At 35.6% G+C, this 69,070-nt stretch overlaps 3 protein-coding genes across 3 annotated transcripts; all 3 read left to right on the plus strand.

The window, feature by feature from the left end:
• The first annotated feature begins 21,170 nt into the window (after window positions 1–21,170).
• Window positions 21,171–22,343, plus strand: LOC120169311 (vesicle-associated membrane protein 711-like). The gene is made up of 2 exons (XM_039177490.1): window positions 21,171–21,508; window positions 22,004–22,343. Exons 1-2 carry the CDS (start codon window positions 21,292–21,294, stop codon window positions 22,066–22,068), a joined length of 282 nt encoding a protein of 93 aa, XP_039033421.1. The 5' UTR covers window positions 21,171–21,291; the 3' UTR covers window positions 22,069–22,343.
• Window positions 22,344–24,274: 1,931 nt separating this feature from the next.
• Window positions 24,275–31,888, plus strand: LOC120169307. Its single transcript, XM_039177487.1, has 10 exons — window positions 24,275–25,729; window positions 26,303–26,776; window positions 26,864–27,165; window positions 27,854–28,570; window positions 28,642–28,920; window positions 29,115–29,276; window positions 29,368–30,303; window positions 30,428–30,643; window positions 30,731–30,991; window positions 31,231–31,888. The coding sequence occupies exons 1-10, from the start codon at window positions 24,376–24,378 to the stop codon at window positions 31,573–31,575; spliced, it is 5,046 nt and encodes a 1,681-aa protein (XP_039033418.1). The 5' UTR covers window positions 24,275–24,375; the 3' UTR covers window positions 31,576–31,888.
• A 1,531-nt stretch (window positions 31,889–33,419) lies between these two features.
• LOC120169309 (synaptotagmin-4-like) lies at window positions 33,420–37,159 on the plus strand. The gene is made up of 13 exons (XM_039177489.1): window positions 33,420–33,571; window positions 33,708–33,816; window positions 33,902–33,948; window positions 34,040–34,160; window positions 34,289–34,416; window positions 34,791–34,892; window positions 35,140–35,214; window positions 35,312–35,391; window positions 35,548–35,698; window positions 35,775–36,005; window positions 36,136–36,432; window positions 36,514–36,627; window positions 36,697–37,159. The coding sequence occupies exons 1-13, from the start codon at window positions 33,467–33,469 to the stop codon at window positions 36,841–36,843; spliced, it is 1,707 nt and encodes a 568-aa protein (XP_039033420.1). The 5' UTR covers window positions 33,420–33,466; the 3' UTR covers window positions 36,844–37,159.
• Window positions 37,160–69,070: the final 31,911 nt, after the last annotated feature.

The following is a 69,070-nucleotide window of genomic DNA, read 5'->3' on the forward strand; positions in this document are numbered from 1 at the left end:
ACGAACACGAACATAAACGAACAAAAAATTTATTGTTCGTGTTCGTTCGTTAGGGAATGTAGCTTGTTCGTTTTCGTTCATTTAAATGATAAACGAACACAAATGAACAAACATAAACAAACACAAATGAACAAACATAAACGAACGGATGTAAATGAACATAAACGAACAAAATAAATGAACGAAAACGAACACAAACGAAAGAATGTAAACGAACACAATAAATGAACATAAACAAACATAACTGAAAATATATATTTTTTTCTTAGCTAACAATTTTAGGATTATACTTTATTTATTTATTTTGAGATTTTTTATTTGTATTTAAAATTAATTGAATTTAAAAATATTTATGGGTATCAGATTAAAATTTATTGGGCTTTAATATTTTAAATGAGTCTAAAGAGATTGAGATAAACATAAACGAACACACATAAACGAACGGACATAAACAGACATAAACGAACGAACATAAATGAACGAACATATTACCGAACGATCACGAACGTAAATGAACTAACGAGCCCTCTGTTCATGTTCGTTCATTTAATAAGAAAACGAACATAAACGAACTTTCCGCCAAACGTTTCAGAAACAGTTCGTTGAACGTTCGGTTCGTTTACATGCCTAGTTAAGTAGATTAAGACTGCATAGTATTTACTCTGTTTGAATAATATATGAAAATTATGAAAAAAATATATTTTAAAAATCTTCAAACAAATATTTTTAAATATATATTTTATAAAATTCAATTGTTAAAATATTTAAAATAATTATGGTAAAATTTTTAAAATTTTGACTTTTAAAAGTCAATTAATGTAAAAATAAGTGTCCAGATTATACTTAAAGCTAATTTTAGATGTTTAAAGAATTTTTTGCTCAAAATAGGTGCATAACATTCCAAACGTTATACTTTTAAGTGTCTACACCGTAATGGCTATTAGAAGACTCTATTGTCTAACACGTGTCATACTTTATTTATTGTTTTTTGAAAAAAGACCTTATATTTTAAAAAAATTCAAAAACCCTCCTAAAAATTTCAAAACCCCAAAACTAGCTGATCTCTTACACCCTAAATTTTGGGTTAGTAGTTTTGAGATTATTTGAGAGGTTTATGAACCTCGTGTAATTTATAATTAAAGTCGCAGGGCTGAGTTGGGCTTAATTGGGTTGGAATTAAGCCCAATTATCCAAAAAAAGGGTTTTTAAATTGTAGAAAAAAAATAAGGAATGACCAAATGTGCGTTTTTACCATTTCAAAAAGATGAAGCTTTTTATCTTCTCCATCTCCTCATTCTCTTCACTTTCTTATTTTCTTATCATTTTCCCTCTCTTTTTTCTCCAATCCCCATAAGTCAAAGGTAAGTCATTTGAGTCATTTCTTACTTCTTTTAAGCTTCATTTTCGCTCCTAATCCCTCCAGCAACATCGTTTTAATGATTTAAAGCTTTGGGTTCTTTGGTTGCAAGAGATTTGGGGGGGTTTATCATCCAAGTCTTGGTGGATGGTGTTTGTTAGCTAAATGATCTTTATTCCGAGATTCTTTAATCACAGTAGTGTATTTCTAATCATTTGGAGTGCTAAGGCTTTCATAAATATGAATATTTGCTAGGTTTAAGTATTTAAGCATTTTAGGGTTTATAATTGATTTTATAATTAAATAATGTTTTAGGTGTAAAGAAAGTGTTTTTATGACACCTTAAGACCCTAATTATAACGTCTCAATTTCGAGTAAACCCAAATGAACTTTAACTAGGCCAAGGAACCCATTTAAGAGTGTTGGGTAAAATAAAGTTATTTTGGTTTGGTCTTGAGCCCAATAAGGCTTAAAAATGGGTGTTTTTGAAATGGGTTTTAAAAGAGGGGGACTAGGAGTGTAATTTACCCCTAAATTATTTCAAAGGATGAATATCATTTAAAGATGGTGATGTAAACGTGCAAGGGCTCTCATTACTCTTTTTCATTCTCTTTGTCTTCCTCTTCCTATTTAATTATCTCATTCTTCTTATTGTGCTTAAATTAAATGTGGAAACTTATTGTTCAACATTCCCATTTCGATTTAGTGAATAAAAGAATCAAAATCATATTCTCTAAATCTTTAAATCAAGCTCTCAACCTTAGAGTTTGGCTATGGTGGCCATGGAAGAGGTTTAGTGGGGGGTTTTGGATTCTAGGGCTCTTGGGTGCTCCAAATCCGGCATAAAGAGTTTAGAATCATGTTTTTACTTTCTTTAGGCCTTCAAGTAAGTTAGTAATCATTTTCTTTGTTTTTTATTAGTGAGAGAAGTGATGAAAGCTCAAAAGTAAAGAACAAAGAGAAAGTGAACCTTGGTTGAGCTTGAGGTCATCTTGCAACCCTTAGGTGAAAGGTAACATATTTCTAACCTTATCTTACTGCTTGTAGATCAATATGTATAGCTTTGATGCATGTTTGGGTGTATGAACCTTTGTGTGCACTTGGGTGGGGCTTTAAAGTATGAAAACATAATTTGTTGTTATTCTTGTGTAAAGTAGTGGACTTTTATGTTTCTCATGGACTAAATAAGCTTTAAATATCACTTGGGGGACTTAGAGACTCTTTAGGACTGATTTTGAGGACTTTGAGTGAGTGAAACAAGGCTTTTCGAGCAAGGGTTATCGGAATTGGATGAACAATACCGATATTTCCTCCGTGAAAGAGTAAAATTTTAAATGTTTGTGAAGAGGGTAGCGATACTCAACATAGAGTATTGATACTCAGGATTTGGCATCGATACTCAGGGTCCCAAATTGGATTCCAGAATACAATTGTGGTATCGATACTCCAGGGAGTATCCATACCAATGGGGTATTTTCTGAAACATCGAATGTAATTTTTGTATCGATACTCAAGGGAGTATCGATACTGAGGAGGGTGAGTATCCATACTCCCAGGGTTGTATCAATACCCACGTGAAATTTGGGCCTTTTTTCTAGCTAATTTGAGAAATGTGGGTTGGGTTTCTTAAAAGGGGTATACTCTTCCATAAGAATACAAGTTGTAATCGTAATTAAATGTGTGATAACATAAGGTCTTAATGAGGTAAGATTCCATAAGACTATTGCATTTTTTTGATGTTTGAGAAACAACGAGGACACCCGAGTTACTTAATGACGTCAGTGTAATTGTATAAGGATTATCCAGATAAATCCAAATTAGTACTTAGTCACTCTAATTGCTAGATGGATGTTGTGCCGATGCTATGTGACCTAGACACATCTCGAGTACTTTGAAAAAGTAAACTAGTCGGGTAAAATACCGACGCTTCGTGACCCGAACTTAACCCGAAGTTTAGAGAGACATTGATGCTTTGTGACCCATGTCTTCCTTAAATTTTGTAGTAAGTAAAGAGGAGTATGATTTTTGTGAGGTTAAGTAACCCCAAACTACACAATGATACTTACTTGTTTTGCTCTAATGTTTGCAATTGTTTATGATCATACTTGTAGCATGCTTATATGTTGAATGCACGTAGTCGAGTAGGGTTATTTATATGGCACTGAGCTTGTGAGCTCAATGTATGAAATGTGTTTCCGTGCCCATATATTTAGGTGTTAGTTGAGGAGCTCTTCGCCAGACTCAAATTCTTCAGAGTACATATCGAGTATTTTAGTGGGCATGTACTGTCATAGACCTTTAATTATATTTGAGTTGTAAACTCTATATTTTATTTTTTTATTATATATTGTAGACTGATGTTGGGAGTTCCCCCATATTGAAACACCTTTATTTTGTAAGCATTTTATATTTTGGGACATCTATATGATGATTTGGTCGAATTATTTTAAAAAGATGGTTTTTATCAGCTTCGGGTCAGATCTGATTAGGGTGTTACACTAATTAACTCCTTAAAGTTTTAGCATATGATTAAAAACCAAACTAAGACATTAGTGACGATTTATAGGTGTTTTCCGAGCCTAAATAAGATATTTCTGGGTTTGATTATCGATACTGGATGATTTAGAATGAAAATTAAGGATTTTCAACTAGGAGTATCGGTACTGCTGGGAAGAGTATCGATACTAACCCTACAGTATCTATAATCAGAGTAACAGTATCGATACTGATCCTAAATTTCAGTAACAAAATGCATTTTTGGTACCGATACTCATAGGGGTATCGATACTTGACCTTAGGGTATCGATACTGCAAGTAGAATATCGATACTAGCCACCTTCGATGGTTATATTTGACCTCTTTAAGGCATGTAAGAGTGAAGGATGATCTGTAATGTTAGATCTTAGTCTGTAAGGGACATAAATGGAAAAAGGCCTAGAATATACTTGTAGGAGTGGGTTACAACCGAAGTAACCATAGTAGGCGTAACGCATTCAAGTTTCTTTAGTCAAGCACATAACGAGTATCTAAGAATAAAAGACCATTGCTAAGGATGTACCGAAAAACGGTATGAAAATTTTATTATATTACGAGATAACAGAGTCGTGCATTATAGGAATGTCAATGAATGGTGGACTTACTGTAGTTCCTCTAATTCGAGGGCGAATTAAAGGAAAGCGTAGTAAGAGTGACTAGAGTATCGCAATTTAGAGTTAAACTTGAGTCAGGTATTGGGATGCATATAGTACAGCCAGTGAACAACAACCACAAAGATCGTCATAGAATCACGAAACGCGAAGAGACTTCATTGGAGACAGAGAATGACTAAAATACCCTTAAGTAACAAATGACTAGAATAGAACAACTTAAAAAACTAACAGCAATGATCGACTAATAAATCCTTGTGTAACGTTCTAGATGAGGAACAAGCGAGATAACATCTAGTGAGAGGGCGATCTCACTTTAATATGTTCAACTATGTTAAGGTTTAGCTAGGCTACTTCATTTTTCATGGTGGGGGCATTGTCAGTGTACGAGGCACTTTAGTGGCTAACTAGGGCGCGAGGCCCAAATACTCACGGGGACTAGGTTAGCGATGTTAGTATTGCATGACCTTGGGACCCTTAGATATGCATGTATAGTTGCACCAATCCAGTAAAATAATGGACAATTATCTTATGTATGTGTTCTAATAAGTGCATAATAAAAACATATGAATAATTTCAAGTCTGATTTCAGAGTCGTAATATAAAAGTGATAGTAACATTTTTATTTAAACATAAAGTTACCCTTGAACCTTACGCCATATGCAGTTCCCTATAACTGCATTCATAAGGACTTATCTTAGGCCCATTAGACCTATGAGCCAGCCTAAGGGATCACTTTGGGTTCATAAGGACTTATCCTAGCTGAAGCGTAGGAGCCACCTGAGGGGAGTGCCCTCAAGTCCATAAGGACTTACCTTAAGCACAAAGCAAATGAGCCACCCTAAGGAAGTTCCTTAATATCTATAACGCCTTACCACTAGGCCCAATGGGTCCAGGAGCCCACCCAAGAGTCGCCTTAGGTCCATAAAGAATTATAAACTTGATCGAAGTTAAACCTGTAGAACTCCATAACAAATCCCAGTAGTACCGCAATATAAATAAGATCATACAGATAGTAAGCATGAAACATTTAGAGAAACATATTTGGAGATTGAAATAGAAAGTCCAGTGTGTTCTCACGAAATTAGAATAAATGTAATCATAGTTTAAAAATAATATTAATTTATTTTTAGTAAAACAAATTTTAGAAAAAACACAATAATACCCTCCACCCGAACACTCCATATGCAGTTCGCCATAACTGCATCCATAAAGACTTATCATAGTCCTATTGGCGTAGGAGCCAACCTAAGGGAACACCTTGGGTCTATAATGACTTAACTTAGTCGAAGCATAGGAGACACCTGGGGTAATCAAGTGTGTGAAGCACTTCTATAACTAACTTGGGCACGAGGCCTAAGACTCGCGAGGGGTGGGTTAGCCGAGTTGTTAGTGTTAGAGTATGCTCAAAGACCAATCATATGATGATTGTAATAATACATTTGTTTACCGATTTTATTGAATAAAGGCATTACCACTATTATTTTTAGGTATATGGTCTATGTTTAACATAAATTGAAATATAATAAAGTCCATATAATAACATTATTATTATTAAAAGATCCATAGTCAAGTATTATTATGGGTATGGACAGTAATAATACGCTTAAGACTAACATGTTATTGATTGATGACAACAAGTTGTCATTGATATAAAGATGTCAGAATTAATATATGATTATATTGTTAGAGAACAATGATTGGATTGACCCACCATGAACATATGTCTTGGATTATTATGTGATGGTCATAACATTGCTCATGGTTATACCTATATGTATGATCCTCAGACTTGAGATCAATGTTATCCCAAAATATATTATTGAATGTTTTGATACAGTTAAACATGCTCCGTAACTTGTTGCACTATGAAGACTACTATTGAATATATCTCGATATATGTAGTGGGTGTGTATGATTAAGATAGGATTTGTCCTTTCAACATATTAGGAAATATATCACAAGCCACTTGATTGAGTGAGACTAGAAATGCATGGCCATGCTCGAATAACTTGATATGAGATATCACAAATTATTCATTAATTATAGTCTACTCTAGATATCAAGAAACAATAAATGGTCTATACAAGTGTGATTATTCCAAGACTTGTGCCTATTCTAGATATAAAGGAAAAATGATGTAATACATAAAAGAGTTAATCACGAAGATGATACGTCGAATCATAATTTCTTGTAAATTAGGTGACAATGATATACTGCTAGATGTCACTCATTGTATGTAATATTATAATTGTTCTAATAATTACTACTAGCGTTTCAAGAACCTACAGGGTCACACCCTAAGATTGAAATGAGCAAAGATGTACAATTTGTTCTATGTTACTAAAATATATCTAGAGTTAATATATGTATATTTGATATACATATGATTTTAATTATCCCGAATATAGTAAGTAAACATTAAAAGAATTTAATTCTGATTACAACTCTTTTAATCGATATTTAATTCTAAATAATTAAATAAGAGTTTAAATAAACGTTAAATATTGTAATTCAGATTATAAGTCTTTAATGGATATTTAATTTGAATTAATTAAATAAGATTTTTTATTAATTTAAAATAACTTAAAATCCCTAATATGTTAGGGTAACTGATATATTTAAAGTGAGGTAAGGTCTAGCAGCCATTTTTCTCAAAATTGTTTTTGAGAAAAATAAATTTTTCTCTCAATCAGGTGAACTGAGTAGAGTTCGAGACGTGTTTTCGTGGAGGCTTACGATTCGAATCGTTCGTGATCACCATTAGTCACTGATGTCTTTGCTGTTTTTCAAGGAACCCATTGTTAGTATTCATATCCTTTCCTCCAGATTTCGGTTTTACATACTTGGATCGCTGGTGAGACCGTCGAGTTTTTGTTTCCGATACGCCATGGGGTGCGCCGACGGTCCTAATAGTTAGAATATCTGGATATGTCTAATCAAGTACGCGAGGCACTTCAGTGGGTAACTTGGGCGTGAGGCCTAACACTTGCGAGGGGTGCGTTAGTTGGGTGTTGATTCCGATGCAAAATTCCTGATCTCACCCTAGGTAAGCTAAAGGTGGAATCCCGAGATTTTATGTGACTCTCCGACTACACCGTGATGCTATGTGAGTCGAGTAAGAGTCATATTTGGATAATGCTTAGTCGAGTCATAGTCGTATTTAGATAATACGAAGCAGTTGCAATCAGTATATGTAGAGACTCGATAGAGGTGTACTTAGGGCAAGGCCCTTAACAGATGATTAAGGGAAGCATGCGATTCCTACTTTAGCGATAGAGCAGTAAGACCTTAAGTAGGTAGCACTTAATCTAGATCATGCATTTATCTACTACTTAGAATAATGTCTTTAATGTTGTTTTAGATTAACAATTATACTATTGGGCTTTGTAAGCTCAACATTTGGATGTTTTCGTTCGCATGTTTTTAGCTTTGGTCGTTCATGGAGCACCGTCACAGCATGACTTCCAGCATCTCCTTCAAAGTATTGTACTGTAGCTTTAGTGGGCATATGTGTTCATAGGACCTTACTCATGTATTCAAATTTATAAGAAAGAATTTGTAATATTTTGGTTTAAACTATGTGTCACGGGACTCTGGTTTATAAAATATTTTAATAAATGTTTTGTATGTTCTACTATACCAATTAGTATATTTTAAAAGCAAATGGACATGTTTTGAAAATCAGGGGTTGTCTTAGCAGCCCAATGTGGTACTTTAGGCACATTTGAGTTTAGGGTGTTACTTGACCACCCCTTACTGGTCGGCCTTGCCACAACCATCGTCACCCTTAAACCCACCTAAATCCCTTGTTGGAAAAACAATAGATTAGTTTAATGGTATTGATGTTATTTCTAATAAGTCATATGCCATGTCACTTGATGAATAGACTTATTAATAATAAGTAATGTCACTTGGTGAATAAACTTATTTTTTTTATATTTAAAATTACATGCATTCAATTGTACCTGCTAGTTTTTCAATAAATCTCTTCATCAAAAGGTCTTAACATTTCAATCAATTTCCTCTCCACTATAAATAGGTTAGTTGAGTCACAAATCTTAGACACAACTTAGAACTTTCGAATAGGAAAATAGTTAGAAATTCCTTCTAAATTCATTCTTTTCGGTGATAGAAAAAAGATACGGTTGTGTTTGATTGTTCAATATTGTTATGTTTACTGTTGTAATCGTTTATTGTTGTATCTTAAAAAATTGACATCCAACATTACTCAAAACATCGACGAGAGGGATTCGTCTTAAGAAAATTGTTAATAAATGCCTCAACAAAAAATTTCTCTTATGATTATTTAATTCTCAACAGAAAAAACGTCCAACATTATTTATTTATTCAATTCAATAATAGTATTCGAATTTTATTATTATTTTATTGTTTTATTTCTCATATTAATGTTTTGTCTAACCTACTTAGCCATCGCCACTCCAGGGGAAGAAAGTCCCTCTCGTGGCTTTCGTTAAATGTGCCCATGTTTTTGTCGCATGAATTAATGCAATCCAAGTGGCCCTGAATACCAGCCTCAAGCTGTATTAAACAACACATAAATAATCAACGAAGATAGAGCAAGGGCAATGGAGGGGAAGGATTAAGAATTTAGGGTTAAAGGTACAAAGATTTTATTGATTTAGGGGATTAGAGTAATAATAAGGGTGATGGTAGTAAGTAGGTGATTGGTAATGAGTGGATTGTCGTTCGGTGGTGGTGATGACAGGCGACGATGGTTGACAACAGTAATGAGGGGTTGAAATTAAAAATTTAAGAAGTTTGAATTATTTTGATATTTTAAAAAAACTTTGGACTTTTTAAAAGAATAATATTTTAAAGGTTTTTTAATATAAATGTGATATTTTTCAAATAGCAGACTTTTTAATGGTTGTTACGATGTATATTTAAAAATATAACGTCGGAAACGTTATTCACCTATTTTGACGAAAAATTCTTTAGGCGTCTAAAATTAACTTTAGATATAGTTTATGTACTTTTTTTTTGCATTAAGCCTAATAAAAATAAAGTCATATGTATTAACTTCTATAGATACGAGTAAAAATATGAAAACAAACGATGTCCAAAGTAGACGTATACGTTGAAGTAGACGTACACGTTGAAGTAGACGTACACGTACACATACACGTACACATACACGTACACGTACACGTACACGTACACGTACACGTACACGTACACGTACACGTACACGTACACGTACACGTACACGTACACGTACACGTACACGTACACGTACACGTACACGTACACGTACACGTACAGGTACACGTACACGTACACGTACACGTACACGTACACGTACACGTACACGTACACGTACACGTACACGTATACGTATACATATACATACACATATACATATACGTATACATATACGTATACGTATACGTACACATATACATATACATATACATATACGTACACGTACACGTATATGTATACATACAATTACACGTAAACGTATACGTAAACGTAAACGTAAACATAACATTAATATAATATAGACATACATGTAAACATAGACGCAAACATAGACATAGAAACATAAACATAAACGTAAACATAGATGTAAACATAGACGTAGACATAGACGTATAAACATAGACGTAGACGTAGACGTAGATGTAGACGTAGACGTAGACGTAGACGTAGACGTAGATGTTGACGTAGACGTAGACGTAGACGTAGACGTAGACGTAGACGTAGACGTAGACGTAGATGTAGACGTAGATGTAGACATTGATATAAAGATAGACATAGACATAAAGATAGACGTAAAAACATAAACGTAGACGTAGACGTAGACGTAGACGTAGACGTAGACGTAGACGTAGACGTAGATGTAGACGTAGACATAGACGTAGATGTAGACGTAGACGTAGACGTAAACATAAGATATAGACATAGACGTAGACATAAACGTAGACATAGACGTAGACATAGACGTAGACATAGACATAAACATAGACGTATAAACATAAACATAATATAAATATAGACGTAAACATAGACGTAGACATAGACGTAAACATAGACGTATAAACATAGACGTAGACGTAGACGTAGATGTAGACATAGACGTAGACGTAGACGTAGACGTAGACGTAGACGTAGACATAGACGTAGACGTAGACATAGAAGTATAAACATAGACGTAGACATAGAAGTATAAACATAGACATAGACATAGACATAGACATAGACATAAACATGAACATGAACATGAACATGAACATGAACATGAACATGAACATGAACATGAACATGAACATGAACATGAACATGAACATGAACATGAACATGAACATGAACATGAACATGAACATGAACATGAACATGAACATGAACATGAACATGAATATGAACATGAACATGAACATGAACATGAACATGAACACAAACGTAGACATAGACGTAGACATAGACATAGACAAAGAAGTAGACAAAGAAGTAGACGTAGACGTATACGTAGAAGTATACGTACACATATACGTATACGTATATGTACACATACACGTATACGTACATGTACACATATATATACACGTACACATACACATACACGTATACATACACATACACATACACATACACGTGCACATATATGTACACATATACGTACACGTATACGTATACGTACATATACACGTACACATATACGTACACGTACACGTACACGTACACGTACACGTACACGTACACGTACACGTACACATACACGTACACGTATACGTACACGTATACGTACACATATACTTATATATATATATATACACGTACACGTATACATATACGTACATGTACAATTACACGTAAACGTATACGTAAACGTAAAAGTAAACGTAAACATAACATTAATATAATATAGACATACACGTAAACATAGACGCAAACATAGACATAAAAACATAAACATAAACATAAACGTAAACATAGATGTAAACATAGACGTAGACATAGACGTATAAACATAGACGTAGACGTAGATGTAGATGTAGACGTAGACGTAGACGTAGATGTTGACGTAGACGTAGACGTAGACATTGATATAAAGATAGACATAGACATAAAGATAGACGTAAAAACGTAAACGTAGACGTAGACGTAGACGTAGACGTAGACGTAGATGTAGACGTAGACGTAGGCGTAACATAGACATAAACATAAGATATAGACGTAGACGTAGACATAAACGTACAAATAGACGTAGACATAGACGTAAACATAGACATATAAACATAAACATAAACATAACATAAATATAGACGTAAAAATAGACGTAAACATAGACGTATAAACATAGACGTAGACATAGACGTAGACATAGACATAGACGTAGACGTAGACATAGACGTAGACGTAGACATAGAAGTATAAACATAGACGTAGACATAGAAGTATAAACATAGACATAGACATAGACATAGACATAGACATAGACATAGACATAGACATAGACATAGACATAGACATAGACATGAACATGAACATGAACATGAACATGAACATGAACATGAACATGAACATGAACATGAACATGAACATGAACATACACGTAGACATAAACGTAGACATAGACGTAGACATAGACGTAGACATAGACCTAAACGTAAACATAGACGTAGACATAGACGTAAACATAGACGTATAAACATAGACGTAGACATAGACAAAGAAGTAGACGTAGACGTAGACGTACACGTACATGTATATGTATACATACACGTACATGTATACGTACACGTACACATATACGTACATGTATATATACACATACACATACACATACATATACACGTATACGTACATGTACACGTACATGTACACGTACATGTATACGTACACGTACACGTACACGTACATGTACACGTACACGTACACGTACACATACACGTAAACGTAAACGTAAACGTAAAAAAATAACATTAATATAATATAGATATACACGTAAACATAGACGTAAACATAGACGTATAAACATAAACATAAACATAAACATAGATGTAAACATAGACGTAGACATAGACGTATAAACATAGACGCAGACATAGACGTAGACGTAGACGTAGACATAGACGTATAAACATAAACATAAACTTAAACATAAACATAAACATAGACGTAAACATAGACGTAGATGTAGACGTAGACGTAGACATATACGTACACGTACACGTACACGTACACGTATATATACACATACACATACACATACACGTACACGTACACGTACACGTACACGTATACATACACGTATACGTACACGTAAACGTAAACGTAAACGTAAACATAAACATAACATTAATATAATATAGACATACACGTAAACATATACGTAAACATAGACGTATAAACATAAACATAAACATAGACGTAAACATAGACGTAGACATAGACGTAGACGTAGATGTAGACATAGACATAGATGTATAAACATAAACATAAACTTAAACATAAACATAGACGTAGACGTAGACGTAGACGTAGACGTAGACGTAGACGTAGACGTAGACGTAGACGTAGACGTAGACGTAGACGTAGACGTAGACGTAGACGTAGACGTAGACGTAGACGTAGACGTAGACGTAGACGTAGACGTAGACGTAGACGTAGACGTAGACGTAGACGTAGACGTAGACGTAGACGTAGACGTAGACATAGACGTAGACGTAGACGTAGACGTAGACGTAGACGTAGACGTAGACGTAGACGTAGACGTAAAGATAAACATGAACATGAACATGAACATGAACGTCAACATCAACGTAAACGTAAATGTAATTGTAAACGTAAACGTAAACATAGCCATAACCATAAACATAACGTTATTAGTCGAGTTGTTCATTATCGATTATATCCATATTACGGGATTAAGTATTTAACCAAATCAATTAATGGACAAAATTGAACTCATTCAAACATTATGAGGTTTAGACCACATTTCTCAATACTTTAGACACGTAAAGATTAGAATTTCACCATTTTATATCGAGCAAAATAGTGAAGGGATCAATCTTTTCTTTCGAGGGATCAGTCTTTTTCCCCGAGGGATCGATCTTTTGCACAACAAAAAGCTTGGGATCTATCTTTTTGGTCGAGGACATAATCCTTTTGGAAAGGGATCGATCCTTTACATAATAAAAAGTTTATGATCGATCCTTTTGGTCGATGGATTGATCCTTTTCTGGGAATGTCTTGCTTAAGCCTGAAAAACAAAAAAAAAATCAACCCAACAATTCCCCTAAGAATAGAAAACATGTTTAACATCTTATCTATTGTCTTAGAGGTCAAAAGGTACTAATTTTCATGCTTGCAACACACAAATACGAATATTGCCATGCAAAATACTCTAGCATGCTTCATGAACTAAACAACTTATAATGCACATACAATGAACTACATGTGGTATGTTCAAGTCAAAATCATGTTACCTTGAGTTTAGATTACTGAAATACCCTTGAATCACCCAAGGGTAAGCTTTTTCTTGCCTCTACCCTTGGAGGTCTCTCATTGCTCTTGAACTAATAAAAAACATTTAATGAGTTGTTAGCTCATTTTTTTAACCATAAGGAGAAGCCAGGAATGTTTTCATACCAATCAAAACCCACAAAATGAATCAAAAATTAGAATTTCATAAACCTCACTAAACCCATTTTTGTGAAACTTGGCCAAAACTTACCAAAGTGGGTTTGAAAGAAAGCTTAAAGGATAAAGATGGTAAATCTTACCTTAGAATTCACAATGGAGGCTTGAATTTCTTAAAGATACTAACTTTGTTTGGTTCTTAAAGAGAAAGAAAAGTAAATAGTAGAGAGGAAGAAGACAAAGCAATGGTGAAGAAAAAAAGATAACACAATCAGACGTGAGATCATTCCCAAATAATTGGATTTAGACTTTGTTTCAAAAATTGGGTTAATTACTTCCCTAGTCCTCATTCATTTGATGCATGATTAAAATCATCCATTTTCAAGCTTGTTGGGCTTATCCCAAGCCCAAATCGAATCTACTTGGGCCTAATACTTCATATACTATAGGAAAATTATTCTAAAGCCCATTCGCATAACCTGAAACTCCTAACCCGTATTTTAGGGCGTTACAACTCTCTCATGCTAAGAAAAAAATTCATCCTCAAAATTTACCTGAATAGAAGAGGTGTGGATACTAAAGCTGCATATCCTCTTTGGGTTCACATGTTTCTCCTTGACGCCATGGTTTATCTATAAAACCTTTAGTTAAGGTATCCTCTTGTTTTGAAGCTTTTTGAGATCATTGGCAAGAATTCAAATTGGTTCTTATTCATAAGTCAGATTTTATCGCACTTCGACTTGTTCAAAGGGGATAACATGAGACAGATCGAATCGGTACTTTTGAAGCATAGAGACGTAGAACAAATTGTGAATAAGCTCGAGCTCTAGAGGTAATTCCAAACGATAAGCCACTTGCCCAACTCTTCTAAAATCTTGTATGGTCCGATGAATTGTGACGTCAATTTACCCTTGTGCCCAAACCGGAGTACTATTTTGTTTCTTTGAAAACCATGTAATCAACATACTAACTAGAAACTGGCAAATACCAGAGGTGTTTTTCTTATCTAATTTACAACCTCCATAATCCGTATCCGAGAAGGAATGTAAGCTAAAGTTAGAGTCTCTAGGATACCAAAATCCTCTAGTAAGAGTGTCTCTAAGTTATCTAAAGATTTTCTTAATGGCTTGTAAATGTGATTCCTTAAGGCATGATTGAAATTTAGCACATAAGCAAACACTAAAATAATGTCCAATCTACTTGTGGTAAGATAAAACAATGATCCAATCATAGACCTATAAAGTTTAACATCTATACACTTACCTTTGTCATCCTTGTCAAGCTTTGTAGATGAATTCATAGGAGTGACTTAGGGTTTCACATCTTCCAATTCAAACTTCTTGAGCATATCTTTGATGTACTTAGCTTGATTGATGAAGATTTCATATTTATTTTGCTTGATTTGGAGTCCCAAGAAAAATGAGACTCCCCCTTCATGCTCATCTCAAATTCACCTTGCATAAACTTAGTAAATTCTTGGAAAAGATTATCATTAATATATCTAAAAATAATATCATCAACATATACTTGAACTACTAACAAATCTTTACCTTTGTTTTTTTATAAACAATGTAGTGTCAACCTTCCCTTTTGAAAAACTTTTTTCAACAAGAAAATTTGACAATATTTCATACCAAGCTCTAGGAGCTTGTTCTAAACCATATAAAGCTTTTTTCAATTTAAAAACATGATTTGGAAATTTTGAATCCTCAAAATCGGGAGGTTGTTCCACATACACTTCTTCTTTAATAAAACCATTTAGAAAGCCACTCTTAACATCTATTTGATATAAAGTAAAGCCATGATAATATGAAAATGCTAATAATGTTATGATTGCCTCCATCCTAGCTATGGGAGCATGAGTTTCATCAAAATATATTCCTTCTTATTGAGTATAGCCTTGAGCAAAAAGTCTTGTCTTGTTCCACACTATGTTTTCATTTAATTTATTCCTAAATACCCATTTAGTACCTATGGTAGATTTGTCACTTGGCCTTTCAACTAATGTCCATACTTGACTCTCCTCAAATTGATTTAACTCTTCTTGCATAGCCAATATCTAAAATTCATCATTTAACGCTTCTTTGACATTCTTAGTCTCTATACATGAGATAAATGCAATATAATTACAAACATTTCTAAGAGAGGATCTAGTAGTTACCCCTTTGGATGGATCACCCAAAATCTCACCATCATTGACATAATTGTATTCCCTTAGGTAGAAGACTTCCCTTTCCTCTAAAGTTAGCTCCTCAAGAGAATATTGTGTTTGTTCTTGCATGTCCTCTTTAGATGATGGTTCACCAACTTCATTTGATGTCATAATACTTTCATCATCATCAACACAAGAATCATTCTTCGAAAGGGGGTTATCATCGAAAACAACATGAGCAGACTATTCTACAACTAGAGTTCTTTTATTAAAGACTTAAAAAGCTTTAGAATTCATGGAATATCCAAAGAATATTCCTTAATCACTTTTAGCATCAAATTTGCCAAGATTGTCTTTTTCATTGTTTAAAACAAAAAACTTACACTCAAAAGGATGAAAATAACTAATGTTAGGCTTTTTATTTTTAAAAAGTTCTTATGGAGTTTTCTTCAAAATAGGTCTAATCATTACTCTATTTATGGTATAACAAGCGGTTTTTGTGGCTTTCATCAAAAATATTTTGGCAAATTATTTTCACAAAGCATGATTTTAGTCATTTCCTCTAAAGTTCTATTTTTCCTATCAACAACTCCATTTTGTTGAGGGGTTCTAGGGCTGAAAAATTATGGCTAATTGCATTAGAGTTACAAAATTTGTCAAAACCAAGATTTTCAAATTTGATTCCATTGTCACTCCTAACATTAGAAATTAAGTAACCTTTTTTCATTTTGGTTTATTTTTTAAAGTGTGATAAATTTGTCTAAAGCTTCATCTTTATTTCTTAAAAATAGAACACATGTGTATCTAGAATAATTCTCAACAAGTACAAAATCATATTGTTTTCCACTCAAGCTAGAGGTTCTAATAGGCCCAAATAAATCAATATGAATTAATTGCAACACCCTACTAGAGGAAACATCATTAATGAATTTAAAGGAAACTCTTTTATATTTACCCTTAGCACATGCATCACTTTTTTTTTTTCTAAATTAAATTTTAGCTTTGGTAAACCTCCAACTAGATCACCTCTAACAAGAAGGATCATGTTTGATGCAATGTCAATAATTTTACAACCATTAGACTAAAAAATGACATTGTATCCTTTATCACACAATTGACTTATACTAAGTAGATTATACTTCAAACTATTGACATATAAAATATTTTCAATTAAAATGGAAGAATTGTTACCAATTGAACTGATTCCTTCTCTTTAGAGTTATCAACAAAAGTTACTACTCCACTTTTAGGCTTAGTACTTTGAGAAGGTTCTTGTCGCCGATCATATTTCTTAAGCATCCACTATCAAGGTACCATGATTTTATGCCTTGTAGCAATGCTCCCCCAACTACAAACATAGATTAATTTTTTATTTTTGATACCCAAATTCTTTTAGGTCATAGACATTAGTTCTCAATAATCTAGTCCCTTAGGAATTCATTTTTCTAGGATATCCTTGTCCTTAGTAGCAAAGAGCCCTTTGGGGACCCATATGCTCCTAATAACTTTTTCATTAGAGGTTTTTTGGGACCTATACATTTGTAATGTCTAAAGTTATTCTTAACATAGTTGTATTTAGAAGTTTGACCTTTTTTATATCTATTTGATCTAACTTTGTTAAAAGAAGCTTTGAGATCATCAAGCTCTTTGTAATGATTATCATGAACTTTAGAAATTAAGTTATGCAAATCTTGATTTTTCTTTTCAAACTCATCTTGTTTAACTTGCATATCTTTCATCTTACTTTCAAGTTCATTATTGGTCTTAGATAAGAGATCATTTTTATTTGTTATTTTTGAAATATTTTTCTTATTCTTTGAAAGCTTGATATCAAATTATAAGGCCAATTCATCATAGGCCTTTTTTAGTTCATCAAAGGAATATTCATTTAAATTTGATGAACTAGAGGTTACCTTAGTTTCTCATTCGATGGCCATAAGACACAAGTTGGTTATTTCTTGTTCATTTTCATCGGAGCATTCTTCATCGTTCTATATAGCTATATGTGCCTTTTTTTCCTTATTGGATGGCCACTTCTTATTTAATTGGGGACACTCAAACTTGATATGTCTTGGTTTCTTGCACTCATAATAAATAATAGGGTCATTCTCCTTAGATTCATTCCTGAAGCCCTCTTTTCTTTAAAATCTTTTTCCTTCTTTGGGCTTCATGAATCTTCTAAATCTTTTGGAAAATATTATAATTTCCTCATCTTCTTCCTCTCTAGAATCACTATCTTCCTTGGTTGACATGAGAGCAATTTCAACTTTCTTCTTCTCCACCTTCTTATTTTTTATTTTTCTTTTAGAGTTTCCCTTCGTGAATGAGTAATGATCCAATGAGCTCATCAAGGGTGTATAATTCCAAGTCTTTGGCCTCTTCGATTGTGGTTGTTATGCCTTCCCAAGATGTACGCAAAGAGGCAAACATTTTTTACCACTTCTTCATTGGGATAGACCTTCCCAAAATTCTTTAAATCGTTTATGATGGCAGTGAAACGATCCGACATGGTTTTAATGTCTTCATCATCCTTCATTTTGAAATTCTTATAATTGAGAGTGAGAATTCTAATATTCTATTTCTTCACTTGATTTGTACCCTCATGTGTGACTTTTAGCTTGTCCCATAAATCTTTTGCATTTGAGGATGAAGACACCCTACTATATTCATCGGGACCTAATGCATAAAATATTATGTGCATGGACTTGGCATTGAGATGAACGGGTCTTTGATCTTCATCAGTCCATTCCTGTTTAACCTTCGGTACTACAAGCTCTCCTTGCATCTTGGAAAAAAATAAATGCTCCATCGATAATGACATCCACACCGAATAATCAATACCTTAAATGAATATCATCATTCCATTTTTCCAATAAGAATGGTTAAGACCATTAAAATATGGAGGCTTTGAAATGGATTAAGACTCACCAAAAATTCTGAAAGTGAATGGAGTGACCTTTGATGATGAAATAATTGACTTCTTCCTAAGATCTTCTCAAGAGGATGTTAAGCCTTCCAATGATATTAGCTCTGATACCAATTGTTGAGTCAATCAAGAGGATGAAATAGCCAAGAGTGGGTGAATTGACAATTAAAAATTTTGGTGGAAGCTTAAAAGAAAAAAATAGGAAATTGAACAAACGAATTTTAGAGTGGTTTGACTTTCTAAAGCAAAGTCTACATCCACTACCTTAGCTTTCTACACTAAGGATTTTCACAAATTCACTAATTTGTATCAACCTTTGAGGACAAGGTGTAACATTACATCTCTCTCAGAGAGAAAATTACAAATTTGTAAACTTTGAAAAACCTCACTAGGAGTATGTTTCCACAATTCAAGAACAAATAAGAACACTAAACAAATAAAACAAATGAGTATAATAGTGTTCTTTGAAAGCAAAAAGAATATTCAAGAATTTGATTTTTAGCTCAATGTGATTTATTTGGCTTTCTTTTTTGATTTATTGTCTTCACATATGGCTTAAAATCTTGTTTTTATACCTTCTCATTCAATTCTAGTTGTTTGGGTTGTTATGAGAGTTAATAAAGCCATTGGGATGAAAATTCTTGCAATAAATATTACCCAGACGTCTTGAGTATCGATACTTCAACCAAGAGTATCAGTACTGCATGCATTAAATACACAAAATTTGACAGTTAGAAGAGGGGAGTATTCATACTCTAAGAGTATCGATATTGGTATCGATACTTGCATAGTATCAATACAAAAATGGCTAATGGAATTCGTTTTTGTCAAAACCATAAAGAGAGAATCGATACTCCCATCCCAAGTATCAATACTACTACCTATTTTAGCATAATAACATCGATACTGGTATCGGTACAACATGAACAATATCAGTATTGTTCTTGCAGTATCGATACTGCAGGGTTTAAAATTGATTTTTGACTCGATTAAAATCTGAAACCCTTTGTAATTTTTTTAAAATTATTCCAGTATATGACTTTAATTTTCAAGAAGAGTAAGGAATAAAAATGTAGTTTTTGACCTTAAAAAAATTCAATATACGAAAGATTTAATCGAATATAAACTTGAAAAACCCTTTGGGATTATTAATGTAATATGTCGGACCTAGCCGTAACTTATAGGTTGAGTTTAAGAGATTACGTACAAAGTTTTCATTAGTGAGATATTGGGTGAACCAAAACTTGATAAACCCAACGGTACCACTTGTAGAAGCAAAAGCGATAGCATTATTAGAAGCAACAACAAGAGCCATGGCAATGACAATGTTGGTAACTTTTATCAAAGCCACAACATTAAATCAAAAGGAAGGCCAAAATTCAAGTCTTTCTCTTTATCTGGTTTAACAAGGTGGCAGTGGCACCACCACAAAGGGCTCAGTGTTAGAGAAACAAAAGAAAAAGAGAAGCACAAAGCGAAGATTAAATTCGACTTAAGACATATTTTGAAGAGGTGCGTGAATTTGAGGATGGTTTGGTCACCGTTGTTCTTCAAAGGAAGGAGAGAGAAACAAAGAGAAAGAGTTGAGTGTTAGAAGAGAACTATTTAACTTGTCATTTGTCAACTTTTTATTGACTTTTACGTTTTTTTTTCCAAATTGACGTTAATTTATCATTAATTTAACTTTAGATACCTATTTTGACAAAAAAATCATTAGGAACTTAACTGGATAAGGTGATATATTTTCGATATTTATATTTATAATATAAGCCATTCAAAACTTGATTATAAATTTTTTAAATCACGTGACCCATTTAAAATTTGACCTCTTTATAGGGAACGTTTGGGGAAATTTTCCATTTGAAAATGGGTTAGCCTTTCCTTTGACTCGGAGATTATTTAAGCCAAAACTGGATTTTTTTCCCTCCCGAAACAAACGTGAGAAAGAAAGATCAATCAGTTTCTGATTACTAATTAGAAGAAAAAAAGAAACTGAAAGACGAAGAAGACTTGAAAAGAGATTCTAAGATAGGAGGATAAAAGGCTAATGTCATTTATATTCATCGGGGGAAGCGATCTACAGGGAGAGTTTCGACTTTAGATGGCGATATTGTACGCATTGGTCGCGCGTGGATCGGTGGTGCTGGCGGAGTTCACGGCGGCTTCCACTAACGCCAGCACTGTTGCCAGGCAAATTCTAGACAATATACCGGGAGACAGTGACATTAACGTTTCGTATTCACAAGATCGATACATCTTCCACGTGAAACGCACAGATGGACTCACCGTTCTTTGTATGGCTGATGAGAGTGCCGGAAGTAAGTCAATCCCCTATTATAGTTTATGTTTTCTCTTAAAAATGAACTTATATTTGATTGGTGCGGCATTCTTATGTTTCAATTTCAATTGCTTTGTAATGTATTTATTAGTTATTAGTTTCCGGATTAAAAGGGAAATTGTTAGAGATGAAGATAGTCAGTTTTGAAGAGAGTTGAACCTTAAACTTGCTTGACAATATAGGGTTTGTTTAAAAGTTTGCAAGTGCTGTAAGTGCTATGTTCTGTGAACTTATCGCTCTTCTTCTGCTTTTGAATGATTACTTCCCTTTGACTCTGTTTTGAATGATGAGTTGGAGACTGAAATTTATATGTTCTTCAGTAACATCCCAAGGATTTTTCGCGAATCAAATTGAGAATTGATAATGGCAATCTCTGTGTTGTGACTCTTCATTGTTAAGAACTCTTTGGTCATGATATTTGTTAATGATAAATTGTTTAGGTCAAGGTCGATATATTTATCGTTTTGTTTTGCAGGGCGAATTCCTTTTTCATTTCTTGAAGACGTTCATCAGAGATTTGTTAAAACTTACATCCGATAGGTATTTTTGGCCCGGCCGTATGGCATGAATGATGAATTTTCGAGGGTTTTGAGCCAGCAACTGGAATATTACTCCAGCGATCCCAATGCTGATAGGATAAATCGTTTGAAAGGTGAAATGAGTCAGGTATGTTTTGAATGCTTGGTAATTGGAATCAAGTTAGAAGTAATAGTATTCTATTTCTTCTAGGTTCCCATTGGCCGGCTCCTTTCCTATCCAACCTTCTAATCATTTATGATTTGGGTTTGAATGCAAGCACGAGCTTCTACCTTCTCTAAAGATGAACTAATTTTCTGTTCAGCACATAGAATACAAGTTCTTTTTCTTCATTTGATCTATTTGCCAACCATTTAGCCATTTGTATCCAAGGGAAACCCTTCATGTAATTGTGCCTGGATGGCTAGATTATGGCTTTTCTGTTCAAACACTGGTCTAATGTGCTAAATGTATTCTAACAGGTGCGAACTGTTATGACAGAGAATATTGACAAAGTCTTAGAGAGAGGTGATCGCTTAGAATTGCTGGTTGACAAAACTACTAATATGTAAGGGCATACCTTTCGCTTCAGAAAGCAAACTCGCCGTTTTAGAAACACAGCCTGGTGGAGAAATGTCAAGGTTACGTACGCTTTCTGAACTTTAACCCCCTTTGTTTTTGTATATTTACATGCACTGCATTAAGTTTAGAAGCTAAATTTTACTAAAACATGAGCATAGTTAGCTTAATGTGTAAATTTGCTCCTTAGAATAAAAGATATACTAGGATGGATGAATTTATCACTCGTTCGCCTTGGACATTGCAGGGTTTCTCTGATAATCCTCCTCCTAGTCGTTGTTTACGTTGTGCTGGCTTTTGTTTGCGATGGTATCGCGCTACCTTCTTGCCTAAAATGATGTCAAGAGGTCCCAGATCGGAACAACTTCCATACTCCCCATGCACCCTTTCCTTATGCTTCTGTTTTCGTTTGTGTGGCCTTGAGTCTGTGCTTGGGGGTAGCATATACGGGATCTTTCTGTTTAGACTTCGTCTGCAGTGAGATGAACTTACATTTTTATTAAGGGAAACTACATTAAATGGTCTCTGAATTTTTAGGATGCCTGTAGTTTGGTCATCGAAATTTTAAAACTTGCAGTGATGTTCACTGAACTTTTGATTCGTTTTCATTTCGGTCACTGTTGCTAATGGCAGCTGATGTTGCATGTCCTCGTGCCGTTTTCATCGACAACAATAGTAGCCGAGATGAAAACGAATAAAAAGTTTAATAACCTCTAATGTTAGTTTTAAAAGTTTTGCGCCAAGTCACTTAAAAGTTCAGGGACCATTTGCATACTCTTTCCTTTCTTATTATTCAATGTGAAAGGGCTAGAACTTCCATGCCACGCTCGTGTAAATCATGTTTCTCGATGTAACTTAAAATTGGTTGGTCTTTTTCTTTCAAAATTTATGTAAAATTACATGCACATAAATTATTTGTGAAAAGCCTTTATTTATATCTTAAAAACAATTTAATCAACGATAATTTTAGAGTAAAACTTGACATTTGAGCAATGGTTAATGAAATAATTTATTTATTTGCACATGCTTGATGTTAAGTCATATATTATGAATGGAAAAAATGGTAGTTAAACGTTTGAAAGAGATGTTATATCTGTTCTATGCCTAGAAGTGTACTACTTATTTTAATTTTAATTTTATTAATGGTAGGGCAACAAAAGGTCCCATTGCATTAATTAATAATAGCCACTGAATTTATGGGCCATTCTAGTCAGAAGATAATATGCTCTCCGTTGATATTTAATTTGATTTAGTGAAGTATCCTTGCCATATATACCACTGTTAATGCTTTATAATTTTATATGTTTACCGAGTACTCTGATATAGGAGTATAATCAAATGAAAGAAATATATTAGCCGTTGACTACAAAAAATGTGAAGATATTGAAGAGGATGGGTCCCGAAAGTTCTCGAAATGATGACACGTTGCCCAATGGGATCCAATCATCCTCGGTCACGTGCGTTCTTTGTGGGCCCATGGACCTACGCAAATCCTCTTAAGCTGCACCGAGTGGATGATCATTAACATACACCAAAACGCAGCGTACGGGGAAGGTCAAAGATACAGCGAGGTGCAGGTTAAAGTCTGGTGCACCCCTCTCTTACCTTCGTAAAACCGCATAAAAGGCTCTCGCCTCTCTTTTCCTTTCTATAAAGCACAGACCAAAAGAAGGGAGCCCAAAATCAGAGCTCGAAAAGTATAAATCCAGAGAATATCGAAGCAAAAAAGGAGCAAAAAGGTGAAAGGGAGCAATGAAGCACAGCATGCCTGAGACAGTTTCCTCATCGTCGAGCTTACCGGACCAATCACAACACGCCACCTCAGCATCGGTATCTGATAACAACAACAACAATAGCGAACCCTTGGCATCGATATCGGCCGCTGATGACTTAGCTGGAGTGGGGTTAAGAGACGGTAGCGGTGGGGCGCAGGAAGCCGTAACCGTCGATCGGCGAGGGGAATACTCGGCCGTTTGTAGATGGACGGTTCATAATTTCCCGAGAGTGAAAGCTAGGGCACTATGGAGTAAGTACTTTGAGGTAGGCGGTTATGATTGTCGTTTATTGGTGTATCCAAAAGGGGACTCCCAGGCTCTGCCGGGTTACATATCGGTTTATCTCCAAATCATGGATCCGCGGGGGACGTCCTCGTCAAAATGGGACTGCTTCGTTAGCTACAGATTGGCCATCGTCAACCTAAATGATGATTCCAAGACCATTCATCGCGATTCGTGGCATCGGTTCTCTAGCAAGAAGAAATCTCACGGTTGGTGCGATTTCACTCCTTCTGCTGTTTTCGATTCCAAATTAGGTTACCTTTTCAACAACGATGCTGTTTTAATCACCGCTGATATCTTAATCTTGAATGAAACCGTTAATTTCGCGCGTGATACTAACGATGTCCAATCCTCATTGTCCTCTATGATATCGTCGGTTGTTTCCAGTCCTGTTTCTGATGTTTTGAGTGGAAAATTCACTTGGAAAGTGCGTAACTTTAGCGTGTTTAAGGAAATGATCAAAACGCAGAAGATAATGAGCCCGGTTTTCCCTGCTGGGGAGTGTAATCTGAGGATTAGTGTGTATCAAAGCTCGGTTAACGGGCAGGAGTATTTGTCTATGTGTTTGGAGAGTAAGGATACCGAGAAAACCGTTGCTTCTGATAGGAGTTGTTGGTGTTTGTTTAGAATTTCAGTGCTAAATCAGAAACCAGGGTCAAATCATATGCATAGGGACTCTTATGGGAGGTTTGCAGCTGACAATAAGAGTGGGGATAATACAAGTTTGGGGTGGAATGACTACGTGAAAATGTCAGATTTTGTTGGGTTGGAGGCAGGGTTTTTGGTGGATGATACTGCGGTATTTAGCACTTCGTTTCATGTGATCAAGGAGTTTAGTAGTTTCTCCAAGAATGGTGGGTTCATTACTGGGAGGAGTGGGAGTGGTGCAAGGAAGTCAGATGGGCATATGGGGAAATTTACTTGGAGGATTGAGAATTTTACAAGGTTGAAGGATCTTCTGAAGAAGAGGAAGATAACAGGTCTTTGCATCAAGAGCAGAAGATTTCAGATTGGAAATTGGGATTGTCGTCTCATTGTTTATCCTCGAGGTATGTAAGAATCATTGTAATTCTTTAGCAATGAACTGGACACCTGATCATTTTCTACAGACAAACTGAGCATGGCTTTTCAAGTTTATGGAAGTTATATGCCTTACCATTTTGCCCTTCTTTTTATCTTATAGTATTTAGTGTAATGTGGTTGCATGCTTATGGTAGTTTTCAGCCTACTATTTTTTTTAATCCAATGGGTAATGAATTAGCTAGATAATCCATGTCTTTTGTCTCTAAATTCATACCAAGGGTCTTGAAAATTGTTTTGGATTTAATAGCACCTTCCTTAAGTCTCCTTTAGGGAAATGATTACAGATTTTGCTAGCTGTCAATACTTGCAGGGCAGCTATTTGTCACTTTTATGCTCATACAATCTTGTAATGCAAAATCATTTGGAATTCTTATTTTGTTGCGACTCTGGAGCAAAAACTATATTTTACCTTTGTAATCTGGTTACCAATCAGTCTTATGATTCTTGCATCCGAAGCAAGGTAGTTTGGTCTGATCATCTCTAAATTGTATATTGGAATTGAACTGATTAAAATTTTCTATGGGCTTGATTGGGATCAGGGCAGTCTCAGCCACCGTGCCACCTTTCTGTGTTTCTTGAGGTTACAGATTCACGAAATACTTCTAGTGATTGGAGCTGTTTTGTGAGTCATCGTCTGTCAGTTATGAATCAAAAGGTGGAGGAGAAGTCAGTTACAAAAGAATCTCAGAACCGCTACTCTAAAGCTGCCAAAGACTGGGGTTGGCGAGAATTTGTGTCACTTACCAGCCTCTTTGATCAGGATTCTGGATTTCTTTTTCAGGATACTGTTGCATTTTCTGCTGAGGTTCTTATACTGAAAGAGACATCAATAATGCAGGATTTAACTGGTCAGGATACTGAATCAACAAACACTTCTTCCCAGGTAGGAAGTGTTGGAAAGAGAAATGCATTCACTTGGAAGGTGGAGAACTTCTCATCTTTCAAGGAAATAATGGAAAATCGCAAAATTTTTAGTGAGTTTTTCCAAGCTGGTGGATGTGAGCTTCGAATTGGTAGGTGATTATTTCCTGTCAATTCTCCACTGAATATGTCCGTGTAACCTTTTATGTTGATTAATTGACTGTTTTCTCATGATACAGGCGTATATGAGTCCTTTGACACTATATGTATATACTTAGAGAGTGATCAGTCAGTTGGTAGTGATCCAGACAAAAACTTCTGGGTTAGATACAGAATGGCCATAATGAATCAAAAAAATCCGGCCAAGACTGTTTGGAAAGAATCTTCAATTTGTACAAAGACATGGAATAATTCTGTTTTGCAATTCATGAAGGTATCAGATATGTTAGAAGCAGATGCAGGGTTCCTCGTGCGTGATGCTGTAGTTTTTGTTTGTGAAATACTGGATTGCTGCCCTTGGTTTGAGTTTTCAGACCTTGAGGTTAGTCACATTTGGATCTCTACCATTTATGTGTTGTTTACTATTCACATTAATAGTTTTGTTTATTTTGGTTTTTCAGATTTAGATGTTAGTATTTTATTTTTATTTCAAATTAAAATCAGTTTTTTTTTCTGTGTCCAAATTAATCAAATGACCAAACGTCCATCTACAAACACAACTACACCCTAAACCCATAACCCATTTAACCTTTACTCATTATCCCAATCCAAATACAATGCCACAATCCATTTACATTGCCATGAACCAAAAGACACATTTACCCAAACTAATTAAAATAACCATTACCTAAACCCAACAGAACGATATCCAAATTGACCTAAACTATTTACCCATTCCGAGTCCAGTTAGCCAACAGCACTTATGGTAGAAAAAGGAGAGAGATATTTTCTCATTGCATGCCCTATTAAACTGTTTACGAATTGCCTTGAATGTTGTATAAACTTGATCCTTACCCAAATATTGGTCTGATTCTACTGAACCTCTCGCTTACATGCAATGTTCTATTTTGTTCCTATGGTGAATACTTCCATTGAACCTGGAAAGAACTATTAAAATCTACCATAAGCTTTCCCATTATATCTTCTCCTTTCCTGTGTGGAATGGAATTTATTTTCTTCACATATTCTTTAAGAGCATTTTGATTTTTACCCTCTTCACTTTACACCAGGTTTTGGCGTCTGAGGATGATCAGGATGCTCTCACTACTGATCCAGATGAGCTTATTGCTTCTGAAGACAGTGAAGGAATAAGTGGAGATGAAGAAGATATATTTAGAAACCTTCTTTCCCGAGCTGGATTTCACCTTACCCATGGAGATAATCCATCGGAGCCGCAGGTCACTTTACGAGAGAAGCTTCTGATGGATGCTGGGGCAATTGCTGGTTTTCTGACCGGACTGCGTGCTTACCTTGATGACCCAGCCAAAGTAAAACGTTTGCTACTTCCAACAAAGCTTTCTGGTAGTGGTGATGGGAAGAATGTTTCAAAGACAGATGAATCTTCACCTAGTTTGATGAATTTGCTAATGGGGGTTAAAGTTTTGCAGCAAGCAATTATTGATCTGCTCTTGGATATAATGGTTGAATGTTGTCAACCCTCGGAAGGAATTGCTGATTCGTCAGATGCAAATTTAAAACCTTTTGATGGTGGTGAAGCTGCTAGCCCATGTCATTGTGAACGGGAGAATGGATCTGTAGAATCTGCTCAATTTCCCATGTATGAAAGAGTTGATTCTTGTGTGAATGATGGTAGCACTGCCTCTGCTGTACAGGGTTCTGACATGAATGGGATTGACATCTCTGGAAAATCTGTGCGTGGCCATCCTACTTCTCCTCCAGAAACCTCTGGTGGGAGTTCTTTGGAGAATTCCTCACTTTACTCAAAGGTAAAATTTGGAAATAACATTGACTCGATTATTAATCATTTATTGACTACTTGAATAATTTGAATTTCCAGACCAAGTGCTCGGAGCAATCTGAGGAGCTTCTAGGGTTGATTGTCAATTCATTGAGAGCACTAGATGGAGCTGTTCCACATGGCTGCCCTGAGCCCAGGCGGAGGCCCCAGTCGGCACAAAAGATTGCTCTTGTATTGGATAAAGCTCCTAAGCATTTGCAACCTGACCTTGTAGCATTGGTGCCTAAATTGGTAGAGCATTCAGAGCACCCATTGGCTGCTTATTCTCTTCTTGATCGTCTTCAAAAGCCAGATGCTAAGCCTTCTTTGCAGTTTACTGTAAGATTGTCTTTGTAGCCGACTTAATTTCTTTACTTATGTGGTATTTGTGGGTTGTGTCAGTGTCACTAGGATGCACTTTAAGAAAATGAGGGAGTTTCTGAACATTTGTCTCAAATTTGAATGTAGTATTGTTTCCACTCATGTTTTTTCTCTAGAAATTTCATATGTTTATAATGATTCTTCTATTTCAGGTATTTGGAGTCCTCAGTCAACTAGAATGCGACAGTGAAGTTTGGGAACATGTCTTATTTCAATCTTTTGAGCTCTTGGCTGATTCAAATGATGAACCTCTGGTTGCAACCATAGATTTCATCTTTAAAGCTGCGTCCCAATGCCAACATCTTCCAGAAGCAGTATGGGTTTGCTTTCTTTTGTCATCATTTCATTCAGCATGTCAAAATAGTTTTTGGAAGCATATATAACTACTACCTTTTCCTTCTGTAGGTTAGATCTGTTCGTATTAGGCTAAAGAATTTGGGCCTAGAGGTGTCTCCTTGTGTTCTTGATTTTTTAAGTAAAACTGTAAGTAGCTGGGGTGATGTTGCGGAGTCTATACTAAGAGATATTGACTGTGATGATGATCTCGTTGAAAATTACTCAGTGCTGCCCTCTGGATTCTTCTTGTTTGGTGAAAATGGATCTCCTCCTGAAAGATTGAGTGCTCTAGACAAGCAGGCCTGTTGTTATGGTCAGCATTTTTCTGACATTTATGTCCTGATAGAAATGCTATCCATACCTTGTCTTGCTGTTGAAGCTTCTCAAACATTTGAGAGAGCTGTGGCTCGAAGTGCCTTTGTGGCTCAGTTGGTAGCCATGGTTTTGGAAAGGCGTCTAGCTCATGGACACAATTGTAATGCCAGATATGTTGCAGAAAGCTTACAAAATGGGGATGCTGTAGTAGAGGGAGAGGTCAGTGAACAACTTATTGTTCAGGATGATTTCACATCACTTCTAGGTCTTGCTGAGACATTGACTCTCTCAAGCGACCTTCGTATCAGGGGCTTTGTGAAGATGCTTTATATAATATTATTTAAGTGGTATATCAATGAGTCCTACCGGGTGAGGATCCTGAAGAGACTTGTTGATCGTGCCACTGGCATTACAGAAAATAGTCGTGAAGTAGACTTGGAGTTTGATATATTGGTTACTTTGGTTTCTGAGGAGCAAGAAATTGTTAGACCTGTTCTCAGCATGATGCAAGAAGTTGCTGAGCTTGCAAATGTTGATCGGGCAGCACTTAGGCACCAGTTATGTGCTAGTGAAGATGCGATTATCCGCATACGTGAAGAGACAAAGGTTGGAATTTCTAATATGGCCAAGGAAAAAGCTGCATTATCCCAGAAATTAAGTGAATCTGAAGCCACAAATAACAGACTTAAGGTACGGGCCTTAAACTAATTATAAGGTTTATATTTTATCTTCTATTTATTTATATTTTTGAAAGATTTATGGTAAGGTTTATGATTCAGGAAGCCATTAATACTAAGCTATTTTATAAATTCAGTCCAAAATGAAGGCTGACATGGATTGCTTTGCTCGAGAAAAGAAGGAACTTTCTGAACAAATACATGAGGTTGAGAGTCAACTTGAGTGGCTCCGCTCAGAGAGGGATGATGAAATTGCGAAACTCACTGCTGAGAAGAAAGCACTTCAAGATCGTCTTCATGATGCAGAGGCACAGCTCTCCCACTTGAAGTCTCACAAACGTGATGAGTTGAAGGTACTTGTGATGATAAATGTGAGCCCTCTTTGCTATTGTGCTGACTGCTATCTTAATCTCTATCTGGCAAGTTTTGTTATGTGACAGAGGGTAGTCAAGGAGAAGAATGCTCTTGCTGAAAGATTGAAGAGTGCTGAAGCTGCACGGAAAAGATTTGATGAGGAATTAAAACGGTTTGCCACGGAGAATGTCACTCGAGAAGAACTTCGCCAGTCGCTTGAGGATGAGGTTCGCAGATTGACACAAACAGTAGGGCAAACCAAAGGTGAGAAGCGGGAAAAGGAGGAGCAGGTTGCTAGGTGTGAAGCATATATTGATGGCATGGAATCGAAGTTGCAGGCGTGCCAGGTTTTTTCCTCACCAGTCACCATACATATTGCCTTTAATCTATTTCATAATCATGTTCTGGGAGGTCTCATCTGTTTAACCGGGACCTAGTGAGAAGGGGATTGGGTATTATTGAACTTGTCCTATGCCTAGTTTGAGTTTGAATCATCATTTGGGCCTCTCATGGAAAGTAATGAGCTTAGGAAATCTAATTCGATTTGTTTTTTTGGCGTTTATCGTTTGTTTCTATTCTTCTGCAGCAATACATTCACACCCTTGAAGCCTCACTTCAAGAAGAAATGTTACGACATGCCCCGCTCTATGGTGCTGGTTTGGAAGCTCTCTCCATGAAAGAGTTGGATACATTGTCAAGGATTCACGAGGAAGGGCTGAGGCAAATCCACACCCTCCAGCAGCGTAAAGGCAGCCCTGCTGGCAGTCCGCTTCTGAGTCCACATACCATACCCCACAATCATGGGTTATACCCTACAACACCGCCACCAATGGCTGTTGGTCTGCCCCCTTCTCTCATCCCAAACGGTGTAGGGATACACAGCAATGGGCACGTGAACGGCACCGTTGGGCCTTGGTTCAACCATGCTTGACTTGTAGGACCTGAACTTCTTTTAGTTATCTCCATAGAGCCGGTAATCATCTCAATTAGACAGAGATGCCTAGTTTGAGTTTGAATCATCATTTGGGCCTCTCATGGAAAGTAATGAGCTTAGGAAATCTAATTCGATTTTTTTTGGCGGTATTTGTTGCTGGTAGATCTGTTGGATCAGAGGTGTGTGTGGAGAAAGAAACAATAAGAGAGAGAAAGATCCCTTTCCCACGTCAGATCGATAGAACTAACAGTTGGAAATGCTGTTTACTTGTGTCTTTGCTTCGGATTTTTATAAAAGAAAGAAAGAAAAAGTTAATTTCAGTCATTCGAAAAGGGCTTTGGTTAACTAAGAGTAACGTTTGGTTTTAGAAAATATTTTCTGTTTTTATTTCTAGAAAATAGTTTTCAGTTTTTTGAAAATTAAAAAGCATGTTAATATAAATGAAGGCTTAAATTCAAAAATAAAAATTGTGCAAATATATTTGGTATCTAATTTTTTTAAAATGTAGATGAATAAATAGTTATTAAATAATTAAATTAAAATATAATTATTAAAATTTTCATTACATAAACTTAACATGTGATTTATGCAAAAATAAGAAATTTGATAAGAAATTTTGTAACACAAAAAATTTATTTAATTTTTTTACCAGTTGAATTGAATTGTCAAGACGAGTATATAACAGTTTACATAATTGGTAGTACATTATGGATAATGATGTGGTAAATGAGTTTAATCGATTTTTTTACTAAATTTGAGGGCCTAGTTAATATTTTAGAAAGTTTGAGAACTTATTTAATTTAAAAAATATTAAGGTATTATTAAAGTTTAAAGTATAAAATATAAATTATTATTAAGATATTTAATACATTAAATATAAAAATGTTAAACAATTAAATTATTAAAAAATTAGTTTAATGACCCGAGTAAAAAAGGTTTGGGGATCATATTGATTTTTTTGAAAATTTGAGGGTTTTAGATAACATTAAATCAAAAAATTATTGTTAGAAAGATTTGAACATACACAAGTTAAGTTAAAAATCTAGATTTTTAATATTTTTATTTTTCAAATTTCTAAAATAATTTTAATAGAAATACTAAAAACATCTTTTTTGTATGTTTTCATATTTTCACTTATTTTTGTTTTCATTTTCTAAAAATTATATTCTAATTTTACACCAAACATGTTTTCTTTAATGTTCTCTATTTTTGAAGAAAATGAGAATGCAAATAGACTATATCTCCTTGAACCAAAGGAACCCTTAGATTTTATCTTTTAACCATCCAAGCAAATGCATATTTGTTAGTAAGTTGATGGAAATTTGATGTACGGATGTTAGGGATGAGCAACTGCCATTGTTGTTAAGCACGTGCCATTAGCATGCGTTTCAGTATGTCTGCCTCGCTCCCAGCCCCGACGACCAGGCAAAGAATCAGATGCCAAGGTGATGGCAGAAAAAGCAGATTTTATTTATTTATTTTGGCCATCTGCCCATAATTTATGCTGAAAAGACTCCGAATTAATTGAACCGGAATGGCCGATGTGTTGGATTCGAGTTTCATTTTATGTGAACACTGGAGAAAAAAAAAAGCAAAGAAAAGAAGAGAAGAGAACAAATTACTTTCCTCTTTACAAATAAGAATAACAAATTAATGTTCAAGTAATTGTTTAATCATTACTCAATGCACCTTCCAAAACTTTACCCACATAACTAACAGACATCCTTAGTTCAGTTTCTCATCTTCCTTTTTCTTCCTCGCTAAGCAAAAAGCTCGTCTCTTTCCTGCAATGCTTTCAAACTTGTAGCGAAAATACCACAACACCATTCTATTTGACCTACATTCATTATATTATCATCTGGGATTCTGTAAAAAAAATTAAAAGAATATGGCTTTCCTTTATGCTATGTTCATTGGACTCACCACCGGAATCGGATTGATTGTTGCTTTTGCTCGATATGAGAAAGTCCGATCCTCTCGTCGTGCTCATATGGTATTTCCTGACCCACATTATATGCATGAAGTTTTTCTTATAGTTTGGCTTTGAAGAAAATAACTTCATTTTTCTCTTTTTTTGGATGACATACATGTTGGGTTTTCATGTTCGGCTGAACTGAAACATTATGCAGGCAAAGACGGTTGCTTCATTTGCAAGGATGACAGTGCAAGATACACGAAAAATCCTTCCACAAGAGTTTTATCCACCTTGGGTAGTCTTTTCTCAGCGCCAGAAGTTGAGTTATAACAATCCAATCCAATCCATCATATGTTAGTACACTACCAGTTTGTCAACTAATGTTAGTTTCTTCATAAATTCAGTTAGTGTGGCTCAATGTGCAGCTCAAAAAGATTTGGCCATATTTTAACGAGGTAAATTTTTTCTCTTTTTTTGGTAAAAAAGAAAATCCAGATGCAATTTGTTTTATATCTTTCACTTGGTTCATCTTATACGATGGCATAGGCAGCATCAGAGCTAATAAGAGCTAGTGTTGAGCCAACTCTTGAACAATACACACCGGCTGTCATATCATCTATGAAATTTGGAAAGTTGACTCTTGGTACCATTGCTCCACAATTTACAGGTTTAGTTTTTTCTTTCTTTAAATTGCAACACCAGTTTCTGTATGTCGAGCATATCGAGAATGGTTTTGGTTTTAATTTGTTTCCTCTATAGTTCGCTGATGTTGCACGAATTGTTCACACTCTTTAGGTGTTTCGATTGTTGAGAGTGAAAGCGATGAAGGGGGAATCACCATGGAATTGGAGATTAAGTGGGATGGTAACCCAAATATTGTGCTTAATATCAACACTAGACTTGGTGTTTCCCTGCCTGTGCAGGTAAACTTGCTGCTTATGCTAAAGAGCCTTTCTCATGTTTGATGTATTCGATAAAATGCCTCTTCTAACAGTTCTTACCGGTTAAGAATTAGCACATTTTCGGTTAGGCCTCCACATTTGGTTTTCCAATTTGTCATTAAACTTGATTAATTCTCTACTAGGAAACTATACTGAGTGGTTGGTATATGTAAGTATACATATGTAAGAAAAGGGGAGAGTGTGTGCCTGCTGTTACTCATCTGGAATTGAGCTTTTGGTATTTGCAAGCTATATATATATATATATATATATATATTGCATTCTTAGCTTTCATCTTTGTGCACTCTATTGAAGGAATTATCTTATCATCTCTTGGTTTTAACTTGTTCGTCTAGGTAAAAAATTTCGGATTCACTGGGGTCTTTAGGTTAATCTTCAAGCCACTTGTTGATCAGTTTCCTTGTTTTGGAGCTATTTCATATTCCTTGAAAGAAAAGGCAAGTATCAAGTAGTCCTCTTAACATTACCAATTCTTTATGAACAAGAAGAAAGTATTGAGTGTTGATCACATTCGACTCAATATTTATACTTATTTTACAAAACATGCAAAACAAAAGCTCAAAAGGATTAAGTAAGTTGTAACAAATTGATTTACTATTGCTTAAAATCTGTGTATTATGAATATATCTGCATGATGCAACTAAATTTTATATTGATATCATGGTTATATGCTTCTTTAAACAGAAAGATCTTGATTTTATACTTAAAGTTGTTGGAGGTGATTTATCAACAATACCAGGGATTTCCGATGCTATCGAGGTGCGAGAAAACCCTTTTTTCCTTGATTCTTCAACCACTTGGAGTTTAAATTATGATATGGTTCTTATGAACTGGTCTTTTGATTTTGCAAGTACAGGACACGATTCGAAATGCTATTGAAGATTCTATAACGTGGCCTGTTAGGAAAATTATACCCGTTTTACCTGGAGATTACAGGTATGCTAAGTCACTGTAGTTGAATTTCATATCTTCATGTTTCTTTTAAATGTCTGAAGTGTTCACGGTATATGTTTTATCCAAATAATTTAAGGGCAAATAAGTGTATTCTTCCCATTGATGAAAATGTTTGTTTATGATTATACCCTCTACCAGTGATCTGGAGCTGAGACCTGTTGGAGTATTAGATGTGAAGCTTGTGCAAGCTAAGGACCTAGCAAATAAGGACATGATTGGGAAATCCGATCCTTTCGCCGAGTTATTTGTGCGTCCACTTCGGCATAAAATGAAAACCAGTAAAACCATTGTAAGATACTTCACTTTCTCCTGCAACTGCTATCATCTTTTCTAGGATTGATGTTTAACTCATAGTTCTTCTACAGAATAATACATTGAATCCGATTTGGAATGAGCACTTCGAGTTCATTGTAGAAGATGCATCAACTCAACACCTGACTGTAAGAGTCTTCGACGATGAAGGGCTTCAGGCCCCCGAACTGGTTGGATGTGCTCACGTAGCATTGAAGGACCTTGAGCCTGGTAAAGTGAAGGATATCCGGTTGAAACTGGTCAAGGATTTGGTGGTTCAAAGAGATACTAAAAACAGGGGCCTGGTAAAAACATTTTGATCATAGTTCTCACTCATTTCCTTATTGCATATGCTATGGAGTTCAGTGTGTTACAATATCCAGAACAACTCGAACTTTGTAGTAACTGATAAGCTCCATGATATCTTCCTCATAGGTGCAGCTTGAGCTACTTTATTGTCCTTTTGGCACAGAAAGCAGCTTTAAGAACCCATTTAACCCTGATTTCTCATTGACATCATTGGAGAAGGCCCTGAAAACTGCAACAGCTGAAACAGAGGCCGTTGACCTTGACAAGATCATGAATCAAAGGAAAAGTGATGTCATTGTCAGAGGAGTACTATCAGTAACAGTTATAGCAGCTGAAGATTTGCCGGCAGTCGATATTTTGGGGAAGGCGGACCCTTTTGTCATCATCACATTGAAGAAATCTGAAGCAAAAGCCACGACAAGGGTGAGATATACCATACATTTCCCCCCTAGAAGCTTTTGCAGGCCAGGTCTCAAGGAGCGTTATTTCACTTTTTTTTATCAGGTTGCTAATGAGACCTTGAATCCAGTATGGGACCATACATTCGACTTTGTTGTCGAGGATGCATTACATGAAATGATAATTTTGGAAGTCTGGGACTATGACACTTTAAAGAAGGTATAATTCCTACTCCGATCTACGTTGCCTCTGACAGCCTTGTTAACCATGCTAACACAAATTTTCCAGGAAAAAATTGGAAGATGTATTATGACACTCACTAGGGTCCTTTTAGAAGGGGAAGTTCAAGACACATTTGAATTAGATGGTGCTAAATCAGGAAGGCTTTTGCTCCATCTAAAATGGACCCCTCAGTTAGTATTCCGCGATGCTTGATCGTACTGAGAGAGGATGAGAGACAAGGAAACAATTTGCAAACACCTATGAGGAGAGGACCTGAATAAATGCTCTGCTAATCTGCAAGCTAAAGTTGTATACCTTGTCAATACCAATAATACCAGAGGCACCTTTTTTTAGAAGACAATGTAATTGAAACATTTGAGGAATAGATCAAAAAGACAATCACTTCATAGCTACATTATGTTATTGTAAAAGATATCATAATATTCCTTTCTTTTAAGGGTGTGTTTGACCATTAATTTATTTAGATTTCAATATATCTATGTGGGATTTTCAATGTGAACATCATGAGGAGAATGAGAGTTTATATAATGATACCAGAATTACATACAAGGAAACATTAAATATGCCTGATTTGCAGTAATGTCACAATCTTCTCTAATCTAATTTTGACATATATCCATCATAAGTTCCCACTACACCATACCCCTAACCTCAACAAGGCAAAGTAAAATACACTCACACACAAGAGGAAATATCCAAGATCATTTCCACTTTTTAGGTGGTGGTTGAAGCTCTTCATCCTCCTGGTCTTCTTCCTCATCCTCATTGTCATCGTCATCCTCATCTCCACTGTATGCATCCCTATTGGCCTCAGGTTCACCTTCCTCCTCACCTGATCCATCTTCCTCATTGTCTTCATCTTCGTCTTTATCATCTGGTGCTTCATCTTCATTCTCATCATCATCGTCCTCCGTGTCATTGGCATCCTAGTTCTCAGGTCCAGGTCTAGTCATAGTGATAAGTTGGGCAAGCGGAAACATACAAAAGAAAATTCACTAATTTTTCCACATTCCGCATAACAAAGAACAAGAAAGAGTTAGGCAAAACAATTAATGCAACTAACCCTGCATATTGTCACGGACCGCGACCATGAGGGCGAGTCCAACATCCACCAGCGTACACCTGCGTGTACCAAAGCATTTATAGACCTAGACGCATAAGGCGGCGCACCAAGTCTGCCTGATGCACCAAGTTTGCACCAAAATCGGGTAAGGCCGAGTACACCATGACTCGAGCCCTTTCCAAGCCAAGATCGACCCTCTCTATAAAAAAGGACAAAGCTACCATCCTTGTTTAAGTATGATTCAACCTTTAGACTTTTAACCAAAGTATGGATGTACTTTTAGTTAGAGTAGAAGTAGAGTTAGTCATTAACTCTTAGATGATTCTCATTATAAAAGGGGGTCTCCCCACCCCCATTATATTCATTCATTATTTCTCTTGGAAATAAGACTAACCCGGCTTTCAAGTCAAATACTCTCGTGCATCTCTTATTTTCATTCATACTCTTTTTGTTCTTACGTTCGCAATAATTTAAGCAACCAAACTTAGGTTTCAAGGCTAGCTTAACGGCCAACAATCGAGCAAAGCGACTAAGGGCCGCACGGACCAGCTAACCAATAGTTTAGCCCCGTGTCAAGTGATATCAGAGCCAGGTTCGTGACTAGATGAGATGGCTTCACAACATGGCGAGGCAGCAACATCCGAGGGTACTGAGACTCGCAACGAAAAAAAGAATCGAGGAATGTCGAAGGACATGCTTGCATCGCTCCAAGGTAAGATCACCAGACTTGAGTACTCTGCGAGAGAGACCAAAGAGGTTTTGATCTGTTACAATCCATCGATCTAGAGAAGCTAGGATCATTAGATCTCGAGAAGCTTGAAGCCTTGGAGAACATCCGGGAGGATGTACAAGCGACACTCAATGGATTCAATATGAAGAGTTCTCAACAAGAAGATGTTGTTGAAGCCCAAATCCTAGCTCTAAGACGAGAGGTTAAATAAATTAAGAATAAGGGTTTTGAGACCGAAGTCAAAAACCTGAAGAAAGAGATCGAGCAACTCAAGACCGAGGTGGCCTTGTGTAAGGCTGTTGTGTCTGGCAACATGCTGACCAGCGCCCCCAAGGGCCGAGCCGAAGTCACTAAACTAGAAAAGTTTAAAGGGACCAGATCAACCAAAGACGTAGAAAAAATTATGTGAGACATGGATCAATACTTCCGAGCCATAGGCATCGAGAATGATACTGAAAAGGTAAACATTGATTTTGTTTACTTAACAAATTTAGCACTTTTATGGTTGCAACGTAAGTGCGCCGAGATGAAACGAGATGGCACCACCATTGAAACTTGGGCGGAGTTTCAGACTAAATTCAAAGAATAATTCTCATTATACCGAGAACAAGGCACTATCAAAACTAAGGCATCTTAGGCATTAAGGCCCACTGAGAGAGCACGTTCGACAATTTGTCGAGTTAAGCCTTCAAGTCCCGAGTCTAAGTGAAGAGGACCGGGTTCTTCACCTTCATGGATAGGATGAAGCCATTGGTAAAGAACGAGTTAGAACGTCAAGGATCTCGCCAAAGTCTTGACTATCGCTAAGTCACTCATAGAACTTGGGGTTCAAAAGTATGACTCCTCCAAATCAAAACATAAAGCCAAAGGTGGAGATAAGGAGAAGTCATTCAAAGGAAAATCAGACAAAGAACCGAGTAGTCCTGGAAATCCATCAAATAATGTTACCCAACAAGGGGAAAAGTGAGAAAACAACCCATCCAATGCTAAAATTGCAAGGGTCTGGGACACTTGGCTAGAGAGTGCCCTCAAAAGAATCAACTTTCTACCATCAAAAGAACCGATGAGGAAGAAAAAGAAGCTGAGACTCTTAAACTTGGATCCATCGTTAGTACCATGGAAGTAAAAAAGGGTCGAAAGAAAAAGGACTAATGTTCGTGGACATCTCCATAAAGGGACAGAAACTAAGTGCACTTGTGGACACCGGCGCCTCAGAACTATTCATGTCCGACTAAGTCACAACCCTTCACATAGGCAAGTGGCTTCATCAAAACTATTGAAAACATTTTGATGTTTCAATATAATAATTTAAATGTTATTGAATTTTAAGATTTTACATCATTTTCAAAGTATATTCGATTCAATTATTCGAATATTAAAATATTACTCCAAGTTTTTCAAAGTTCAATTTCAATCCTTACTAAAGTGAAAATTTATGTTTTATACTTAAAATATTTTTGAAACAATTTTCACAAAGTATTTCGAACCAAAATCGAGCCAAAAATCAAATTTACAAAGTGATGTACCGATGCACTACATTGATGCATCGATGCACACCCATTTCGAATGCATTTTGTGTATCGATGCACAAGTCATGCATCGATGCACTCTTGAATATTTTGAACATCGAATGCATTTTGTGTACCGATGCATAGACCATGCATCGATGCACTCCAGGCTCATTTGAAACATCGAATGTAATTAGTGTACCGATGCACCCCTAGTGTACCGATGCACTAAGTCTTATAACAGTCAAAATATTTGAATTTTACACATAGTGTACCGATTAACCATGGCTATGCATCGATGCACCATATGCTCCCAACTGTTTTATTAATTGCTTTCACACAATAACGGCTCTATTACCTCCAATAATGATCCCCAACGTTCAAAAGTGATCCAAGGAGTATTTAAACAAGCTTAGGAGCCATTGATCAACAATAATTAAGAAGAAAAGCTAGAGAATCAAAGAGAAAGCATCAAACCTCATGTTTGAGCATTTCAAGCCTATTTTTCATTCAATATTCATTTTTCTTTCAAGAACACCATTTATGCTCTATTTTATTTATTTTTTAGTGTTCTTTCTTTGTTCTAGAATTGTACAAACATCTTACCTTGTGAGGTTTTCTTGTAAGTTTGCAAATTTGTGTATTTCTCTTTGGGAGAGAGTGTTCTCAAGAATTTGGAGTATAATTCTTGAGGGAGTTGTAAGGTTACTCTTTGTCCTCAAAAGAAAGAACAAATTAGTGAATTTGTTGGAAAATCCTTAGTGTGGATAGCTAAGGTAGTGGACGTAGACTTTGGTTGAGAAAGTCGAACCACTCTAAATCGCTATGCAATTATTTTCAATTTTCTGCAAAAGCTTCCACCAAAATTTTTATTGTCAATTCACTCCCTCTTGGCTGATTCTTCGATCGATTTAACTCAACAATTGGTATCAAAGTCTCACTCATTTGAAGGTTTAATCACCTCTTGAGTCGATTCGGGAAGAGTTATATCGATATTCAAGTCATCAATGGCCTCCACTTCAAACTCTGACTTCGATCTTGATTTTATGTCCATCAACAAACCTCCTTTCTTCAATAGAGCTAATTATGCTTATTGGAAGAATAGAATGAGGTACTTCATTCAAGCAAGTGACATGGGAGCATGGAATATCATAGAAGATGGATACTTCATTCCTTCTGCTCATTCAAGATTATGGAGTGAAGCAGAGACAAGAATGTTCCAGCTCAACTCAAAGGCTATCCACATTATTTTTTATGCTCTTGGACCAGATGAATACGGGAGAGTTTCATATTGTACAACCGTCAAGGAGATATGGGATAAACTTCAAGTCACTCATGAAGGCACAGATGAGGTAAAAGAATCTAAATTAGTCTTCTAACCCATAGCTATGAAAATTTCAAGATGAAACCGGATGAAGATATCAAAACTATAACGGATAGATTTTCAACGATTGCCAATGGTCTCAAATCATGTGGAGAGATCATTCCAAATGAAAAGCTTGTGAGGAAGTTAGTTTATTCTCTTCCAAAATCTTGGAAATCAAAGAAGATGGCAATCATCGAGGCTAAAAACTTAATTTTCTTTAACTCTAGAAGAGTTAATTGGTTCTCTCCTCACTCATGAAATGATGCTTCAAGATGAGGTAGACCTCGAGAAGATTGACAAGACAAAGAAGGAGAAGGAGAAAAAGAAGAACGTGGGAGTTGCTCTCAAATCCACAAAAGATGAGAGTGATTCAGATAAAGATGACGATGACGATGATGAGGAGATATCATTATTTCCAAGTGGTTCAGAAAATTGATGAGGCCCAACCGAGGAAGAAAATTCAAATGAAACGAAGGCTTCAAAAATGAATCGAAGGAGAAAAACCCTATTATTTACTATGAGTGTAAAAAATCGGGTCATGTCAAATACGATTGCCAGTAATTGAAGAAAAAGGGTTAATCCAAGAAGAAGTACAAGGCTCATGTAGCTACATGGAGCGATGAAGAAGGTTCCGATAAAGAGGAACAAGAAGTAGCAAACTTGTGCTTGATGGCTATCGGGGAAAACTCTCAAGTAACCTCTAACTCATTTGATTCAGATGATTTATCTTATGATGAGTTATTAGAGGACTATAATGGGTTGGCTTCGGATTATAAGACTTTATTTTCAAAATAGAAAAATGATATTTCAAAATTGAGAAATGAAAATAGTCTTATGTCCAAAACCAACAACGATCTTGAAAGTAAGATCAAAGAATTGCAAATCAAATTAGATGAATTTGAAAAGAAAATTATTGATTTGCATAACTTACTTTCAAGAGTCAATGATGATCATCAAAAGAAAATTGATGATCTTAAAGCTTCTTTTAATAAAGTTGGAACAAATCATTTTGAAAAGGAGAAAATTCAAAATCCAACTTTGTTAGAAAAAGTTTTAAAAAACTACAATCATAGAGGTCCCCGAAGAACCTCTAATGGAAAAATCATTAGAAGTATATGGGTTCTTAAAGAACTCATTACTACTAAAGATAAGGATATCCTACATAAATGTATACCTAAAGGGACTAGAATTTTGGAGACTAATGAATATGGACCCAAAAGAAATTAGGTACCAAAAATAAAAAATTAATTTATGTTTGTAGGGAAAGGAGCATTGCTACAAGGCACGAGAAACAAATTCAAACTCATGGTACCTTGATAGTGGATGCTCAAGACATATGACCGGAGACAAGAGCCGGTTCATCGAGCTTAAAGACAAAAATGGAGGAAAGGTGACTTTTTGTGATAATTCAAAAGGGCACATTGAAGGTATATGTACTATAGGAAATACCTCTTCCATACAAATAGAAAAAGTGTTATATGTGAATGGGTTAAAGCATAATATATTGAGTATTAGTCAATTTTATGATAAAAGATACAATGTCTTATTTGAAACAAATGGTTGTAAAGTCATTGACATTGCATCTAACAAGATTATGCTTATTGGTCATAGAATATAGAACATTTACATGGTGCATTTAGATTCCATAAATATGACTAACTTGTGCCTAGTTCCTAAGGATGAACATGATACTTGGTTATGACATAGGAGACTAGGACATACAAGCATGAGTGTTTTACAATGACTAATTCAAGGAGATTTAGTAAGAGGGTTGCCAAAGCTGAAATTTGATAATGATAAAATCTGTGATGCTTGTGCTAAAGGAAAACATAGAAGAGCTTCCTTTAAATCCATTAATGATGTATCAACTAGTAGAGTATTACAATTGATCCATATAGATCTTTTTGGGCCAATTAGGACTATTAGCTTGGGTGGAAAACAATATGCATTTGTCTTGGTATATGACTATTATAGATATACTTGGGTTCTATTCTTAGGTACTAAATATGAAGCATTATAAAAATTCATCACGTTTTCAAAAGTAATCCAAAATGAAAAAGGTTACTCTATAACTAGTGTTAGGAGTGATTATGGTACTGAATTTGAAAATATTGGATTTACTGAGTTTTGTAATTCTAATGGTATTACCCATAATTTTTCAGCACCTAGAACCCCTCAACAAAATGGAGTTGTTGAGAGGAAAAATTGAACTTTAGAAGAAATGGCTAGAACCATGCTTTGTGAAAACAATTTGCCAAAATATTTTTGGGCGGAAGCCACAAATACCGCTTGTTATGTTATTAATGGAGTAATGATTAGGCATATTTTGAAGAAAACTCCATATAAACTTTTCAAAAATAAAAAGCCTAACATTAGTTATTTTCATCCTTTTGGATGTAAATGTTTTGTTTTAAACAACGGTAAAGAAAATCTTGGCAAATTTGATGCTAAAAGTGATGAAGGAATTTTTCTGGGTTATTCCTTAAATTCTAAAGCTTATAGGGTATTTAATAAAAGAACTTTAGTTGTAGAAGAGTCTATACATGTTGTTTTCGATGATAATCCCCTTCCGAGGAAGGATGCTGGTATGAATGATGATGTAGGTATTGTAAACACAAATGACATTAGACATGACGTTGGAGAACCATCATCAAAGGAAGAAACACAAAATGAAGAAACTCATGATGTTCTTGAGAATCCAACCATTGAAGAAAGGGAAGCCTCTTACCCAAGAAAATACAACTATGTCAATGATGGTGAGATAATAGGTGATCCATCCAAAGGGGTAACAACTCGATCTTCTCTTAGAAATATATGTAATTATGTTGCATTTATCTCATGCATAGAGCCTAAGAATATTAAAGAAGCATTAAATGATGAACATTGGATTATGGTTATGCAAGAAGAGCTAAATCAATTTGAGAGAAGTAAAATATGAACATTAGTTGAAAGGCCTAGTAATAAATCTATTGTAGGTACTAGATGTGTATTTAGGAATATGCTTGATGAAAGTGGTAATATAGCGAGAAACAAGGCTAGACTTGTTGCTCAAGGCTATACTCAAGAAGAGGGCATAAACTATGATGAAACATACGCTCCTGTAGCTAGGATGGAAGCAATTAGAATGTTATTAGCATTTTCATGTTTCAATAAATTTAAATTATATCAAATGGATATTAAATGTTCATTTTTAAATGGTTTTATAAAAGAAGAAGTATATGGAACAACCTCCTGGTTTTGAAGATTCAAAATTTCAAGATCATGTTTTTAAATTGACAAAAGCGCTTTATGGTTTAAAACAAGCTCCTAGAGCTTGTTATGAAAGATTGTCAAATTTTTTAATTGAAAAAGGTTTTTTAAAAGGGAAGGTTAACACTACATTGTTTTTAAAGCATAAAGGTAAAGATTTATTAGTAGTTCAAATTTATGTTGATGATATAATATTTGGTTCTACTAATGATGTTCTTTTCCAGGAATTTTCTAAGCTAATGCAGAGTGAATTCGAGATGAGCATGATGGGGGAGCTCTTATATTTCTTGGGACTCCAAATCAAGCAAAGAAAAGATAACATCTTCATCAATCAAGCTAGGTACGTCAAGGATATGCTCAAGAAGTTTGGACTGGAAAATGGGAAACCTCATGCCACTCCAATGAGCTCTTCTACAAAGCTTGAAAAGATGAAAGAGGTAAATGTGTGGATGTTAAATTATATAGGTCAATAATTGGATTTTTTCTTTATCTAACCGCAAGTAGACCGGACATTATGTTTAGTGTTTGCTTATGTGCTAGATTTCAATCATGTCCTAAGGAATCCCATTTACTAGCTGTTAAGAGAATCTTTAGATACCTTAAGGACACTCCTAGTTTAGGACTTTGGTATCCTAGAGACTCCAGTTTTAGCTTGCATGCCTTCTCTGATGCGGATTATAGAGGATGCAAAATAGATAGGAAAAGCACCTTCGGTACTTGTCAATTCCTAGGAAATATGTTGATTTCTTGGTTTTCAAAGAAACAAAATTGTGTTGCATTATCTACTACTGAAGCATAATACATTTCAGTCGGTAGTTGTAGTGCACAAGTTTTATAGATGAAACAACAACTTTTAGATTATGGAATTGAAGTTAGTATCATACCTATCAAGTGTGACATTACTAGTGCTATTTGTCTCACTAAAAATCCCATCCAACACTCTAGAACTAAGCACATTGAAATTAGACATCATTTCATTAGAGATCATGTCGCTAAAGAAGATATAGTTTTAGAATATGTTGATACTTTGCATCAATTAGTGGATATTTTTACAAAACCTTTATATAAAGAAAGATTTTGGACACTTAGGAGAGAATTAGGTTTAACTAACCTATCTTCACTTAGTGTTTAAAATAATTTTAGCACTTTTAATTAGTTTTGGAAAATGCTTATAAAAATAATATTTTTGATTGCATTCTTTGTTGTTAGTTAGGGGGAGTTTATGATTCTTAGTGAGAATTAATTATATGTTCAAATTATGTTTAAGGATTTGATTTGATTGATTGAACATAGTTAATTTTCACTATATTAGTTGCCAATACCACTAGAGCTAATTAATTTAGCATTTTGAATGTTTAAAATGGATTTTTTGACATTTTGTTCATAATGTATTGATACACTAGAGAGTGTACCGATACATCCCTTGAATGTTCATCGATATACCATGAAGGTGCACCGATGCACTCCTTGAATATGCATCGATGCACTCTACTGTGCATCGATACACCCATCGGGTTTTTGGGTTTAAATGTATAAATTCTTCATTTTTCTCAAAACCCCAAACACTCATACACTCTATCGTCGCCCTCTCTCTCACTCTCCACTCTCAAAATTGCTCCAAAACCAATAAATCAAGTCAGAATTAGATCGTTCTTCAACTTCTGATCCTGCTAACATCATTAAATCTGTGCAAACAACATCCCATTCTCACAAAATTTGAATTTTCAAGGTAATATTTCAAAAACCCCTATTTTATTGATTTTTAAACTTAGGACTAGTTTTGATTAGTTCTAGGATGAACTTTACATCGGGCATTGATTATATGATGATTCTAAACTAGATTTTACAACAAATTTCATCAAAAACACAAGATTTTTCAAAATAAAATTAAAAAATTTGAAATATACAAATTTTATATATTATTGTTTTCATTGATGTTTTTTATTCAAGTATGTTATTTTTATGAAAACTCTACGTATTATGATTTTAAAACATTATTTTCAAAATAGTTTTTCAAAACTTTGCCCATTAGGATTCGGTTTAGATAACCTTGAAATAATGAGGACTCATTTGAGTTTTGGTATTGTTTGAAATTGTATACATGTGTTTTAAATTTACAGGTTACCTATCCCTTTCCGATTCTTGAACCATGTCTAATCCTAAACGACCTAGGACATCGTCTAGTCGTTCCAGTCAAAACCGACCTCCTATTCCTCCTCCACCACAAAATCCAAATCCAAATGACCCAAATATGTTCTTAACTCTTGTTTCAATGTTCCTGGTCGTAGACAAGATCTCTACCATAGGTACCGTACTTGTTTTGAGTCATACAAAATCCGGGAAGAACGTATCTCTTCGATCCAAGCTATAGAATATATGAATTTTCAATATCTTTCTACTCTTAAATCCTGGAAGTTTGATAAACTTTTTAAACTCAAACCTATTGTTTATCACCAATTAGTATGTATCTTCTATTCTAATTCGATATGTGTCCAAAACGAGCGCCAATCCAAAACCATAAGATTCGATCCTATCTTTAGGTCAATTCGTTTTTATTGACTCCGATAACTTAGGTTTATATAATGAAAAGGAGACTGTGGCATCACCCTACAAGTCTAAGGATAGTGTTAGTACCTTACGATCTCATCATGACAGATTCCTTTATTTGATGATCTCTTGGTGGTTTAGACCATCCGAAGTTAGGTACTCTTTACTTAGAGTTATAGATTTATGGTGGATATATTGTATCCAACATAACAAGAAATTAAATCTTCCACAGTTCATTTTTAGTGAGTTAGTAGATACCATGAACACTGTCTCATCTAAGAATATAGAAACTTTAGTTTACGGCTATCTTCTGAGTAATTTGTTTATCAAACTTAGTCTTAGGGTCACTCTTGACATTCCCATCCCTCTCCAAAACCAACTCAATCTTACTTCTTTAAAGAAATAGGATGAAAAAGAATAAGGAATCTGGTCAACGGGTTCGATCCCCTGAGAAAACTCCGGGAGCTAGTTCTTCACGAGCTGCACCTCCTCCGGCACTGGCAGTAGACGATGATCCAGAACTTCAACAACTTATGCAAGATATTGACAATGAAGTTCCTGACGATGAGCCAGCACAGCAAGAGGATCAAGTGCCTCCATACTTTTGACCATTCTTGGAGACATTTGATCTACGGTTTGCATCCATTGATTCCTATCTCACTGCTATGGGGGCTCAACAACGGGAGATGAACGAACGTTTAGATGTGCTCACACTCGAGATGCGAGCTCGTTATCCTCCTCCTCCCAGTCCTACTATGGATTAAACCTTGCCTTGCTTTAGTTTTATTGTATTGGATTTAGAACTTATTGCTAAACATTTATATGTTTTTATATTGTTATTAATGTTGGTTGTTTAAACTTGAATGTTTTGGATGATTGAACTTAATATATATATATATATATATATTTGGTTTGGTTTTGAATTTTCAAAATTGAGCTTAATGCTTATTAGTTTTGCATCATTTTCATATTAGTTGCATTATGACCAATTTACCATTTCACGTTGTTTATGAATATTGATTTATGAAACTAATGGCTAACATTTCTCTTGATTTTGATCTTAGCAGCTTAAGCTATATTTATTTAAAATCAATTGGCTAAATTTTTAAAGTCTTGTTTTGAACTAAACCTTTTTATAGAGTCTTTTTGATTTAACAAAAAGGGGAGAATATGTGTTATAGTAAGAGGGAGTAATTTTAAAAAAATGTTTTTCAAAAATGTTTTACAAAGAAAAATCTTAAAATTTACTCACGTGTTTTGTTATATCAAAAAGGGGGAGATTATTGAAAATATTTTGATGTTTCGATATAACAAATTAAATGTTATTGAATTTTAAGATTTTACATCATTTTCAAAGTATATTCGATTCAATTATTCGAATATTAAAATATTACTCCAAGTTTTTCAAAGGTCAATTTCAATCCTTACTAAAGTGAAAATTTGTGTTTAATACTTAAAATATTTTTGAAACAATTTTCACAAAGTATTTCGAACCAAAATCGAGCCAAAAATCAAATTTACAAAGTGATGTACCGATGCACTACATTGATGCATCGATGCACACCCATTTCAAATGCATTTTGTGTACTGATGCACAAGCCATGCATCGATGCACTCTTGAATATTTTGAACATCGAATGAATTTTGTGTACCAATGCACAGACCATACATCGATGCACTCCAGGCTCATTTGAAACATCGAATGTAATTAGTGTACCGATGCATTCCTAGTGTATCGATGCACTAAGTCTTATAATGGTCAAAATATTTGCACATAGTGTACCGATGCACCATGGCTATGAATCGTTGCACCATACGCTCCCAACTGTTTTATTAATTATTTTCACACAATACGACTCTATTGACTCCACTAATGATCCCTAACATTCAGACGTGATCCAAGGAATATTTAAACAAGCTTAGGAGCCATTGATCAACAATAATTAATAAGAGAAGCTAGAGAATCAAAGAGAAAGCATCAAACCTCAAGTTTGAGCATTTTAAGCCTATTTTTTCATTCAATATTCATTTTGCTTTCAAGAACACCATTTGTGCTCTATTGTATTTATTTTTTAGTGTTCTTTCTTTGTTCTAGAATTGTGCAAGCATCTTACCTTGTGAGGTTTTCTTGTAAGTTTGTAAATTTGTGTATTTCTCTTTGGGAGAGAGTAGTATTCTCAAGAATTTGGGATATAATTCTTGAGGGAGTTGTAAGGTTACTCTTTGTCTTCAAAAGAAAGAACAAATTAGTTAATTTGTTGGAAAATCCTTAGTGTGGATAGCTAAGGTAGTGGACGTATACTTTGGTTGAGAAAGTTGAACCACTCTAAATCGCTGTGTAATTATTTTCAATTTTCTGCAAAAGGTTCCACCAAAATGTTTATTGCCAATTCACCCCCTCTTGGTCTATTCGTCGATCGATTAACTCAACAAAAACCGTGAATGCCAAAGAAGTTACAATTATAGGAATCTCCAAAGGAGTTGAACTCAACATCAGAAGTTGGACCGATAAAGAAGTCATCAAAGTAATTCCCCTTGATGATTTTGATGTGGTACTTGGGTTAAGTTTTCTCGACAAAATCAATGCCTTCTCTGTCCCCTTTAACGACTGCCTATATATCTTGGACCCAAATCATTAGTGCATTGTCATAGTTAATCGAGGACCTGGAGTAGGGGCCAAGGTCTTATCCGTAATAGAATTCTCTAAAGTCATGCACAAGAATGAGTCGACATTCCTGGCAACACTAGTAAGCGAGACACAAATTGCAACCAAATATGTCCCACAGGTTAAGTTTTCTCGAACAAAATCAATGCACTCTCAGTCCCCTTTGCTGACTGTCTATGTAGCTTGGACCCAAATCATTAATGCATTGTCCCAGTTAATCGAGTACCTAGAGTAGGGGCTAAGGTCTTATCCACAATACAATTCTCCAAATCCATGAACAAGAAGGAGCCGACATTCCTGGCAACACTAGTAAGCGAGACACAAATTACAATCGAAGATGTCCCACGAGAAGTAAGACAACTATTGACCGAATTCAAAGACATAATGCCTCCCAAACTGCCCAAGGCATTACCACTGAAAAGGGAAGTGGACCATAATATAGAACTTTTACCAAACGCAGAACCACATGCCAAAGCACCCTATCGAATGGCTCCACCAAAATTAGAAGAGTTATGCAGACAATTGAAGGAACTCATTGATGCAGGTTACATCAGGCCCTCCTATGTACCCTATGGAGCACCAGTACTATTCCAAAAGAAACATGATAGAACACTTCGAATGTGCATAGATTATCGAGTCCTAAACAAGCTCACCGTGAAGAACAAGTATCCAATCCCCCTCATTGCAGACTTATTTGATCAACTTGGCGATACAAGGTGGTTCACCAAGCTAAATTTAAGGTCAGGATACTACCAAGTTAGAATTGCTGAAGGAGACGAACCAAAGACAGCATGAGTCACACATTTATGGTTCCAATGAATTCCTCGTGATGCCCTTTGGCCTTATAAACACCCCCACAACTTTTTGCACCCTCATAAATTAGGTATTACAACCTTTTCTCGATCAATTTATTGTTGTCTACTTGGATGAAATCATGATATATAACAAGACACTGGGAAGAACATGTCCAACACCTAAGGCAAGTGTTCCAAGTCTTACGAGAGAACGAGTTATACATCAAAGAGGAAAAGTGCTCGTTTTCCCAAAAGAAAGTCCCCTTCCTAGGCCACATCATAGGAGATGGTATGATCCAAATGGATAGGGACAAGATCCAAGTCATTGAAGATTGGAAGCCACCAACCAAGGTAACCGAACTAAGATCCTTTTTAGGATTAACAAATTACTATCGAAGATTTGTCAAAGACTACTTCAGGATCGCCACACCCTTAACAAAATTGCTTAAGAAAGACAAGCCATGGGTTTGGGAACAAAAATGCCAAAAAGCCTTTCACAAGATCAAACTTATTCTAATGACTGAGCCAGTGTTGTGCCTTCCAAACTACAACAAACCTTTCGAGATTCACACTGACGTATCCGTGTGGCCATCGGGGAGTCCTGAACCACATGCCAAAGCACCCTATCGAATGGCTCCACCAAAATTAGAAGAGTTATGCAGACAATTGAAGGAACTCATTGATGCAGGTTACATCAGGCCCTCCTATGTACCCTATGGAGCACCAGTACTATTCCAAAAGAAACATGATAGAACACTTCGAATGTGCATAGATTATCGAGCCCTAAACAAGCTCACCGTGAAGAACAAGTATCCAATCCCCCTTATTACATACTTGTTTGATCAACTTGGCGATACAAGGTGGTTCACCAAGCTAAATTTAAGGTCAGGATACTACCAAGTTAGAATTGCTGAAGGAGACGAACCAAAGACAGCATGAGTCACACATTTATGGTTCCAATGAATTCCTCGTGATGCCCTTTGGCCTTATAAACACCCCCACAACTTTTTGCACCCTCATAAATTAGGTATTACAACCTTTTCTCGATCAATTTATTGTTGTCTACTTGGATGAAATCGTGATATATAGCAAGACACTGGAAGAACATGTCCAACACCTAAGGCAAGTGTTCCAAGTCTTACGAGAGAACAAGTTATACATCAAAGAGGAAAAGTGCTCGTTTGCCCAAAAGAAAGTCCCCTTCCTAGGCCACATCATAGGAGATGGTATGATCCAAATGGATAGGGACAAGATCCAAGTCATTGGAGATTGAAAGCCACCAACCAAGGTAACCGAACTAAGATCCTTTTTAGGATTAACAAATTACTATCGAAGATTTGTCAAAGACTACTTCAGGATCGCCACACCCTTAACAAAATTGCTTAAGAAAGACAAGCCATGGGTTTGGGAACAAAAATTCCAAAAAGCCTTTCACAAGATCAAACTTATTCTAATGACTAAGCCAGTGTTGTGCCTTCCAAACTACAACAAACCTTTCGAGATTCACACTGACGTATCCGGTGTGGCCATCGGGGGAGTCCTTATGCAAGATGGACATTCAATTGCCTACGAAAGTCAAAAACTCAATGAGACTGAAAAAAGATACTCAATCCATGAAAAAGAGATGATTTTTGTAATACACTGCTTACGACTATGGAGACACTATGCATTTGGCTCAAAATTCATAGAGTTCACCGATAACATCGCAAACATCTATTTCCTAACCCAAAAGAAGTTATCCCCCAAACAAGCTCGCTGGCAAGAATTCCATGTCGAATTTGATTTCTCCATGGAACACAAGTCAGGGAGAGTAAATTATGTCGCTGATGCCTTTAGCTGAAGGTACAACATCGAAGTCATTAGCTCACCGAAGAGACAAATTCTAAAACGCATAAAAGAAAGGCTATCGCATGATCCACAAGCCAAATCACTAATCGAATACGCTATGTGACCAAGTATATGCCTGTGGGCACCGCATCTATGTGACCAAGTATGGAAAGTTATGGAAGGAACTCTTTATGGAATGCCACGATGGGCAGGACATCCCGGGATCCATCGAACAATGGCCTTGCTAAACGAACATTACAATTGGCCGCACATTAACGAAGACGTAGAGGCCTACGTGAAAACATGCCTTGTGTGCCAACAAGATAAGATATAAATGAAAAAACCAGCAAAGTTGCTACAACCTTTGCCATTCCTGAACAACCATGGGAAAGCATCTCAATGGACTTTATCGTCGGACTCCCATACTCGGATGAACTATCAAGCATCATGGTGGTAGTTGATAGGTTCTCCAAGTATGGGACATTCATCCCCGCATCTAAAGTATAGCCAACGAGGAAGTATCCCGTTTGCTCCTTAAACATGTAGTAAAATATTGGGTTGTTCCAAAGACAATCATCAGCAATCGAGACACCCGATTCACGACCAAGTTTTGGATCGAGCTATTCAAATTGACGAGGACAAGCCTAAAATTTTTAACTACAGTCCACCCACAAACCGATGGGCAAACCGAAAGAGTCAATGCCCTCATAGAAATTTATCTTAGGCACTACGTAACTGCTACAAAACATGACTGGCCAAAGCTTCTGGACGTAGCACAATTTTTCTACAACTTGCAAAAGAGCGAAGCCACCAACCAAAGCCCGTTCGAGATTGTAAACGGGTAACAACCGCTTACACCCAACACTATTATAACCAGGTACCAAGGACCCAATCCATCAGCGTATCAATTTGCCAAACAATGGTAAGATAACCATGAGTTAGCCCGAGTCTGCCTACATAAAGCAGGGAAATATACTAAAAATTGGGCAGACAAAAATAGAAGGGACGTAAATTTCCAAGAAGGAAACCTATTCCTTGCCAAACTCACAAACATATTACGTAACCAAGACATATATAAAGGGTTGGTATGAATATACGAAAGACCATTCAAAATCAAGAAACGAATAGGCACCATGGCCTACAAGTTATACTTGCCATAAACCATCAAGGTTTACCCTGTGTTACACGTAAGCCTACTCAAGCCTTTCACCTATACAAAGATGATCCCGACCGAAGTATTTCCCATCGAGCCCCGGTTGGAATAAAAATCTCTTACGAAATGGAAGTTGAAGCCATCCACGCTGAAATAGCCAATCACCAAGTGGAGAATAACCAATACACGAATACCTTGTCTAATGGAATGGGAAACCAAGGCACGAATACCTTGTCCAATGGAATGGGCTTCCCGAAAGCCAGGGGAGCTGGGAACCTGCTGAAGCCCTATGGCAATTCAAGGACAAAATTGAGCAATGTCATTCAAGCCAAGTGACGTGGGCGTCGCTAGAACTAGTGAGGGAGAATGTCACGGACCGTGACCATAAGGGCGAGTCCAATATCCACCAGCGCACACCCGCGCGCACCAAAGCACTTTCAGACCTAGACACATCAGATGGCGCGCCAAGTCTTCCCGATGCGCCAAGTTCACACCAGAATCCGGTAAGGCCGAGCACACCACGACTCGAGCCCTCTTCAAGCCAAGATCGACCCTCTCTAAGAAAATGGACAAAACACCATCATTGTTTAAGTAAGATTCAACCTTTATACTTTTAACCAAAGTAGGGATGTGCTTTTAGTTAGAGCAGAAGTAGACTTAGTCATTAACTCTTAGGGGATTCTCATTATAAAAGGGGGCCTCCCCACCCCCATTGTATTCATTCATTCATTCTCTTGGAAATAAGACTAACCTGGCTTTCAAGCCAAATACTCTCGTGCATCTCTTATTTCCGTTCATACTCTTTTTATCCTTACTCTCGCAACAAGTTAAGCAACCAAAATTAGGTTTCAAGGTTGCCTTAGTGCCCAGCAATCGAGCAAAGCGACTAAGGGTTGCACGCACCAGCAAGCCAACAGTCTAGCCCCGTGTCAATATACTTTAGGCTCTTGATTGAAGATATCAATTCCATTAGGCAAGTTCTCATCTGGAGAAAAACAACCAACTCATGCTGACCAGCAAAACAATGTTTTTCAAGTGTAATTTGTGAGCAACAAGTAACCATATCACTTTAAAAAAGGGGCACGACTTCAGGAATCCGAAACACAGAGTTACCAAATGCCACATGAATTACCAATATACTATTTCACTAAGAAACAAACAAAGAAATTCTTCCAATTAACACACTAAAACTTCCATTTTACAGTCTTCTACTATAAACATCCTATAAAAGTTTTTCCTTGACATCCCATTATACCACTACATTAATAAAATATGAAAACCAAAATGCTCTAGACAAGTTGTTAGGCAAAGTAAAAAAAGTTCTAGCATTGAAAAAGATTATTAAAAAAGAAGAATTGCATTGAAGTTGAAAATGATAAACTTATAGTTTCTTGAATGATATAAATAAATAATCATGAAAAAATTGTCAATTTCCCAACAAATTCAAGGAAAATAATAAATCATTATAAAGCAATAACTCCTCAAACCATTGACTCAAGAAGATGAAAAATCAAAATTTAAGGTAAATTAGAAGGGAAAGAGAATTTTACCATCATGAGCAACTATGCGACAGACTTCGTAGCAACAATGGCAGTCTCCACAATCATAGCTTACAATGCAAAGCCAACGGAACGGCCAAAAAAACACCGTTTGTGGGTACACTTTCAGCTGGTGTAACCTTTGACATATCGTAGACGGAGAAGCGAGAAAGCTAAAGAAATAAACCTCGATTGAAAAGATAAAATCAACAGATTGAATTAGGTTTTTGACAATTAGGGGGGTTTAAATCAGGGTTTTGGATATATTTTGATTATTATCCATATAGTTCAAATTAAGACATTATATAAGAAGCCAAAAAATCATTTATGGCAATAGTAGCCCTAAACATCATTAATTAGAAAAATGCATTCAAACTGCACATGTACCTCGCGTTCTATAATACGATTTTAAAGGCCTCATGTCATATAAGGCGCAAGGCTCCTCCAAAGTGGAAACATTTTTCAGAGAATACAATTTAATATTTAAAAAACCTCATGTTCTGCGTAACGTGAGGTCCCCAAGATATTGAAACATTTCGACCATCTATCCGTATGGTATTTAACATACCTTGCGTTCTACAGAAGTCAAGTTATATATATATCTAGCCCAAATAGTAAGTTTCCAATCATCACAACATCAAATTGAATCAAAATCCCATCATTCTTACAAATCCTAACATGACCAAACCTTATATACACATGTACAATTCATTTTAATCATTGTACATGCTTTAGAAATAATCACTAACATCAAAAACATAAAAATCCTTCATCAACTCTTTAAAATCACTAAACTCTTCATAACCCTAATCATCAAATCTCATCACACAATTATCTTCACCGTGAAATTTTGGTACCAAATGATAGCGAATTTCATGTAAATTAATTCTCTATCTAATACCTAAAATAAAAAAATCAAGTATATAGCTTCAAAAATAAAAAATAAAAATTTTACCTTGGGAGTGCTTGGAGTTTCGGCCTTGGAGAGATTAAAGCTGAAAATGATCAAGTTTTCTTGATTTTTCTAGTGATGATTAGCCTTAACACATGGCTTAATACTAATATAATTGAATTTTTATTCAATTATTAAGAAATTCCATTTTTTCCATTAATAAAACTTAAAAATGACTAATTACCATTGTCATAATCTCCATTAAAATATTCTTTGGTCAAAGATGAATCAACTTGGCTTTGAATTTTCACTTTGGCCATGCAATTTTCAAACATTGCATTTTAGTAACTAAAATTCTACTTTTTCGGTCAAATCTAAAAACTTACACTATTCTGAGCCAAATTTCTATGATCTAAAATATGAAAATAATATTTTCAACCATTTTCTAACATCATTCAAATTTTTGTAAAATTCTGGTTAGATCCGAATATCCAATTCCAATACCGAACTTTATCGTTTTATAGCTTTTAACACAAATCTCATACCGAAAATATGATTCTCACTAAAATCTTTGTTCTAATCCAAACTGTTCATTTACATGCTAAAATATATAACTTTTAAAAATTACAATTTTGGTCCCTAAACTTTTCAAAGTTTATACTTAGCCACTAAATTTTTAAAACTTACATTTTAGTCCCTAGATAAAATTTGGGGTATTACAAGATGCATCACATATCATTTTTTCATCATATTATACAAAAGAAGTAATACTTCCTCTTCTCGACATATTTTGAACATATATACGATCATACAAAGAGAAAAACAAACATTAGTGAAATTGTAATGACTTCAAATTATGTAATATTTGAAAAGCATTACATAAACTTACAATTAAAACAGTTCAAGTTTATTTCCCTTGTCCTTGCCTTCACTTATGTATAGTTTGTTTGTTTGCCTTTACTTGCTTGGAATAAGGATTCTAATGGAAGTCGTGTTTTTTCAATAAAAGAGATCTGCAAGGATTCTTGACTTGAAGTGGCATAGACATGGGTATGCAAAGATTCTTGACTTGACATTGTAATGACCTCGCGTTCTAGATAGCGAGTTTTGTAGAGATTCCTGACATGGTATCAAAGGATTTAACGTGGTAATTTGACGTAAAATGGTTGAGACCTCGTGTTATGTAATGCACGAGATCTTCCTCGTCACATCAAGAAGAATTTGCATGACCCGAGGTTCTTTCATATTTAAATTCTTTTTGTTCCATTAAACCTAACATAAACCTTCTTCTTCCTTCATAAATGATTTATCCCTTCTCGAGAAACTTCTAGTTTATTAAAAAAATCATATTCTGGTGGCATCTTCTTTTTCCTTTTGGCTTCTTAAGAATCTTACATTTTTTACTGATGAATAAAACACATGCACTCATCATTTTTTACGAACGTTGTTTGGGTTTAGCGTGTTTATATTTATTTATACAAGGCATCATCTTTCGATAACATCATTTTCTCCTCTATACTGAGATAGGCACCGTAAGTACCTCAACAACTTTGGATATTATTTGGTGGCATCCTCTTTGAGAAAGACATTTTTTGGCATCTAGATTTTTGCTTGGGCTTCTCGAGAAACTTCACATTCCATCAATTATAGTCAAGCGAACACCTTTTGAGAAACTCTAGTGTGTTAGCATCTACTGAGTTTTTTCCTTTGCATTTTTTATCAACCATACCAAGAACACAAAGTCTAAGACGAAGTTTTCCTTTGGTTTCTTTAGCGTATTGGTTTGTTTATTTTAAAAGGCATCATCTTATGGTGGCACTCCCGTGCTAAGATATACACCGATAAGTACATCAACAACTTTAGATAATTTTTGGAGTTGCTTACACTATTGCAAGTTAATTACAAAATATATTTGTTAGTTTTCAATTTCTTTTCTTTTAAAACCATTTTGAACGCGATTTGTATCCCACTTTACAATTTCTCCTATGCGTTGACATCAGTTTCAATTGAAAGATAAGTTGCAATATTACTCTTCTAAACTCATAAATTACATAAATGTTTCGATTAACTTCCCAGAAATACTCAACAAGCATGTGTATCAAGCCATTTTAGCTTGTTCTTTATGCACAAACCAAGCTTTGGAACCAATTTGAACGCGATTTTTACCCTGCTTACAATGTCTTGTATGTGTCTATATTAGATTCAACTGAAAGATAAGTCAAATACTATGCCACTAGTCTTATAAATTATGAAAAATTTTCAATTTATGATCCAAGACAATGCATCGAACATGGATAATGAACAAAAGAATTGTGGGCTAGAAACGCTATGACCTCACGTTTTGCAATTCGTGAGATCCTTTCTCCATGTTAGATTTTATTCGAATCAAAAGTTGTGTTTCATTAACGTACCTCACATCCTGTGTAACGTGAGGCCTTTTCCGACACGTTGAATATTATTCAAATTAAAAGTCGCGTATGGACCTCGCGTCCTGTATAACGCGAGGTACATTGATTCCTCGCTTCAGAAAAGGTGTGAGGATTATTATAAATAGGGGCCATTTGGAAGGCTTTCTAAACATATCTAAAAAAATTGAAGAAAAAAATATGTAGTAATATTATGGAGTTATTCCTAATATAAGTGTTATCCAAAATTCTTGTTCATGTGGCGTCTAATTTTATCGTCGATTTCGTCAATACGCAGTTGAGTTGGAAGACTTTTCATGAAGTTTCGGACTACAATTATATTTTTCAAAACGTTTCAATGAAGAATTTCTACGTCATTCCATGAACTCAAACCGCGATAAGCTTTCAGGAAAGATATGAAGTTGTTAATAATCATGAAGTGTTATATAGAGACAACATGTATAATTATTTTGGTGGAATAAATTTGGTGTTCGGTCTGCATTGTGTGAAGAAAGTAACTGATAAAGGTAATATCAAAGTCATATATGTTTATGGTCTTACTCTAATTTGTTCTGGGGGTGAATTAAGAGATGAATGACTTTGAATCGTGAAAGCTCTTGATCTCACCAATTCTAAGAAAATAAATTTAGAATTTATTCGTTCAGAGATTAATCCATTTGTAGGTTTCATGTCGTAGAGTCATCACAACCTTGCCTTTTCAGAACTAATCGAAGACTAGAATTGTGATAACAATTGTCAGTGTAATACAATCAACCAAGTTTGACAACTAAGGAACAACCTATGTACTTGTTATGATTCTTATTTTTGGAACCATGAAGTAACTTTGTTCTGTAACATATTACATTAGAATAAATTTTAATTTGGGTAAACTACATGCTTACTCACTGAACTTTACTCTGTCTCATATTTCACTCACCGTATTTTCAATTTTTTCAATTTGCTCACTGAACTTTAGACATTGAACTTTTTTTCTTACTCATTCAATGACATGGATTATTTTATTATTTTCTCATATGACATATCATATTTTATTAATATTTTTAATACCAAATGTGATTAAAACAAAAATAAATTTCAAAATAACAATTATACCCTTAAATTGTACCCAAATTCTCAAATTATATCCCAAAATTAATCCCTAAATTACGAACCCACCCACCATCACTCACGTTGTAACATCCTCAATACCGAGTTAGTGGTCATATTATAAAGTTTCAGAATTTGGTGACTAGAGTAGAACCATGGATTAGTTCAATGATTTATTTGGAAATAAATCATAAAAGTTGTTGGTAATTATTAAATGAAGTAAAGGGTAAAATGGTCAATTGACAAGGAAAGATATTTTCTCCCTTTTAGGAGATTAACACGTGGGGAGAGGAATGAAAACTCTCTTCTTCTTCACTTGCTTTCTTCTTCTCCAACGTGCCCAAGCTAGGAAAAGGTGAGTTTCTTTATTTGTTGATTATTAGCTAAAATTTAAGGTTGAGTTTTGATTATTAGGTGATAATTAAGCATAAGAAGAGCTTAAATTATCTTGAAACAATAAGATGAAGATAATAGAGGGGATTAAAGAAAAGAGAGGAATAAGTGAAATCTTGAAAGAGGGTTATTTAATGAGGTTTTAGAGTGAATTTGACTTGTCATCAATCTAATTAACATGTATGAAGTATTAGAATTGGATTTGTAACATGTTAAAATTTGGGTATGATTCTTGAATTTCTTAAGGAGAATAGGATATGGAGGTTAAAGAAGTTATTATTGAGTAGAAATGAGGGCAAATATGTATTTGTAAGTAAGGAATATGAAAGGGGATGAAATATGAATCATTTGAGTTGAATTAAATGGATTTTCGGGCTTAAAATGCAAATTATGGGCAAGGTGTATCGATGCACATTAAATGTGCATCGATGCACTCTTTAAAGAAGAAACATCGAATGCAAATGGTGCATCGATGCATAAAGAGTGCATCGATGCATCCCTTTAAAATGAAAACATCAAAGGTAATTTGTGTATCGATGCATGCGTAATGAAAACATCGATGCACATGTTAAAGAACGCATCGATGCACTGTAGCATGCATCGATACACTTCAAGGGGAAATTGAAATAAACATTTCTTCTGGTCTAAGAAATGATAGATTAGATTATAACAATGGGATACTGATATGTATCAATGTATAATTATGTAGATATAGAACACGAACAAGTTCCGGGTTGTGTATCAAGTTAAGATTCGATCGAAATAGAAGAAATCATAAAGTGGATTGAAACTTAGTGAGGCCAAGGTGAGTGCACATTATTTAGTATATGATGTTAAATGGAAAATAAGACTTATGATAAGTCTATTTCCAATAGTAAAATGCATGAATTCATAGAGGTATGTGTTTGTTATGATTTATATGTGTGCATGAGTATATGTGTTATTGATATGATTCTATGATCATAGGATGTAAACTATGTGATAAGTGACAAGTGACTATATGGAATTATATGAGAACAAGAGATGACAATGATTTACATGTCATATGAAAACCAGAGAAGTGTTATAAGCAAAGTGACATATATGTGATAAATGAATGATATGAAAAGTGAGATAAACAAAGTATGGTTGATATAGGGTAATATAAGAATAGCTCATAGGTTATATGATAAAGATGGAACCATATAGGAACATTAATTGAGTACTTGATAATAAGTCATAAGGTTATATGCATAGGTAATATAAGTTATAAGATGAGAATATAGGAATATCAAATAAGTTATGAGATAAGTTATGTGACATTGATATATAGGCTAATGAAGTATACACATGAATACATATATAAGTTTATATGTTATTTTATATGCTATGGGATACCCATGAACATATGTGATGTGATATATGTTATGAGAAATGACCCATGTGACTAAGTGTGAATTGATATAAGTATGTGATATGATGTTATGGGTATATGTGTCATATGTTATTATATGTGACATGATATATATGAGTTTATGCGATATAAAAGTGTATATGTGAAATAATGATAGGTGATAAAACCGTGAGCCTATATGATTATGTGTTATATGTTACATGATATGACATGCGAGTTACTGAACAAATGAGAATGTTAAGTCATATGAAACGATCTACGTGAATACATGCACTTGTGATACATGTGATATGATGAAATATATGGTTACACATACATGTGGTATGTGACAGAAGAGAATAACAAGTGACATGAAATGTTATAAATGATAATGCCCATGTTATGTGATATGAGAGCTAGGGGTATAGTTGGCATGCCAAGAGTCGAGGGTTTACCTATGTCTTTCGAGACATATGGATAGTTTACCTAGGTTCTTCGGGACCTATGGACAGTTGCAAAGGTTTTTTATGACCTCTGGATAGTTGTCGGGGTCTTTGTGACCTCTAGATAGGTCCTTGGGGACATTTATACGAGCTGTGGTGACAGCATAGTGGTGCACAACCTCAATAGACTCACGTATCTACAGTTCTCACATGTGTACCATGGGCTAATAAAGAGATAATATTAATAAACTGAATATGATGATATGTTTGTTTCCTTATGAAATGTTATGTGTGATATATGATGGTACAAATGGTAATTATAAGATTATATGATAAAAGGAATCAATGATAGTGATAAGAATGAAGATGATGATATAGTTGCTTGTGTGTTTGATTTACGATATTATATATGTTTTACATAACATGATATATATATATATATGGTATATGGTATACGTGAGTACATGTTAAGGTATATGTGAATGAGTATAATTGATTGACATTATGATATAATAACAAGTTTATCAGACATATAATATGGACATAAAAGATCATAGGAACAGGAGTTAAGAGATATGAATGATAATGACATATATGTATGTATGTATTTGTTACATAATATTATATGAGTTGTAAGAATGATTACTAGTAAATGTTACATTATATGTTTATTGCCTCACTAAGTCATAGACTTAGCGTGTGATTGTTTCACACGTAGGTTACAGAAGTGAGAAGAGTAAAGAGCAATGTGGAGCAAGACAAGTCAGTTCTCCTTACCGAATGTCATATCAGAAGAAAAATGAATAATATGTATGTTAACAACTAAAGTTTTAGTTGGCATGTATTCAAAATAATGTATTGCATAGGCTCTGAATAGTTTTGTAAACGTTTTGAATAAGTTATATGTTATAAAAGTTTTAAATTATTCACTAATTTTGTACAAGCAAAAGTTTTGAAAAGTCAATGTGATACCTCGGACTCGGATCCGGGTCGGATACGAGTTGGGGGTGTTACACACATTGCATGTCCCTTGCCAAAGCCACTGTGGTGATTCCAAATTCAAGGAGAATCATATTGATTTTGGACTTGGGGTTTTCTTGGATACAAAAGTTAGCTTTTCCTCTACGATAACCAAAAATGGTGCATGTAATAACGCTAGAAGTAGATACAGGCGGTGGATTGATTTCACGGCGTTCATCGATGAAGGCGCGGTTGCAGCTTGGGAGAAGGAGTGCCATGACCAGACTTGTTTCTGGTAGTCAACAGAAGTAACACCGTTTGTTAGATGGGTGGTGGTGGTGGCACTAATTGTTGGACGCCATTGAAACTTGAATATTGGGGTGGGAATTTTAATTTTAGGGTTTAGATGTATATTTTAATATTTTTAAATCTTATTTTTTATAATCCTAAATAATATTAAAATATTAATAAAAGCATGATGTGTCATATGGGAAAAGTAATAAAATAATCCATATCATTGAATGAGTGATCAAAAAAGTTCAAAGTCCAAAATTTAGTGAACAAATTGAAAAAATTGAAAGTACGGTGAGTGAAATAGGAGAGAGAGTAAAATTCAATGAGTAAGCGTGTAATTTACCCTTTTAATTTTAATAAGTTTTGACTATTTATTACAATAGAGTTTTTTTGTTATTTTATTATATATTTTACAAAAAAATATAATGGTTAATTAAATTTATAAAATAGTTTATTTTTTATTATTACAAATTGGATCTCGTGTCACAGAAATCGTGAGTTCCGTTCGAAAGACGCAATACTTCAAATTCTCGATGATGCTTCAAATTCTCGAGGATCTCACATTACGCAGAACACGATGTCTTTTTTTGAAATATTAAATTGTATTACCTGAAAAGTATTTTTCACGTTGGAGGAGTCTCGCGCCTTATAGGACGAGAGGCTTTTAAATACGATTTGTATAACGCGAGATAATCCTACATATACAGTTTTAGGATATTTTTCCTATTAATATTGCTTAGGTTACTATTTCAATAAATGATTTTTTAAGCCTTTTTTATATAATAACGCCTCAAATTAAAGTGCTTGAGGTAAGCGATCAACTAACTACCGGTCTTGGAGTTATGGATGACAGCTAAAATTGACACCGTTGGATCCCTTGGCTTGAATATTATATTTTTGGATCATGAATGTAGTATCTTTTATAATTTAGTCTTTTTAAATTAAATTGGTTACCGAAAGGGTGGTTCAAGGGTGCTAATCCTTCCTTGACCGTAACCGACTCCCGAACCCGACACATTTCTGGTAAAAACGCAGATCAGGTAAGATGGTGTCCGACCCACCTAATTCGTTTTAAAGTGGTCGGTGGCGACTCCCAACCTAATTATTTCAAGTCGAAGCCCAATTCGGGGCCCAATCGAAAGACGGTTACGACAGCTTGGCGACTCCACTGTAGACAGGTAAGTGAGTCAGGCCGAAATTAATTTTTGGTTGTCTTTTTTTAGCGAAAATTACAAGTTTAAAATTTAATTTATTCGATTCTAATTATTATCTTTGATTATTTTTTTCCAATAGTTGTACTGACGTTTTTTCAATGATTTCAGATTTTTGAAAAAAAAATTCATCTCTGACTCTATACTGGAGCTCCGAACCCTTTTAAGTGTGGGTGAAAGTGACGCCTTCGTGTGAATTTATTCACCGTATGGGCCTAGCAAGTAACCTTCGAGATTCATATACCTTATGCCTTCGTGTGAATTTATTCTCCGTATGGGCATAAGGGAATGTGTCCTCTCGAGTTTAACTTAGTCCACAGCCTGTGATGGGTTTAGGACTAAGGGTCTGGCAAGCCCAAGGGGGGTCTGGCCAGCCCAAGGGGGCACCGGCAAGAGAACTTGGTACCGTTTTTAGAACCTAAACCGGAGACTATGGAGAAATAGAGCCTACCCCGAAAACCCCATTTTAAACCCTAGACATTTTTTTTTTGGTTCTTTTTTTTAGCGAAAATTACAAGTTTAAAATTTAATTTATTTATGATTCTAATTATTTATCTTTGATTATTTTTTTTCCAAGTAAACGTTGTACTGACATTTTTCAATGATTTCAGATTTTGAAAAAAAATTCTCTGACTCTATACTGGAGCTCCGAACCCTTTAAGTGTGGGTGAAAGTGATGCCTTCGTGGAATTTATTCACCGTATGGGCTAGCAAGTAACCTTCGAGATTCATATACCTTATGCCTTCGTGTGAATTATTCTTCGTATGGGCATAGGGAATGTGTCCTCTCGAGTTTAACTTAGTCCACACGAGCCTGTGATGGGTTTAGGACTAAGGTCTGGCAAGCCCAGGGGCACCGGCAAGGAGAACTTGGGTACCGTTTTAGAACCTAAACCGGGAGATGGAGAAATAGAGCCTACCCCGAAACCCATTTAAACCCTAGAACATTTTTACCCTAACCATGTTTTTTTTCCTTCTTACTCTTCTTATTTTTCTTTCGTCATTTCTTATTTATTTATGTATTTTCATTTTACTGACCTGTTTGCCTTTGTTGTTTTCTTAGCATTTGCATCATAACAAGAGGCCATTGATCCTAAAAAGGTGTTTTGTTATACACAAATAATCTGAAACAAATGGACAAAGGTGTGTAATGCAAGAGATTAAAAACCCTGAGGTACGACTATGGTCCGAAAAGACTCAGAAGGAAAAGGGAGACAGTCTTCAAGGGAGCTATGTGTCAGAACTGGTTAGCTACGCCTCTATCGACCTAAAACAGAACAATGTGCAAGAGCTTCGAGACATCTGGGACAGTTGGAAGAATGATCGGAAATAAAAGTTCAGCCAACGGTACAATGACATTGCGCTTTTACTCCAAGTTAAGACCGATGAGCCTTTAATCAAAGCCTGGTTCAATTCTCGAACCCAGGATATAGTTGCTTCACTTTTAATCGGGAGGACATGGTGCCCACCATTGAAGAATACACTCCACTGTTGCACTGTGAAAGTATCAGACTAGAGAAGGCCTACCTTAAACATATCAAGAGCCAACCTTTCAAGAATGTACTAGCCAAGGTTGTCGGGGTTGACGAAAAATATGTAATTGACCGGACTCAGCGTAGAGGCAGTGGGGAAGGAATTGAGTGGATCCACATAAGGCAATTAATGAAGAACCACCCTGATGAGTGGAAGACTATAGACCTTTTTGCAGGCATGAGACAGTATGGGGAACGTCAGTTTGTCCCCGTAACATACGAAATAATTAAATTAGAGTTTGTGTATAGCGGTGACAGTTATAAGAAGATGATCAAAGAAGCAGTCGAGTCATGGAAGAAAGTATCCCGGATGGATGCCGTGGCTGCTAGAGATATGCTTACTCCGGATTATATGGAGTGGCGAAGATTGAGAAAGAATGATAACATCCCGGTGCCAGACTGTGAAGACACCCGGACCATGGAGGAACATCTTAGGCTTGTCCCTTCTGAACTTGAGATAGTCAAGGCAGAGTTTGAAGTTGTGAATAACGAGTTGAAGAAGAGGATTAAGGAATTTGAAGCTGAACATTATCAATGGAAGCTAGATACCGACTCTAAAAAAGATAGAGTAGATAAACTAGAAAGAGAACTGAAAAGAGTTCATTTTGAGCTCGAAGATTTGAGAAAGGGGTATCAAGATAAAGTCAAGGATAACTCCAAGTTGAAAGTAACCTCTGAATACTGGAAAGATGAAGTTCATAGCCTAAAAAGAAAGTTTGAGGGGTCTAATAAAAGTGCTTGGAAGGAATAGTTGAAAACTGCTCAGAGACGCTTAGCAGGCAGTCAGCATCAAAACCAATGCTTGAGAATCCAGATGGCTGACCTAGAAAAACAACATGAGAGAGATGGCAAATCAATAGCCGAGTTAGAAGTTATTGTGGATGGATTCAAGAAGCAAGCAGTCGAGCTTCAGATAGTGTCATTCGACGGGGGTTTACAGTGGTGTTTCCGTTGGGAGCAAGCACAACAAAGGGTAAAAGCTAGAGACGCAATCATCCGAGATTTCCTAGATCAAGTACAGAAGGCAGCCTGTCATCTTCACGTCCTAGCAAGGGAAGTCGGAGTCGTTCGACAAGGCATTCAACCAGTGACAGATGAAGGCAGAAGACTTTGTCAATCTACTAGAAGTTGTTCGGGGTCTAGAGGATTTAGTTTGTACGTACATTTGATTGTTTTTATGTCTCTTACAAGATAAAAAAATTTTGTCTAAAATAAGGATTATTTATAGTAATGGATAATTTTCTGGATCAATGCCTTTAAATTGCATACATCATGCACTGCATACTTTGCATTTTATATTTCATGTTTGTTTTTTATATTTTCCATGTTTTTACATTCGTATTAACAAACAGAACATGTCTCAGAAAGAGAAAGAACAAACACCAAGTCTACCACTGCAAGCATTAAATACGCATCACCCATACAATACTCGAGCAAAGAAAAGATAAATGGAGGTTATAATGGAAAAAATCGAGTAGAACATGGCAAGACTGTAAAAAGAACTAGAATATAAGATGGCTCAAAATAGTCAGAGCACTCTGGAGTCCATCAAGAAAAACCAGGAGTCCTTGGTTGACCAAATCGTGGCCAAGTTATCGGGTTTACAGCAAGCTAGTACAGTAGGGGAAGTCCCTCCGAAGGGGTAACCATGTCACCAACCCCACAGGTGGTTATTTCACCCGGGATCTTACCCAAGCCACGAGAAAATTCTTCTGCTGTCAAAGGAAAAGCATTATCTTCTATGAAGGTGCAAACTTCCACAACTAATCCTGATAACCATCCAGATGATTACAACATCCCAAATTTCAATGAAGACGACAAAGCAAGAAAGATATAAGAGAAAATCAGGATGTTAGAAGATCAAATGAAGATGGTCTAGGGAGACCATGATTATTATGGAGTGGACGCAAGGGAGTTGAGTCTGGTTCCAGATTTGGTGCTTCCACCAAAGTTTAAACCTCCTGAGTTTGAGAAGTTCGATGGGAACAGCTGCCCATCAGCCCATATCATTATGTTCTGTCGGAAGATGATGACAGGATATGGGGAGAATGACCAACTCTTGATCCACTGCTTTCAGGAGAGCTTGTCCGATTCAGCTATCCGGTGGTATGACCAGCTCAGCCGAACTCATATCAAGACATGGAAAGACTTAGCTAAGTCTTTCTTGGAGCAATACAAGCATATTAACAAAATGAGACCAGACCGGGTTATGCTCCAAGGCCTGGAGAAGAAGCACAATGAGATTTTCTGATAATATGCACATCGTTTGAGGGATTTGTCTGTGCAAGTTCATCCACCCTTGGATGAAAATGAAACTAAAAAGCTATTTTTACAGACCCTGAAGGCACCTTACTTCGAGCACTTGGTGGCAATTACATCGGGAACTTTCTCAGATCTAGTCATGGCTGGTGAGATGATCGAGCTAGCTATAAAACAAGGAAATATTGAGGGAGAGATCAACAATGTCAGCACCTATAACGCCAACAAAGGTGTTACGATCTCAAGTCCAAAACTATTGCAGTTGTACCGTCTGGTACTTCTAAACAAACTCAGAGAGAACCAAGGAAAGAAAAGATTCGCATTAGTCCAATCCCAATGACATATGAGGAGCTACTCCCAATTCTAGTTGAGAAGAATCTTGTGACTTCGGTTCAATCCAAACCTAGAGAGGCCCCATATCCTGAAGGCCATGATATTAACGCCGTATGCAACTATCATATTAGGAGCTCAGAGCACACACTGAGAATTGTGGGGCATTGAAACGTAAGGTCCAAGATCTGATCGACTCATGGGTATTCACTTTCAATATGTAATGGGGCATTCTGATTGAGAGTCGGATGGGGCATCCCTCAGGAATTTTGTTGCATTATCAAGCATATCATTTTGTTTGAACTTGTTTTTCTTTCGTACTTCTTATGCGTGAACATTTTTAAGTCACTTGACGTTTAAACATTTTAAATAAAATGCTTCCTTCTTAGGAAATGAGCAAATTTTAATCTTGAATTCCTTGAATATCACCTTAATTAAAAACTGTTTAATAATTGAGGTTGTAAATCTTTGACAAATGACAATATTGAACCCTGCAAAACAAAGACCCCTTGGTCCTAATTTAAAAGATACATCAGACTACATGTTTTCTCTTACCGAGCTAAGTTTTCTCTTCTCATGACGAGTCCATCCAAGGTTTGGCATCAGACACGTATTAAGAGTGAACAGAATGGGACAACTAGCACATGAGATTGCAAAACTAATTGGTTTATACCTTTGTTTATGATGTTCAGTGATGATAATGATCTTCACAGATGGAATAGCCGAGTAAGCCAATCTAGTTTAGGTCAGTTGTTTGGAAATTGAACTCTAACGATGAGAT

Source organism: Hibiscus syriacus, unplaced genomic scaffold (assembly GCF_006381635.1).
Source record: "Hibiscus syriacus cultivar Baekdansim isolate YM2019G1 unplaced genomic scaffold, ASM638163v2 tig00111758_pilon, whole genome shotgun sequence".
Lineage (NCBI taxonomy): Eukaryota > Viridiplantae > Streptophyta > Magnoliopsida > Malvales > Malvaceae > Hibiscus > Hibiscus syriacus.

Bases quoted from the DNA above. Each gene is read 5' to 3' on its own strand.
- LOC120169307 (XM_039177487.1), top strand. From the start codon at position 24,376: ATGAAGCACAGCATGCCTGAGACAGTTTCCTCATCGTCGAGCTTACCG. The intron at 28,921-29,114 runs GTAAGATTGTCT...CTTCTATTTCAG, and splicing joins AGCCTTCTTTGCAGTTTACT to GTATTTGGAGTCCTCAGTCA. The intron at 30,992-31,230 runs GTTTTTTCCTCA...ATTCTTCTGCAG, and splicing joins CGAAGTTGCAGGCGTGCCAG to CAATACATTCACACCCTTGA.
- LOC120169309 (XM_039177489.1), top strand. From the start codon at position 33,467: ATGGCTTTCCTTTATGCTATGTTCATTGGACTCACCACCGGAATCGGA. The intron at 36,006-36,135 runs GTAAAAACATTT...TCTTCCTCATAG, and splicing joins ATACTAAAAACAGGGGCCTG to GTGCAGCTTGAGCTACTTTA. The intron at 36,433-36,513 runs GTGAGATATACC...TTTTTTTATCAG, and splicing joins AAGCAAAAGCCACGACAAGG to GTTGCTAATGAGACCTTGAA.
- LOC120169311 (XM_039177490.1), top strand. From the start codon at position 21,292: ATGGCGATATTGTACGCATTGGTCGCGCGTGGATCGGTGGTGCTGGCG. The intron at 21,509-22,003 runs GTAAGTCAATCC...TTTGTTTTGCAG, and splicing joins GGCTGATGAGAGTGCCGGAA to GGCGAATTCCTTTTTCATTT.